This window comes from Oncorhynchus kisutch, linkage group LG3 (genome assembly GCF_002021735.2).
Source record: "Oncorhynchus kisutch isolate 150728-3 linkage group LG3, Okis_V2, whole genome shotgun sequence".
Taxonomy (NCBI): Eukaryota; Metazoa; Chordata; class Actinopteri; order Salmoniformes; family Salmonidae; genus Oncorhynchus; species Oncorhynchus kisutch.
In genome coordinates, this window is record NC_034176.2 from 34,542,602 (window position 1) to 34,604,889 (window position 62,288).

The 62,288-nt window shown below is 43.6% G+C and overlaps 2 protein-coding genes across 5 annotated transcripts; one reads left to right on the plus strand and one right to left on the minus strand.

Annotated features, from left to right (window-relative positions):
• Nucleotides 1-25,159: 25,159 nt before the first annotated feature.
• LOC109872239 (purpurin) lies at nucleotides 25,160-31,095 on the plus strand. The gene is made up of 6 exons (XM_020463410.2): nucleotides 25,160-25,469; nucleotides 25,803-25,921; nucleotides 26,152-26,288; nucleotides 29,831-29,943; nucleotides 30,229-30,441; nucleotides 30,578-31,095. Exons 2-6 carry the CDS (start codon nucleotides 25,805-25,807, stop codon nucleotides 30,586-30,588), a joined length of 591 nt encoding a protein of 196 aa, XP_020318999.1. The 5' UTR covers nucleotides 25,160-25,469; nucleotides 25,803-25,804; the 3' UTR covers nucleotides 30,589-31,095.
• Nucleotides 31,096-34,985: 3,890 nt separating this feature from the next.
• Nucleotides 34,986-59,407, minus strand: LOC109881623 (poly [ADP-ribose] polymerase tankyrase-1). 4 transcript variants are annotated; one of them, XM_020473741.2, is made up of 28 exons: nucleotides 58,912-59,406; nucleotides 57,639-57,863; nucleotides 57,171-57,266; nucleotides 56,955-56,991; nucleotides 56,789-56,864; nucleotides 54,123-54,143; nucleotides 51,985-52,079; nucleotides 51,687-51,753; nucleotides 51,389-51,575; nucleotides 50,991-51,112; nucleotides 50,580-50,671; nucleotides 50,283-50,361; nucleotides 49,896-50,067; nucleotides 49,574-49,653; nucleotides 49,290-49,435; nucleotides 48,693-48,858; nucleotides 47,243-47,462; nucleotides 46,816-46,925; nucleotides 46,220-46,408; nucleotides 44,159-44,399; nucleotides 43,914-43,996; nucleotides 43,634-43,754; nucleotides 43,292-43,389; nucleotides 39,638-39,712; nucleotides 39,284-39,389; nucleotides 38,905-39,100; nucleotides 38,512-38,668; nucleotides 34,986-36,875 (listed from the first exon to the last, which is right to left on the minus strand). In XM_020473741.2, the coding sequence occupies exons 1-28, from the start codon at nucleotides 59,363-59,365 to the stop codon at nucleotides 36,789-36,791; spliced, it is 3,798 nt and encodes a 1,265-aa protein (XP_020329330.1). In that variant the 5' UTR covers nucleotides 59,366-59,406; the 3' UTR covers nucleotides 34,986-36,788. The 4 variants fall into 4 exon arrangements, with proteins under 4 accessions (XP_020329330.1, XP_020329333.1, XP_031660812.1 ...); XM_020473744.2 differs by having other exon boundaries at nucleotides 36,354-36,875; nucleotides 38,905-39,091; nucleotides 58,912-59,405; XM_031804952.1 differs by lacking the exon at nucleotides 54,123-54,143 and having other exon boundaries at nucleotides 36,354-36,875; nucleotides 38,905-39,091; nucleotides 58,912-59,405.
• Between the last annotated feature and the right edge of the window lie 2,881 nt (nucleotides 59,408-62,288).

Sequence of the window (62,288 nt, forward strand, 5' to 3'; positions counted from 1 at the left end):
CCCCTCCCAGTCCACGAGGTACTGCAGGCCCCTCACCCGGCGTCTTGAGTCCAGAATGGCCCGGATCATATACGCCGGGGACCCCTCGATGTCCAGAGGGGGGGGGGGACCTCTGGCACCTCACTGTCCTGCAGGGGACCAGCTACCACCGGCCTGAGGAGAGACACGTGAAACGAGGGGTTAATACGATAATAGGAAGGGAGTTGTAATAACACACCTCGTTTATTCTCCTCGGGACTTTAAAGGGCCCTACACACTGCGGACCCAGCTTCCGGCAGGGCAAGCGGAGGGGCAGGTTTCGGGTCGAGAGCCAGACCCTATCCCCCGGTACAAACGGGGGATAGGGGGCCTCACTGCGGTGGGGGCCTCACTGCGGGGGCCTCACTGCGGTGGCGGTCAGCACTCCTCTTCTGCCGTCCACTCGCTTGTTGGAGAGATTCCTGGGCGGCCCTCCAGGTCTCCTTGGAGCGCTGTACCCCATTCATCCACCGCAGAAGCTTCGGTCTGGCTCGGATGCCATGGTGCCAGGACCGGCTGGTACCCCAACACACACTGAAAAGGGGACACGTTAGTAGAGGAGTGGCGTAGTGAGTTCTGGGCCATTTCAGCTCAGGGAATGTATCGTGCCCACTCCCCTGGCCGATCCTGGCAATACGACCGCAGAAACCTACCCACCTCCTGGTTCACTCTCTCCACCTGCCCATTACTCTTGGGGTGATAACCGGAGGTCAGGCTGACAGAGACCCCCAAACGTTCCATGAATGCCCTCCATACTCAGGACGTGAATTGGGGGCCCCGATCAGAAACGATGTCCTCCGGCACCCCGTAGTGCCGAAAGACGTGGGTGAATAATGCCTCTGCAGTCTGTAGGGCTGTAGGGATACCGGGCAACGGAAGGAGACGGCAGGACTTAGAGAACCGATCCACAATCACTAGAACCGTGGTGTTCCCCTGAGACTGCGGAAGATCGGTCAGGAAATCTACGGATAGATGTGACCATGGTCGTTGTGGAATGGGGAGGGGTTGTAACTTCCCTCTAGGAAGGTGCCTAGGAGCCTTACTCTGGGCGCACACCGAACAGGAGGAGACATAAACCTTAACGTCCTTAGCCAAGGTAGGCCAGCAATACCTCCCCCGAAGGCTCCCCACTGTCCTCGTCACCGCAGGGTGACCCGAGGAGGGTAGGACGTGAGCCCACTGAATCAGTTGGTCCCGAACACCAAGCGGCACGTACTTTCGCCCTGCCGGACATCGAGCGGGCGGAACCCGCGCCTCCTCAGGGGAGTCCACCTCCCATACCACTGGTGCTACCAGCCTTGAGGCGGGAAGGATGGGAGTAGGTTCGGTGGACCTATCCTCCGTGTCGTAAAGGCGGGACAGTGCGTCAGCCTTTACGTTCTGGGAGCCCGGTCTATAAGACAATGTAAACCGGAACCGGGTGAAGAATATGGCCCACCTTGCCTGACGTGGGTTAAGTCTAGCTGCCCGAATATACTCCAGATTCTGGTGGTCGGACCAGATGAGAAAGGGGTGCTTAGCCCCCTCAAGCCAGTGTCTCAACACCTTCAGAGCTCTGACCACCGCTAGCAACTCCCGGTCCCCCACATCATAGTTACGCTCCGCTGGGCTGAGCTTCCTTGAGAAGAAAGCGCAGGGGCGGAGCTTTGGTGGCGTACCCGAGCGCTGTGATAGCATGGCACCCACCCCAGCCTCGGACCACCTCCACTATGAATGCTAGAGAGGGGTCCGGATGCGCCAACACGGGCGTATCAGTGAACAGCGCCTTCAACTTATTGAAAGCTTCGTCCACCTCTGCTGACCACTGTAAACGCACCGGGCCCCCCTTCAGCAGTGAGGTAATGGGAGCCGCTATCTGGCCAAAACCCCGGATAAACCTCCGGTAGTAGTTGGCAAAACCCAAAAACCGCTGCACCTCCTTTACCGTGGTCGGAGTCGGCCAATTACGCACGGCCCTAATGCGGTCACCCTCCATCACCACCCCCGAGGTGGAAATGCGATAACCTAGGAAGGAGACGGCTCGTTTAGAGAACACGCATTTCTCAGCCTTGACGCATAGGTCATGCTCCAGCAGTCTACCAAGCACCTTGCGTACCAGAGACACATGCGCGGTGTGAGTGGCCGAGTAGATCAGAATGTCATCGATATAAATAACCACTCCCTGCCCGCACAGGTCCCTGAGAATCTCGTCTACAAAGGATTAGAAAATGTCTGGAGCATTCTTTAACCCATACGGCATGATGAGGTACTCATAGTGGCCCGATGTGGTACTAAATGCGGTTTTCCACTCATCTCCCTTCCGAATACGCACCAGACTATACGCGCTCCTGAGATCCAGTTTTGTGAAGAACTGCGCTCCGTGAAATGATTCCACCTCCATAGCGATGAGAGGTAGAGGGTAGCTGAACCCCACTGTGATGGCGTTTAGACCTCTATAATCAATACACGGACGCAAACCTCCCTCCTTTTTCTTCACAAAAAAGAAACTCGAGGAGACGGGTGAGATGGAGGGCCGAATGTACCCCTGTCCCAGCGACTCCGTGACATATGTCTCCATTGCCAACGTCTCCTCCTGGGACAGCGGGTACACGTGACTCTTGGGAAGCGCAGCGTCTACCTGGAGATCTATCGTACAATCCCTTCCCGGTCGATAAGGTGGTAATTTAGTCGCTTTCACTTTACTGAAAGTGATTGCCAAATCGGCATACTCGGGGGGAATGCACACCGTGGAACCCTGGTCTGGACTTTCCACCGACGTGGCACTGATGGAAACTACCAAACACCTTCCAGAACACTCCTCTGACCACCCCTGGAGAACCCCCTGTCTCCACAAAAATTTTGGATTGTGCCGGGCCAGCCAGGGAATCCCTAGCACCACTGGAAACGCAGGCGAATCAATAATATAAAGACTGATACGCTCCCTATGATTCCCCTGCGTCACCATGTCCAGTGGAACCGTGGTCTCCCTGACCATCCCTGACCCTAATGGCCGGCTATCTAGGGAGTGCACGGGAAAAGGAGAATCTATCGGCACCAGCGGAACCCCTAACTTAAGGGCGAGTCCGCGTTCCATCAAGTTCCCAGCTGCGCCTGAATCGACTAGCACCCTATGCTGGGAAGAGGGAAAAAAGTGAAGGAAAAAAGTTAAGACAAACATGTGGCCAACAGGGGGTTCTGGGTGAGTTTGATGCTGACTCACCTGGGGTGATCGAGGAGCATTCCGCCTGCCATCTCTACTCCCAGACGGAACCCCCCCAGCACCGATCGGCCGTGTGTCCTCTCCGACCACAGTTGGTGCAGGGAAGGCCTCCTCCTCCGGTACCCCTCGGCACGGCCCCTCCCAACTCCATCGGAATGGGAGCGGAGGGGCTGTGTGGTGTAACACACAGGACCCTCTCCGAATGCCCGCGGGCAGCCAGCAGATTGTCCAGTCGAATGCACATGTCAATCAGCTCATCCAGGGAAAGAGCGGTGTCCCGATACGCTAGCTCCCTGCGGACGTCCTCCCGGAGACTACACCTGTAGTGGTCAATAAGGGCCCTGTTGTTCCACCCAGATCCTGCTGCCAAGGTGCGGAACTCCAGCGCGTAATCCTGGGCGCTCCTCCTCTGAGATGAAATAGTCGTTCTCCCACTGCTCGGCCTTCTGGAGAGTGATCAAACACGGCACGGAAGCGGCGGGAAAACTCTGGGTAGTGCTCCCTCGCTGAGTCTGGGCCATTCCAGACTGCGTTCGCCCACTCCAGAGCACGACCCGTGAGGCAGGAGATGAGGACACTCACCCTCTCCAATCCCGAGGGAGTGGGTCTGACGGTGGCCAGGTATAGCTCCAGTTGGAGTAAAAACCCCTGGCAACCCGCCGCCGCTCCATCATAAGCCCTCGGGAGCGTCAGACGGAGGGTGCTGGAGTCGGGAGATGGGGAGTCCGGAGCCGGGGGTGCCGAAGGTGGAGAGAGGAGACCACTCCTCTCCCATCGGTCCATTTCTCTCCATCACTTGATCCATTGCCGATCCGATTCGATGAAGGACGGTGGTGTGGTGGAGAACCCGTTCCTCCATCGATGGGAGAGGGTTGGCTGCTGCTCCTGCTGACTCCATTTAATACGGGTGCGGGATTCTGTAACGCTCCGGGTGTCATGGGTGTGGAGTCAGATGCAGGAGAGTGCAATGCTGTGCTATTTAATGCACAAACGCAACACAGGGTGCTCACAACCAAACTGCCCCAAACACGGGGAACGAAAATAGTACAACCGAAATACACGACCAGGAACAAACACATTCCTCTACTACAGAACCGAAGTTCACAATAATTAATCCCGCACAAAGAATACATCTAATAAAGCCCAACTAATCATTCACGAACAGGTGCTAACAATAAACATACAAGGAGGGGGAGGAAAGACAATCAGTGGCAGCTAATAGGCCGGTGACGACGACCGCCGAGCGCCACCCGACCGGGAAGGGAAGCCACCCTCGGTCGGACTCGTGACAGCAGTCAAGATATTTTAGGTGGCCTTTAAGTTAGAGAAGTATATCAGGTAGTTGTCTTCATGATGCTCTTAGGCTTGGTCAGAAAGATGTCTTTCTTTTAACATTAGATTACATTGACGGAGGAGACCTGATCCCCCAGAGCACCTGGTGTCACAGGAAGGCCAAGAAGATCATCAAGGACCCCAGCACGCGAGCGCCGGCCTTTTCACTCCGCTACCATCTAGAAGGAGGAGACAGTACAGGTGCATCAAAGTTGAGACTGATAAACCGCTTCTATCGCCAGGCCATCAGACTGTTAAATAGTCACCACTATCCGGCCTCAGCTCAGTACCTTGCCCTGAACCTCAGACACTGTCACTAGCCGGCTACTACCCGGTACTCTACCCTGCACCTTATAGACCGCTGCCCTATGTATAGGACCTTCATAATGTATTTGTACCCCTTGACTTATTCCACATGTTGTTGTGTTACAGCCTGAATTCAAAATTGATTATTTTTTTTCTCCACCCATCAACACACAATTAATGATGAAGTGAAAACATGCTTTTTAACATTTTCGCAAATGTATTAAATATGAAATGGAGAAATATCTCACAAGTATTCACACACCCTGAGTCTTTCTGGGTAAGTCTAAGAGCTCTTCAAACCTGGATTGTGCAACGTTTGCCCATTTGTATTATTTTCAAAATTCTTCAAGCTCTGTCAAATTGGTTGTTGACAATTGCTAGACTACCATTTTCAGGTCTAGCCATGGTAACTTGGCCACTCAGGAACATTCCTTGACTTCTTGGTAAGCAACTCCAGTGTAGATCTGACCTTCTGTTTTAAGTTATTGTCCTGTTGAAAGGTGAATTAATCTCCCAGTGCCTGTTGGAAAGCAGACTGAACCAGGTTTTCCTCTAGGATTTTGCCTGTTCAGTCTGCTTTCCAACAGGCACTGGGAGATTAATTCACCTTTCAACAGGACATATCAATTTGTATTCAGGACAAAAAAATAATTTCTTTGCCACATTTTTTGCAGTATTAGGTTAGTGCCTTGTTGCAAACAGGATGAATGATTTGGAATATTTTGTCTGTACAGGGTTCATTCTTTTCACTGTCATTTTATATTGAATCTTTATTTAACTAGGCCAGTTAATTACAAACAAATTCTTATTTACAATGATGGCCTACCGGGGAATAGTGGGTTAACTGCCTTGTTCAGGGGTAGAACAACAGATTTTTACCTTGTCAGCTCAGGGATTTGATCCAACAACCTTTCGATTACTGGCCCGATGCTCTAACCACTAGGCTACCTACCACCCCAGGTTAGTATTGTGGTACTAATTAGTACTAATTAGGTTAGTATTGTGGAGTAACTACAATGTTGTTGATCCATCCTCAGTTTTCTCCTATCACAGCCAATTAAACTCTGTAACTGTTTTAAAGTCACCATTGGCCTCATGGTGAAATCCCTGAGCAGGTTCCTTCCCCTCCCCCAACTGAGTTGTGACTTGTGAAGCACATTTTTACTCCTTAGGCTTTGCAATAACAAAGGCGTTGAATACATACTGTCTCAAGACATTTCAGCTTTTCATTTTTTATTTAAAATATATATAAAACATAATTCCACTTTGACATTATGGCATATTGTACTTGTATTTATTAGGGATCCCCACTGTGTGTAGGCCAGTGACTTAAAGGGTGTGAATACTTTCTGAAGACACTGTAGGTATAGATGGCATGTGAATTACTGTTAAGGTGCTATTTGATCATTTGTGTAGCCTACCTGTTTGACAATAAACTTTAATTTGATTGTCAATCAGCAATGCTAGTCACTCGATGAATAAGTCCCAAGGGTTAAAATCCCCAGTCTGCCATTTCTTGTCCTCATGCCATGTCTAACTTCTCAGATCTCCCCCTCTCTATTTCCTACTTTCTAAATAAATGTCAAAAAGGAAGATGGAATGATTCATCTCCTTCTTAAGAGTTAAGACTGATTTAAGGAAGGACTGGTCCTAGAGTGCCATCCACTGTATATCTAAATATGATGGGAATAACACTAAACCTTGGTGTTCTTCAAAGCTATCACTAGAGGATGCTGTTACATCAAAAATCAGTTATTCACACAGGCAGGCGATCACCGTGCCTCATATGAAGAGAAATTATAGATAAAACATATCAGTGCTCATTGGCCATTGGACATAAACATTACACAATAAGTTGGAAATCGCAAATTCAACAATTTGTGGTTTGGAAGGAATCAGTGGCTAACCTGCTATTCAGTGGAGTGGGTGTGTGGTCCAAGTCTGGGTTTAAGGGTCTATTTTCCAAGCTTAAAAGAATAAACATTCAAACATAAACAAGGGACATAAAAGGTTCAATACATTGGCTATGCTGTTAATCCAGTAAAGGTACGATACATGGACAAGAGAGTAGCAGCAGAGTAAAAATGGGGGTGGGGACAATGCAAATAGTCTGGGTAGCCATTTGATTAGGTGTTCAGGAGTCTTATGGCTTGGGGGTAGAAGCTGTTAAGAAGCCCCTTGAACCTAGACTTGGCGTTCCGGTACTGCTTGCCGTGCGGTAGCAGACAGAACAGTCTATGACTAGGGTGGCTGGAGTCTTTGGCAATTTTATGTGCCTTCCTCTGACACAGCCTGGTATAGAGGTCCTGGATGGCAGGAAGCTTGGCCCCAGTGATGTACTGGGCAGTACGCAATACCCTCTGTAGTGTCTTGCGGTCGGAGGCCGAGCAGTTTCCATACCAGGCAGTGATGCAACCAGTCAAAATGCTCTCGATGGTGTAGCTGTATAACTTTTTGAGGATCTGAGGACCCATGACCAAATATTTTCAGTCTCCTGAGGGGGAAAAGGCATTGTCGTGCCCTCTTCACGACTGTCTTGGTGTGTTCGGATCATAACAGTTTGGAATTTGAAGCTCTTGACCTGCTCCACTACAGCCCTGTCGACGTGAATGGGGGCATGTTCAGCCCTCCTTTTCCTGTAGTCCACGATCTGCTCCTTTTGTCTTGCTTATGTTGAGGGAGAGGTGGTTGTCCTGGCACCACACTGCCAGGTCTCTGATCTCCTCCGTATAGGCTGTCTCATCTCTGTCTGTGATCAGGCCTACCACTGTTGTGTCGTCAGCAAACGTAATGATGGTGTTGGAGTCGTGCCTGGCCAATCAGTCGTGGGTGAACAGGTAGTACAGGAGGGGACTAAGCCAGCACCCCTGAGGGGCCCCAGTTTTGAGGATCAGCGTGGCAGATGTGTTGTTCTCTACTCTTACCACCTGTTCTTTAATTAAAAGTGCTTTCCTCACCATCTTAAATAAGCATGCCCCTTTCAAAAAATGTAGAACTAAGAACAGATATAGCCCTTGGTTCACTCCAGACTTGACTGCCTTTGACCAGCACAAAAACACCCTGTGGCGTACTGCACTAGCTTCGAATAGTCCCCACGATATGCAACTTTTCAGGGAAGTCAGGAACCAATATACACAGTCAGTTAGGAAAGCAAAGGCTAGCTTTTTCATACAGAAAGTTGCATCCTGCAGCACTAATTCCAAAAGGTTTTTAGATACTGTAAAGTCCATGGATAATAAGAGTACCTCCTCCCAGCTGCCCACTGCACTGTGACTAGGAAACCCTGTCACCACTGATAAATCCATGATAATCGAGAATTTCCACAATAATTTCTCTACGGCTGGCCATGCTTTCCACCTGGCTACCCCAACCCTGGTCAACAGCTCTGCACCCCCCACAGCAAGTGGCCTAAGCCCCCCTGCTTCTCCTTCACTCTAAATCCAGACAGCTAATGTCCTGAAAGAGCTGCAAAATCTTGATACCTACAAATCAGCTGGGCTAGACAATCTGGACCCTCTCTTCCTAAAATGTTACGCCGCCATAGTTGCTACCTCTATTACTAGTCTGTTCAAACTCTCTTTCGTATCGTCTGAGATTCCTAAAGATTGGAAAGCGGCCGCGGTCATCCCCCTCTTCAAAGGGGGAGACACTCTTGACCCAAACTGTTACAGACCTATAAACATACTGCCCTGCCTTTCTAAAGTCTCTCGAAAGCCAAGTGAACAAACAGATCACCGACCATTTCGACTATCTTGGGTCGACTAAAACGGACTTTCTTGCCGATCCTTGACTTCGGCGATGTCATTTACAAAATAGCCTCTAACACTCTACTCAGCAAATTGGATGCAATCTATCACAGTGCCATCCATTTTGTCACCAAAGCCCCATATACTACCCACCACTGCGACTTGTATGCTCTCGTTGGCTGGTCCTCGCTACATATTCGTAGCAAAACCCACTGGCTCCAGGTCATCTATAAGCCTTTGCTAGGTAAAGCTCCGCCTTATCTCAGCTCAGTGGTCACCATAGCAACACCCACCCATAGCACGCACTCCAGCAGGTATATTTCACTTGTCATCCCCAAAGCCAACACCTCATTTGGCCGCCTTTCCTTCCAGTTCTCTGCTGCCAATGACTGGAACGAATTGTAAAAATCACTGAAGTTGGAGGCTTATATCTCTCTCACTAACTTTAAGAGTCAGCTGTCAGAGCAGCTTACCGATCGCTGCAGCTGTACACAGCCCATCTGTAAATAGCCCATCCAACCAACTACCTAATCTCCTCCCCATATTTGTTTTTGCTTTTTGCTCTTTTGCATACCAGTTTTTCTACTTGCACATCCTCATCTGCACATAACACTCCAGTGTAAATTGCTAAATTGTAATTACTTTGCCACTATTGGCCTATTTGTTGCCTTACCTCCTTACTTACTTTGCACAAACTCTATATAGATTTTTCTATTGTGTTATTGACTGTATGTTTTTTTTAACCCTGTGTTGTTTTGTCGCACTGCTTTGCTTTATCTTGGCTAGGTCGCAGTTGTAAATGAGAACTTGCTGTCAAATGGCCTACCTGGTTAAATAAAGGTGAAATAAAAAATATTTTAAAATAGTTTAGTTATACAGGTCTTTGGCTTTTATGAATACATAAACAATTAACATGATTCATACATTTGATAGGTAGCTTTGAGCTATGTGGTGGTCTGGTGTATCACTGTTTTGTTGCTAAACCTGAGAGGGTGTGTGTATCGGACCGGACTGCCTTAGTTTCTATTTAATGTGCCAATTGAAAAGCTTCAGTAACCACCGTTATTATTCCTCATGTATTTGGATGTCGTTATCTAGGTATAATATCGTAAGCCAGAACCAATCCGCTACTTTATTAAGGCTGTCATGACAGGTTGATCTAGGTGTGGAGTCTGTAACTTTAGGGGTGTGTCACCCCTCAGATGGGCCTGCAGTGAAACATGGGAAAATGTACCATCACACCTCAAACACCCGTCCACACACTTTGATTACATGCATTAAAAATAACTGTAGCCCTGTCCTATCCTTACAACACAATTGTTTCTATAAGATAAGCAACGATTCAATCTGGATTGTCATCTCTTAAGGGTAATGTTGACTTTTTTCTTCAAGATAGCCATGTGTTCTGATTTAATTATTGTATCTTCAATTATACATATGACACTGTGATTCATTTGATACTTTTGTTGATTAATTTCTAAAGGGGATAAAATTGGGTTTCCTTTTTTTACAGAAGGATGTGGTTGAATCTTTTTCATGATCTTCATTGGATTCTCCCTCAGTTACCCCATAAGTGACCCTTTATTCACATTTAACGTTCAAAATCACAAGGACGCAACCGCTCATATCATCATATCAACACGTAAAGAAATTTGAAACAGCAGAAAACCTCCTCCGCTATGACAGATGCACAGATTACCCTTGTCAAGACCCTTGGATCTCCAGGGACAGGGACTATGACTCCTCCACTCCCACCTTTTACTTTGAGGACCCTCCATTGCCCCCTCGCCACATCCCCAAACCTGTCCCTCCTTCACTGCTCTGAACCACACCACCACCCCCACAAGAGAAACCAGACAGACACAACAACTCCCCTCTATCCCTCCTATCAAGGGCACTGTCCTACCTATCACTGGAATTGCATACCTTCCCTGTTTCCTTAGCGGAAATTGTGATACCTTATTTGACACTCTGCCTCCCTCCAGCCTGAGCCAACTTCCCCCAACCCTCAGACTCTATACGTGGGGATGGGGACACAGTCCAAAGTGGAGGCCTGCCCTGTGTGCCCACACAAGGAAATGGCATCCCTCCGGTCTATGTTTTCACAGCCTCTAAGGAGCAGCCCAGAGTTTTCATTCTGCCCTCTGCCTCCGGTGGCCAACCACACAGTTCAGCCTCCATCCCGCCATGTATGCCCATTTTTCTACTTCCTCCAGGACAGAACCCAGACTTGGGGGAGGAGGCAGCAGAGGGACTTCCTGGACCCATCTGTGTATTCCCATATAAGGTGGCCACTGGGATGGGCAACAGTGGGTTAAAGGGGAGGTAGATGACACTGATTCAAGTAATACAACTTCAGATGTCAACATGCCATCTCCTCCCCAATGACCTGACTCTGTTTTTCCTCCCATCCTCATTCACCCTGGTGTTTTCATTCACATCCCTGGAGAAAACATCTGAGATGTAAAAACGGCTTCTGAGGTTCCGACTGCACTGATTCAAGGTAGTTTTCCCCAGTTCATCCCACAGATAGTGAAGATGACGCCGGAAGGGATGGCTGCCGTTCTATTGGCTCTTAACCAATGGTGCTATTTTTTATATTTTTTTATTGCATTGTTCGTAACTTATTTTGTACATAATGTTGCTGCTACCGACTCTTATGACCAAAAAGAGCTTCTGAACATCAGAACAGCGAATACTCACCTCGAAATGGACAAATAATTTTTCTTTAATGAGTCCAACGGGAAGGATATACTCCAAACACCCGTACGTACAGGCCCTCATCCCCGTCATTCGCTGGAGAAAGAAACAGAGATTTTGTGGAAAGCGATCAGGGTGCCTTGTTAGGATCAGGTGACGAGTGGCTAATCTGCCTTTTGCCATCCGTACTGTTAGCTAACGTTCAATCACTGGAAAATAAATGGGATGAACTGTAAGCACGTTTATCCTACCAACAGGACATAAAAACTGTAAAAAAACTGTAATATCTTATGTTTCATGGCTTTCGTGGCTGAATGATGACATTAATACCGTACAGCTGGTGGGTTATACACTCTATCAGCAGGATAGAACAGCAGCCTCTGGTAAGACACGGAGTGGGGGCCTATGCATATTTGTAAACAACAGCTGGTGCACAATATCTAAGGAAGTATCAAAGTTTTGCTCGCCTGAAGTAGAGTATCTCAAGATAATCTGTAGACCACACTGTCTACCTAGAGAGTTTTCATCTGTACTTTTCGTAGCTGTCTACATACCACCACAGACCGATGCTGGCACTAAAACCGCACTCAATGAGCTGTATACAGCCATAAGCAAACAGGAAAACGCTCCTCCAGAGGTGGCGCTCCTAGTGGCCGGGGACTTAAATGCAGGGAAACTTAAATCAGTTTTCATAATTTCTATCTGCATGTTAAATGTGCAACCAAAAGGAAAAAAACTCTAGACCACCTATACTCCGCACACAGAGACGCATACAAAGCTCTCCCTCACCCTCCATTTGGCAAATCTGACCATAATTCTATCCTCCTGATTCCTGCCTACAAGCTCAAATTAAAGCAGGAAGCACCAGTGACTCAGTCAATAAAAAAAGTGGTCAGATGAAGCAGATGCTAATCTACAGGACTGTTTTGCTAGCACAGACTGGAATATGTTCCGGGATTATTCCGATGGCATTGAGGAGTACACCACATCAGTCACTGGCATAATCAATAAATGCATCAATGACATCATCTCCACAGTGACTGTACGTACATGCCCCAATCAGAAGCCATGGATTACAGGAAACATTTGTACTGAGCTAAAGGGTAGAGCTGCCGCTTTCAAGGAGCAGGACTCTAACCCGGAAGCCTATAATAAATTCCGCTATGCCGTCAGACAAACCATCAAACAGGCAAAGTGTCAATACAGGATTAAGAACGAATCATACTACACCGGCTCCAATGCTCGGCAGATTTGGCAGGGCTTGCAAACTATTACAGACTACAAAGGGAAGCACAGCCAAGAGCTGCCTAGTAACATGAGCCTACCAGACAAGCAAAATAACTTCTATGCTCGCTTCACAGCAAATAACACTGAAACATGCATGAGAGCATCAGCTGTTCTGGATGACTGTGTGATCCTGCACTCTGCAGCCGAGGTTAGTAAGACTTTCAAACAGGTCAACATTCACAAGGCCACAGGGCCAGATGGATTACCAGGACGTGTACTCCGAGCATGAACTGACCAACTGGCAAGTATCTTCACTGACATTTTCAACCTCTCCCTGTCCGAGTCTGTAACACCAACATGTTTCAAGCAGACCACCATAGTCCCTGTTCCCAAGAACACTAAATGCCTAAATGACTACCGACCTGTAGCACTCACTACTGTAGCCATGAAATGCTTTGAAAGGCTGGTCATGTCTCACACCAACACCATTATCCCATAAACCTTAGACCCACTCCAATTTGCATATCACCCCAACAGATCCACAAATGATGCAATCTCTATTGCACTCCACACATGGACAAAAGGAACACCTATGTGAGAATGCTATTCATTGACTACAGCTCAGCGTTCAACACCATAGTGTCCTCAAAGCTCATCACTAAGCTAAGGATTCTGGGATTAAACACCTCCCTCTGCAACTAGATCCTGGACTTCATGACGGGCCATCCTCAGGTGGAAAGGGTAGGTAACAACACAGCCGCCACCCTGATCCTCAACACAGGGGCCCCTCAGGGGTGCGTGCTCAGCCTCCTCCTGTACTCCCTGTTCACTCATGACTGCACGGCCAGGCATGACTCCAACACCATCATTAAGTTTGACCAACGACACAACAGTGGTAGGCCTGATCACCGACAATGAGGAGATAGCCTATAAGGAGGAGGTCAGAGACCTGACTGTGTGGTGGAAGGACAACAACCTCACCCTCAACATGATCAAGACAATGGAGATGATTGTGGACTACAGTAAACGGAGGACCGAGCACTACCCCATTCTCAACAATGGGGCTGTAGTGGAGCAGGTTGAGAGCTTCAAGTTCCTTGGCTTCCACATCACCAACAAACTAACATGGTCCAACCACACCAAGACAGTAGGGAAGAGGGCACGGCACAACCTATTTGACCTCAGGAGACTGAAAAGTTTTGGCATGTGTCCTCAAATCATCAAAAGGTTTTATAGCTGCACCATCGAGAGCATCCTGATGGGTTGCATCACTGCCTGGTATGGCAACTGCTCGGCCTCCAACCGCAAGACACTACAGAGGGTAGTGCGTACGGCCCAGTACATCACCGGGTCCAAGCTTCCTGCCATCCAGGACCTCTATACCAGGTGGTGTCAGAGGAAGGCCCTAAAAATGGTCAAAGACTCCAGCCACCCTAGTCATAGACTGTTCTCTCTGCTACCGCATGTCAAGCGGTACCGGATCACCAAGTCTAGGTCCAAGAGGCTTCTAAACAGCTTCTACCCCCAAGCCAAAAGCCCCCTGAACATTTAATCAAATGGCTACCCAGACTATTTGCATTGCCCCCCCCCCCCTCTTCTACGCTGCTGCTACTCTCTGTTATTATCTATGCATAGTCATTTTCATAACTCTACCTAGATGTACGTATTACCTCAATTGCCTCAACACCAGTGCCCCCGCACATTGACTCTGTACCGGTACCCCCTGTATATGGCCCTGCTATTGTTATTTACTGCTTCTCTTTAATTGTTAGTTTTTCTTATCTCTTACTTTTTTTTAGGTATGTTCTTAAAACTGCATTGTTGGTTAAGGGCTTGTAGGTAAGCATTTCCCTGTAAGGTCTATTGTATTTGGCGCATGTGAAACATTTGATAGCCACAGACCCTCACACAACTCGATCAGACACAACTTGATTGATTATAATGTCCGTTTTTTTTGCTTGTGTTTTGTATTGAACATAGCTGGAGGTTAAACTAAATGACTGTATCACAGGAGGTTGGTGGCATCTTAATTGGGGAGGATGGGCTTGTGGGACATTTTTTATGTTATTATGACTATTAAATAAACATCCACATTGTCAATTATTGGGTCTTATTATACTTTCTGCATATTTCTGTTTACTATTGGACGTAGAGCAATTATCTGCAATAGATTAGTCAAACTCATATGAAATTGTGTGTTTGTGAAATTGTGTGATTTTACAGTGTATCTGTACATACTTTGGGGGAAAATACCACAATTTTATTTATATCATAAAGATTATACATTTTGCCTTCTCTGCTTTAGGCGAAATGTGTATTGGTCTATTTGCTTTTGTGGTCACTCAAATAAATTGAGTCCCGCCCCCCTCAGGAATGAGGGTGCTCCTTTGGTTTGGTGGTTTGCTTTAATAACTAGAATCTTGACAGAATATTGCCCCCGTCATGAAGGAAGCTTTTCTAAAAGTATACAATTGTTTTTCGTTGTTTACACTGGAATTATGGAACCACAACAACATGTTTACCAGGCTTATACTGTAGCTTTGTCTTCAAATGACATTGGTTCATCTGTCTGTGTGTTATTTCTGCTTCTCTCTAATTTAACACTTTAAAGGATTTAATGTTGAGCTTTCCATTCTTAAAATATAGACAAGACTAAAGGGTATACCAGTATTGCCATGGAAATAAGTCAGCAAAGGAAATGAATTATCATAGTGACACTTGGTTGATCCCACGCACCACATCATGCATATAAGCATGCCCCATTCAAATAACGTCTATTGTTCATTCATACATCCTATCAGCATTGGATGTACTGCAGGAACATTATCTTTAAATTCGTATTCATTGGGACTGTTAAACCCTTCCCTTTTCATGCTGAAGACAAGGGGATACTCAACCTAATCAAGGTAATTCTTAGAATAACATACATGTCTTTGTCATTTAGTGTTGAAATAATGTTAAATTATAATGTATTCCATAAACCTTAGTTTCTCACCAATACTTGTGAAGTTTACTATGTAAAAAATAGAACAACGTTGACATTTATTTTACTCTTTCAGAAATGATGGAAATGAAAAAGGAGATTCTGAGGACCGCCCTTTGTGTTTTCTTTGTGGTGACAGTATCTTATTCAAAACCAGTAAGAATGCTCATGTTGTTTTTCCATAATATTTCTTCTTATAAATCTGTCACTATTACACTATAATGTGCACAATGACACAAAGTCAGTAAAAACATACTGTGTAAAAAAAGTGTGCTATGCTATGTTTCTACACTAAAATATGTATTTATATTTCTGAAAACAGGTCAGTCTGCATGGATTCCAGTTCAGAAACCTGATGGCTGACAGCCTGGAATCTTCTGAGTCTTCTGAGTCCAACGAGTCTTCTGAGAACATTGGTGTAGCACCACAGACAGCCAATGGTCAGCCAATGGTCACTGGCGCTGAGACTGCAATACCAGACACAGAGGAGGAGACCGATCCACAAGAAAGCGATGCTATAGCCTCTGAAACAGCCTCAGAGGTTGATGATGCTTTGATCGCTTCACAAACTGCACTTGGAACTGAAGCCTCATCGGCAGACTCACTAAATGGGACAGAAACTGAGACTACCTCACAACATCCAGCCATAATCACAGTGACTGATTCTCCCAGTCTGACTTCTGATGTCATAACCCATATAAGGTCTATGCTCACGACGGCTCTTCCATCAATCATTGACACAGCTACAATCCAAGAATTCCATGTGGGCACAACTCTTCCCCCGAGCCCATACCCTATACCCATTATGGAGCAGCCAACAACTCCACCCGTCTCCTCAGTACTAGGCCTAACTCCCCAGCAGCCATTTCCATTGGAAACCACTGATGACATATCTGCTGTGCCAGGTTGTTTTACTGTAGTATACATAACTAGCCCTCAGCCAGTTCCTGCTAGAGGCGATAACATTTAAAGCTGAGAGGAAACTAGAATATCTTTGATTAAAGCTGGAATCCGAAGTAGAGGGAAACAGCGCCACTGGCTACGGTTGTTATTGTTTTTGTTGCCGAGCTTAGGAGCGTCGTCGCGCAGGATGGTAAAAATGTTTGCATGTGTTGCCGTGTAATGATGTCCAAGGCGGAAAAAATTGTATTCTTTGTTAGCAGTAACTTCTTTGGTTGTTGTAATGTTGCAACGGACAAGTCTGTTTCACCATTAAGTATTCTAGCTTTAAAGGTCAAATGCAGCCATTTTTATCTCAATATCAAATCATTTCTGGGCAACAATTAAGTACTTTACTGTCATTGCTATGAATTAAAATGGTCAAAATTGAAAAGTCACTTGCACATCCTTGTTGCAGTTTAATAAGATGACAGCTCTGACGAAGGCCTTGAGGCCGATACGTAAACCCTAATAAAGAGCAGTGATACTAGCAAGAGCAGTGTGCGGGTTTCTTATTTTTTCTCCAATTAAAATGGTCAAAAAGAAACAAAAATAAATTCTTAGTAAAGAGCAATTTCTCAAGCAAAAATGTTACTAGGACTGTCTGGTAGTGGTCTGGGTGGGGAGGTGAAAACGGAACATTTGCTGTTATTGGCAAGAGAGGTTTGGAACTTTCTTTCTTATTGGTCTATTAACTAATTTACTAAAACTCCATCCCATCAAAACAGGCTAAGATTTCAGGCAGTCTTTTCAAACAGCTCTTAAGCTAAATAGGCATTATCATAATTTTCACAATTTTACACAATTTTATTTTGTCTTAGTGAGCTGCACATTACTGACACCTACATTAGTGCTTTGTGAGCTGGAGGGCCTGCAACTGGCTAGAACACTCATGAAAATGATTCACTAGTATCTTCTGCACGATATCAGTGATAAAGATTCAGATATACCGTACCTCATATTGCTCAGTCTTTCATAAGACAATCTTCAAGATATTTGGTGGTAGGTAGTGGTTAGAGCGTTGGACTAGTAACAGGAAGGTTGCAAGATCAAATCCCCGAGCTGACAAGGAAAAATCTGTTGTTCTGCCCCTGAACAAGGCAGTTAACCCACTGTTCCTAGTTCTTAACTGACTTGCCTAGTTAAATAAAGGTAAAATACACTTTTGTCTGATTTGTTTTGAAACGTGACACATATTGCTGCCATTAACATTGTCAAAAACCTGTTCGTGTACCTGCAAAAGAGGATCCACCATCTGTAAATAAATGCTCTTTAAACATTTAGAAAAAGGACAGAGATCAGAAAGAGTACTTCCTTTTCGTGTGCTGCTGGATGTGTTTGGGATTTTGATTATACTACAAAACCTACTACAGGCGATTTGCAGACTTTTGCCAGCTGTTGTGCAGTCTTCGTGACTCTCATTGTGTCCTCAATTATCATTGAATGATGATACATTCTTAGATTAGTAAGCAGCTTGATCTACACTTGCAATGTAAAGCTTGTGATGCATACAATTGAATGTCGGACCCAGAATGACACAGAGACCCTGGAGCAGATGGTGTTTAACTTCTGATATGAATGCAATGCAGTGAGTGAGCAAGTGGGTGTTGTTGTTTTTTCCAGTATTACAGCAGCACTTTTGTTGAGAGATACCACAGCTCATGTCAAATATGTTTTCCACCATGCAACACACATTGATCATTTACTGGTGACACACAAATACAGAATCGTTTTTCTCTCCAATAGCTCCACTACTTTTTAATGTTCCTATTTGGAACGTATAGAGAGCATAGACCAATCTGGGCCATTACTGTTCAGTCTACCATGCGAAAGGAACCAGAAGGTCAATGCTTCTACTGCGTTGTGTAGATAAAAACCTGCGAACAGGTTAGCCCCCTTTTGTCCTGAGATGATAACAGTCTGTAATCTGATGCATTGGGATTGTTCAACTCTTAAACCGCTCAAAGCCACTTGTTGGGTAAAATGCATACTCATTGGATGATGTGGATAGAACAGCATATTAACATTAATAGCCTGCTCAGAAATACCCTCTATTTTGTACATCTTCTTATCTATTGTCCACTTTTTGAATCCCCACAGGAAGCACCTATTAGGCACTGTTTTTCAAAACGTCCAACTGAAAGAAATAAGTTGTTGTTGTCTGCATTGGGAATTGTATTCATTACAATATATAAAATGTTGATTGAGATTTTAAAGCCTCTTATTCAAGTACCTGTGTGAGGATGTGTAATATTCATCATTTTTAATCTACCCTGCGAAGATTGAACATGCTTGGCAATCCATTTCGAAGTTCTATTTCAGGATTGGTGTCCCATCCACGGGGAGGTTGAGTTAACATAGGCGAATGTGATTAGCATGAGGTTGTAAGAAACAGAAAAAATCCCAGGACAGAGACATATCTGATAGGGCAGGAAGCTTAAATTCTTGTTAGTCTAACTGCACTGTCCAATTTACAGTAGCTATTAGAGTGAAAGAATACCATGCTATTGTTTGAGGAGAGTGCACAATTATGAACTTGAAAATGTATGAATAAACCAATTAGCCAAATTTGGGCAGTCTTGATACAACATTTTGAATAGATATGCAAGATTTCACTGAATCACTCTAAAACTTTGCACATACAGGGCTGCCATCTAGTGGCCAACGTCTAAATTGTGCCTGGGATAGAATAATTCATTATACCAGTTCATTTCAAAGATGACGGTACAAAAATACACAAAAAAAACGCTAGATATTTTCTTTCTATTATCTTTTACCAGATCTAATGTGTTATATTCTTCTACATTCCTTTCACATTTCCACAAACTTCAAAGTGTTTCCTTTCAAATGGTATCAAGAATATGCATATCCATGCTTCAGGGCCTAAGCTACTAGCAGTTAGATTTGGGTATGTCATTTTAGGCAAAAAAAAATAAAAAGTGGCGGATTCGCATAAACCTATGGTATGATACTGCTTGTGACTACACCCTAATAAGTCTTGATCTGTTCCTGTAATGACCAGCTCTGTCTAGTCAACAACAAACACCATTTCTGCATTTTCTTCACTTAAATACACAAAGTTGTAGTAAAACTATAATAAACAAATGCATGTTCCTAGGGATGAGGTCAATTATAATTTGTCAGGAAACTTGTAATAAAATGTCAACTTAGTTGTACTTAGTATTTTATTAGGATCCGCAATTAGCTGCTTTCAAGGCAGTGGCTATTCTTCCTGGGGTCCAAACAGGATACAAAACACAACAAATAGAATACATAAAATACATAATATACAGTACATGACACTACATAATACAATAAATCGCAAAATATAATGCAAAATATGTAAAAACGTCTGTTTGTTTCTTCACAGTCCCTGTCGTGCCATGTTCTTTTATATAAAAAAAAACATCTGGTTTTATTGCTAGCTTGAGTCACCTTGGGGTGGCAGAGAGTTCCATGTAGTCATGGCTCTATTTATTACTGTGTGTTTCCCAGCCCCTGTTCTTGTCCTGGGGACTGTGAAGAGACCTCTGGTTGCATGTCTTGTGTGCAGTCCTGGTTGCAGTCAAAAGTTTGGACACACCTACTCATTCAAGGGTTTTTCTTTATTTTTACTATTCTCTACATTGTAGAATATTAGTGAAGACATCAAAACTACGAAATAACACATATGGAATCATGTAGTAACCAAAAAAGTGTTAAACATATCAAAATATATTTTATATTTGAGATTCTTCAAAATAGCCCCCCTTTGCCTTGATGACAGCTTTGCACACTCTTGGCATTCTCTCAACCAGCTTCATGAGGTAGTCAACTGGATGCATTTCAATTAACAGGTGTGCCTTGTTAAAAGATCATATGTGGAATCAGTTGTGTTGTGACAAGGTTGGGGTGGTATGCAGAAGATAGCCCTATTTGGTAAAAGACCAAGTCCATATTATAGCAAGAACATCTCAAATAAGCAAATAGAAATGACACTCCATCATTACTGTAAGACATGAAGGTCAATCAATCTGGAAAATTTCAAAAACGTTGAAAGTTTCTTCAAGTGCAGTAGCAAAAACCATCAAGCGCTATGATGCAACTGGCTCTCATGAGAACCGCCACAGGAAAGGAAGACCCAGAGTTACCTCTGCTGTGGAGGATAAGTTCATTAGAGTTAACTGCACCTCAGATTGCAGCCCCAATAAATGCTCCACAGAGTTCAAGTAAAAGACACATCTCGACATCAACTCTTCAGAGGAGACTGTGTGAATCAGCCCTTCATTTTCAAATTGCTACAAAGAAACCACTACTAAAGGACAGCAATGAGATGAAGAGACTTGCTTGGGCCAAGAAACACGAGCAATGGACATTAGACCGGTGGAAATCTGTTGTTTGGTCTGATGAGTCCAAATTTGGGATTTTTGGTTCTAACCGCTGGTTCTGTGTCTTTGTGAGACGCGGAGTAGGTGAACGGATGATCTCTGCATGTGTGGTTCCCACCATGAAGTATGGAGGAGGAGGTGTGATGGTGTGGGTGTGCTTGCTGGTGACACTGTCAGTGATTTATTTAGAATTCAAGGCACATTTAACCAGCATTGCTTACACAGCATTCTGCAGCAATACGCCATTACATCTAGTTTGCGCTTTGTGGGACTATCAATTGTTTTTCAACAGGACAATCACCTAAGATAGAAAGAGGAGTGGGAGGCCCCGGTGCACAACTGAGCAAAACACCAGTCTCAACATCAACCGTGAAGAGGCGACTCTGGGATGCTGGCCTTCTAGGCAGAGTTCCTCTGTCCAGTGTCTGTGTTCTTTTGCCCATCTTAATCTTTTATTTTTATTGGCCAGTCTGAGATATGACAATTACCTTGTAACTCCCCCTAGGCCAGCATCCCGGAGACGCCTCTTCACTGTTGATGTTGAGACTGGGTACTATTTAATGAAGCTGCCAGTTGAGGACTTGTGAGGCATCTGTTTCTCAAACTAGACACTCTAATGTACTTGTCCTCTTGCTCAGTTGTTTACCAGATCCATTCTGGATAAGGGCCAGTTTGCACTGTTCTGTGAAGTGAGTAGTACACAGCGTTGCACGAGATCTTCAGTTTCTTGGTAATTTCTCGCATGGAATAGCCTTAATTTCTCAGAACAAGAACAGACTGATGAGTTTCAGAAGAAAGTTCTTTGTTTCTGGACATTTTGAGCCTGTAATCAAAGCTACAAATGCTGATGCCCCAGATGCTTTTCTTAGAAAAACAACGACATTTCTAAGTGGCCCCAAACTTTTGAACAGTAATGTATATTCTCTAGGTATAGCCTGAATAATAACCTACAGCAGTAAACTGCTGCATTGTTATTCCAACACTTAATTGTTTCTGTAAAGAAAGTTGACATCTACTTTTCTCTGCTCTCTCACTACAGCCAGTGAAGAGTCCATTTTGAAATGAGCAGGCACTGGAAGAAGTTACTGTGAAGCTCTTCACACAGCTCCTGAAATGTTCCACTCTCTTCTTCCTGTACATACTTGGTCAAAAACTCTCTGGCGGTTATTTTATTGACGTGTGCGCTCTAACCTATAAACCCTCACTTTGAAACCAGATAGATTATGTTGTAGTTATTTACATGGCATACACAATAATGGCTTGCTTTTTGGATTCAGAACTGTAACATCACAAATGCAGTATTGTAAATGAAGTTAAATGTTTTGTACCTTAGTTACACAGCCTCATGACAATGTCATAAATGCTACATGATAAATACATGGTAAACATTTCAATTGTTGTTCTTTCTTCATTTACATTGCACTTGCTTCACCTTTTTCCTGACACTTGTTTTGCTATCAAGTCATGATTATACTAAACTGCGTTTATTTTCAGAAAACTTAACATGTGTAAATATTTGCATGAACATAATAAGATTCAACAACTGAGACACAAACTGAACAAGTTCCACAGACATATGACTAACAGAAATGGAATAATGTGTGAACAATGGAATAAAGTGTGAACAAATGGGAGGAGGGGAAATCAAAATGAAAAGTAACAGTCAGTATCTGGTGTGGCCACCAGCTGCATTAAGTACTGCAGTGCATCTCCTCCTCATGGACTGCACCAGATTTGCCAGTTCTTGCTGTGAGAGGTCACCCCACTCTTCCACCAAGGCACCTGCAAATTCCCAGGCATTTCTGGGGGGAATGGCCCTAGCCCTCACCCTCCGATCCAGCAGGTCCCAGACGTGCTCAATGGGATTGAGGTCCAGGCTCTTTGCTGGCCATGGCAGAACACTAGCATTCCTGTCTTGCAGGAAATCACGCACAGAATGAGAAGTATGGCTGGTGGCATTGTCATGCTGGAGGGTCATGTCAGGATGAGCCTGCAGGAAGGGTACCACATGAGGGAGGAGGATGTCTTCCCTGTAACTCACAGCGTTGACGTTGCCTGCAGTGGCAACAAGCTCAGTCAGATGATGCTGTGACACACCGCCCCAGACCATGACGGACCCTCCACCTCCAAATCGATCCTACTCCAGAGTACAGGCCTTGGTGTAACACTCATTCCTTCGACGATAAACGCAAATCCAACCATCACTCCTGGTGAGACAAAACCGCAACTCGTCAGTGAAGAGTACTTTTGCCAGTCCTGTCTGGTCCAGCGACGGTGGGTTTATGCCCATAGATGATGTTGTTGCCGGTGATGTCTGGTGAGGACCTGCCTTACAACAGGCCTACAAGCCCTCAGTCCAGCCTCTCTCAGCCTATTGCGGACAGTCTGAGCACTGATGGAGGGATTGTGCGTTCCTGGTGTAACACAGGCAGTTGTTGTTGCCATCCTGTACCTGTCCCACAGGTGTGATGTTCGGATGTACCAATCCTGTGCAGGTGTTGTTACACATGTTCTGCCACTGCGAGGACGATCAGCTGTCTGTCCTATCTCCATGTAGTGTTCTCTTAGGCGACTCCTAGTGCTCTCTTAGGCGACATGCCTAAGGCACGTTCATGCAGATGAGCAGGGACCCTGGGCATCTTTCTTTTGGCGTTTTTCAGAGTCAGTAGAAAGGCCTCTTTAGTGTCCTAAGTTTTCATAACTGTTTAAGTGTTTAAACCCTTTACAATGCAGATCTGTGAAGTAATTTGGATTTTTACGAATTATCCTTGAAAGACAGGGTCCTGAAAAAGGGACGTTTCTTTTTTTGCTGAGTTTATTATAGAACAAGAAAAAGTTACACTTAAGAAATCTTCATTCGCCAACTCAAATATATGTTAGGGTACTTTCTAGACTTTTAGAAACTATGAAACTGATATTACAAAAATGATTCAATATTGATTATAAACCAAGTCTTACTGTCTTCCCTGTCATGGCCATGCACGTGAATACGGGGACTGTGGTCTGTCTGCTGTCATGACTGGAGTGGATCCAACAACTGACTTCAGGTGAAGCAAACATCTGACCTGACACTCACTGTATGAGTTATGTTGGCATGGCTGAAAGGCAAAGGTGCCAAGCCACAGTAATTCAAGCTCATCCCCAATCTAAATATAAGCAGCAACAATGACAGAAGTGGTTAATTATAGCATGAGACAAAAGCTTTATTTGTCAACTATGTATATCATCCTACCTGTTATCAGCTATAGTGCACTATTAAAAATGATTCATGGACGTGTTCCAATGTATTGCCTTCCTCACTGAGAAAATATTCAAACGACAGGGTCATGACACCCATTTAACCTCGTGTTGACAACCATCTTGAAATGCGCTTCAGCAGTCTCCTGCCCGAGAACGTTTTGTCTGGGATTACAGAAGCAAGCTGGTGCAACAGACCATGTGACTTAACCCAGGGGCAGGAACATAAAGTCCCACACAGACCTTGACATTTCATAACACGTGTATTCTTACAACGTGTATTCTTGGGCAAGTTATTATGGACTACTGATCATGCTCTCATTTCAATGATTGGCATGCAGATTTGCATAACATAACATGATAACATTTGGATAGCATGACATTGATTCAACTTTGAACAATAATATATTCCATGAGATATTATGCACCACAAATATATTGGCTGAAGGTGTATGGTCTTTACACAAAATTGTGTGATTATCTTTATCTTTATCATCTTTATCTCTATGGAATCACTATCTGTATGATTTCTGATGGATGTTGGGGGGGGGTCTTTCATGGAAGAATGTATGAATGTAATTTGTGGATATTATATTTTGCTCACTTAACAGGTAAAACAATGGTAGCCCACCCACAGTTGATACAGAGTGTGAGAATATTGTCTTTGAAACAACTTCACCAAGTGGACTGAGGACACACATCTGTAGCTTACAGGCACAGTATGGCTACTTTTACACAGGCAGCCCAATTCTGATATTTTTTCCACAAATGGTCTTTTGACCAATCACATCAGATCTTTTTACATCAGATCTTCTTCAGAGCTATTCTGATTGGTCAAAAGACCAATAAGTGACAATAAGACCAGAATTGGGCTCCCTGTGTAAATGGTAGGTTTGATTGGTACTTTTACGTCAGCTGCCCCAACTTGACATCCAGTCCCTCTTTATTTATCCTTCATATTATTCAAATTCAGTTAAAAGGAAGTGATACCAACTGGTGATAAATACATGTGTAATTTATTTCCATTTAATTTGCATGTCAATAAGGAACTATCTAACAATACACTTCTGTAGCCTAAAATACACTAGTATTGCCATTCCCATGTGTAAACAGTACTTTGGCTTGGCTGAGGTGAACTAATTCCCTAGACATGTGCTTTCTTTGAGTTTAGACTATTATACACCACTGATACAATTACATAAAGCCATTTCAGTGCTGCATGGGAAAATTCAACGGCTTACAGGATTTAGTTAACTGGATTAGTGCTAGATTTAGGACCAGAATGTGAAAATAATCAGTGAGCTCGTCTGTTCCTTGGGTATATAAGGATCCTAGACAGAAGACAAACACAGTCGAAGAGAAACACATACCTACAACTTCATTGAAACTTCACCACTTGCTTTGTTCCATTACAGGTAAGTTTTGGAACTTTTCATGGGAATGTTGTTCAAATCTTGTTGCTAATATAGATTTATCTGATTATTTGGCTTTGTTAAATATTATAACGTTATCATTTTTATAAAATGGTTTGTAAATAGTTTTATCTGGGACCAATTTGTAGAGAAATTTTGAGAGAAGATGAGATAAACTTTGAAACGTTCCACCATAGTCAGCTTGTCAGTTTACCAAGTTATGATTTGGAATTGTTAATAGCTATTGTGCTCTATCAAAATAGACATGCTAATGTCACTTTAATTTGTTCTTACATGCGTATACAATTCTACGAATGGAATTTCTGTCTCCTCTAGAAATGAATTTCCATATGCTCGCCCTGGTGGTCGTGCTCCTGGTGGGTCTGGAGCAGAGCTGGGCTGCCTCCTGTGTGGTGGACAGCTTCACAGTCAAGGAGGACTTTGACCCCAAGAGAGTGAGTACAGACTACAATACACAGGTTGTGTAGTACGTAGTCTATAGCAGACCTACCTGCAAGGTTGCATTACATCTATCTGTTTCATGTGTGCCAGTACTACCGTACGCAGTTAGACAAATATTGTGCCACTCTCCAGTATGTAGGAAATGATTATTGCTGAGGCTACAACAGTCCTACATGCAAGGCCCTTCAACTAACCTGTTGCTGTTTATGCGTTTGCACTCCAGTACGCAGGGAAGTGGTACGCTCTGCAGAAGAAGGACCCTGAGGGTCTGTTCCTCCAGGACAACATCTCAGCGGAGTACACCATCGGTGACGACGGCTCCATGGTTGCCTCCTCCAAGGGCCGTGTCACACTGTTCGGGTAAGAGAGCTGGAGATTATTTCTGATGAAATGGTAATACTCTTAGAAATGTGCCATTCCCTAGTCATTCAGTTTGTTGGAGTGAAAACATAAGGCTTACCTATACATGTTGCTCATAATTGTATTCTAGTACTGTATCTGTGATGAGTAACTACACTGAGCAAAAATATAAACGCAACATGTAAAGTGTTGGTCCCATGTTTCATGAGCTGAAATAAAAGGTCCCTGAAATTGTCCATGCACAAAAAAACGTATTTATTTAAAATGTTGTGCACACATTTGTTTACATTCCTATTAGTGAGCATTTCTCCTTTGCCAAGATAATCCATCTACCTGACAGGTGTGGCATATCATGAAGCTCATTAAACAGCATGATCATTACACAGGTGCACTTTGTGCTGGGGACAATAAAAATGTTCAGTTTTGTCACACAACCTAATGCCAAAGATGTCTCAAGTTTTGATGGAGTGTGGAATTGGAATGATGACTACAGGAAGGTCCACCAGAGCTGTTGCCAAGTAATTGAATGTTAATTTCGCTACCATAAGCCGCGTCCGACATCGTTTTAGAGAATTTGGCAGTGCGTCCAACTGGCCTCACAACCATAGATCACGTGTATGAAAAAGAATAGAAAATCAGAACCTTACAGATAATGCACAGATAATGTTGCAAGGATCCGTACAAAATTCCTGGAAGCTGAAAATGGCCCAGTACTTCCATGGCCTGTATTCTCACCAGACATGTCACCCATTGAACATGTTTGGGATGCTCTGGATTGACGTGTACGACAGCGTGCTCCAGTTCCTGCCAATATCCAGCAACTTTGCACAGCCATTGAAGAGGAGTGGAACAACATTCCGCGGGCCTCAATCAACAGCCTGATCAACTCTATGCGAGGGAGATGTGTCGTGCTACATGAGGCAAATGGTGGTCACACCAGATACTGACTGATTTCTGATCCACACTCTTACTTTAAGGTATCTGTGACCAACAGATGCATATGTGTATTCCCAGCCATGTGAAATCTGTAGATTAGGGCCTAATTTATTTATTTCAATTGACTGATTTCCTTATATGAACTGAAACTCAGTAAAATCTTTGAAATTGTTGCATGTTGTGTTTTCTATTTTTGTTCAGTGTATATACTGTACCAGTCAAAGATTAGGACGCACCTACTCAATTAATTTTTTAAAACTATTTTTTAAACTATTTTTTACAAAACTATGAAGTAACACATATGGAATCATGTAGTAACCATGATTCTTCAAAGTAGCCACCCTTTGCCTTGATGACAGCTTTGTACACTATCTTTGATGACAGCTTTGGCATTCTCTCAACCAGCTTCACCTGGAATGCTTTTCCAACAGTCTTGAAGGAGTTCCTGCATATTCTGAGCACTTGTTGGCTGTTTTCCTTCACTCTGCGGTCCAACTCATCCTAAACCACCTCAATGGGGTTGAGGTCGGGTGATTGTGGAGGCCAGGTCATCTGATTCTTCACTCTCCTTCTTGGTCAAATGGCCCTTACACAGCCTGGAGGTGTATTGGGTCATTGTCCTGTTGAAAAACAATTGATAGTCCCACTAATCGCAAACCAGATAGGATGGTGTATCGCTGCAGAATTCTGTGGTAGCCATGCTGTTTAAGTGTGCCTTGAATTCTAAATATATAACCGACGAGTCACCAGCAAAGCACCCCAACACCGTTACACCTCCTCCTCCATGCTTCATGATGGGAACCACACATGCAGAGATCATCCGTTAACCTACTCTGCATCTCACAAAGACACGTTGGTTGGAACCAAAAATCTCAAATTCAGACTCATCAGACCAAAGGAAAGATTTTCACCAGTCCAATGTCCCTTGCTCGTGTTTCTTGGCCCAAGCAAGTCTCTTCTTATTACTGGTGTCCTTTAGTAGTGGTTTCTTTGCAGCAATTCAATCATAAAGGCCTGATTCACGCAATCTCCTTTGAACATTTGATGTTGAGACGTGTCTGAGGTGCGGTTATTTGCCTATTTCTGAGGCTGGTAACTCTAATGAACTTATCCTCTTCCGCAGAGGTAACTCTAGGACTTCCTTTCCTGTGACGGTCCTCATCAAATCAAATTTTATTAGTCACATGTGTTGAATATAACAGGTGTAGACCTAACAGTGAAATGCTTACTTACGAGCCCCTAACCAACAATGCAATTTAAAAAAATATGGATAAGAATAAGAAATAAAAGTAACAAGTAATTAAATAGCAGCAGTAAGATAACAATAGCGAGACAATATTAAGGGGGTACCGACCGGTACAGAGTCGATGTGCGGGGGCACCGGTTAGTTGAGGTTATATGTACATGTAGGTAGAGTTATTAAATTGACTATGCATAGATGATAACAACAGAGAGTAGCAGCAGTGTAAAAAGGGGGGGGGCAATGCAAATAATCTGGGTAGCAATTTGATTAGGTGTTCAGGAGTCTTATGGCTTGGGGGTAGAAGCTGTTTAGAAGCCTCTTGGACCTAGACTTGGCGCTCTGGTACCGCTTGCCATGCGGTAGCAGAGAGAACAGTTTATGACTAGGGTGGCTGGAGTCTTTGGCAATTTTTAGGGACTTCCTCTGACACAGCCTGGTATAGAGGTCCTGGATGACTTGGCCCCAGTGATATACTGGGCCCTTCGCACTACCCTTTGTAGTATCTTGCAGTCGGAGGCAGAGCAGTTTCCATACCAGGCAGTGATGCCAGAATGCTCTCGATGGTGCATCTGTAGAACCTTTTGAGGATCTGAGGATCCATGGCAAATATTTTCAGTCTCCTGAGGAGGAATAGGTTTTGTAATGCACAACTGTTTTTGGTGTGCTTGGACCATGTTAGTTTGTTGATGATGTGGACACGAAGGAACTTGAAGCTCTCAACCTGCTCCACTGCAGCCCCATCGATGAGAATGGGGGTGTGCTCGGTCCTCAATCATCTCCTTTGTCTTGATCATGTTGAGGGAGAGGTTGTTGTCCTGGCACCACACGGACAGGTCTCTGACCTCCTCCCTATAGGAGAGCCAGTTTCCTCATAGTGCTTGATGGTTTTTGCAGCTGCATTTGAAGAAACTGTCAAAGCTCTTGAAATGTTACGGATTGACTGACCTTCATGTCTTAAAGTAATGATGGTCTGTTGTTTCTCTTTGCTTATTTGAGCTATTCTTGCCATAATATGGACTTGGTCTTTTACCAAATAGAGCTATCTTCTGAAGAAGGAAAGATATTCCACATATTATCTTTTAAAAAGGCACACCTGTTAATTGATGCTGGTTGAGAGGATGCCAAGAGTGTGCAAAGCTGTCATTGAAGAATCTCAAATATAAAATATATTTTGATTTGTTTAACACTTTTTTGGTTACTACATGATTCCATGTGTGTTATTTCATAGTTTTGATGTCTTCACTATTATTCTACAATGTAGAAAACGAATGAAGAAAAACCCTTGAATGAGTTGGCGTGTCCAAACTTTTGACTGGTACTGTATTTTACAATAGCTTTTTCCACCATTGACATCCATCTTCAGATTCTGGGTTGTGTGCGCTGACATGGCTGCCCAGTACACTGTGCCTGACTCTGCCAACCCTGGAAAGATGTTCATGAACTACCAGGGCCTGGCCAGCTATCTGTCCAGCGGAGGTACATTTTCTGAATAAATATATATATATATATATGCCATTTAGCCAGCGCTTTATCCAAAGCGACTTAGTTATGCGTGCATGCATTTTTATGTGTCGGTGGCCCTAGAAGCAAAAACCACAATCCTGGTGTGGCACGCGCCATGCTCTACCAACTGAGCACTACAAGACCACAATATACCCTTATAGACAATATGCCTATACACTTACAGGCACAGAGACACATCATTAACAACCAACAGTAAGCCACCCTCGAGACTCAAAATATACCCTCCTCTTTTCTCAGGTGACAACTATTGGGTGATTGACACAGACTATGAAAACTATGCCATCACCTATGCCTGCCGTACCCTAAAGGACGATGGAAGCTGTGAGGATGGTTACTCCCTTATCTTCTCTCGTAACCCCCGTGGCCTGCCCCCAACCATCCAGAGGAGCATTCGCGCCAAGCAAGAGGAGATCTGCATGGCTGGACAGTTTGAGCCTGTGCTGCAGTCTGGTAAGTGTCCAATTACATTTTTATTAATACAGCCCTTCTTACATCAAGTCATTACAAAGTGCTTTTTTTTGGATGGTCTATGTTCTAGAAGTTCATTCCCCACCTGACCCCCTTTTTCATACCCTCTCCTCAACAGGAGCTTGCTAAACGTCTACCACAAAGGAACTTGTGCTGCCAAAGGATCCCTACTGGCTTGGACAGAGACACCTATTGACGACTGAAGAGGGAAATTGCATGCAAATGATTTTTTTATGAAAGTAATTCTATGCCCCCTTAAATAAAAGGGCATGACGCCTGCACCAACCCAATCACTTAAATTGATTTAGAAAAATGTACTGAATGTGGTGTACTGTACATCACAGAATTACCTAAATCAATATCAACACCACAGTGTTGTTTCACTCATTCACTTTTCATCAGTTTGTGTTGGCGACAATAAAACATTTGAAGGTAACTTTGCGTTGTCAGTGACTTTGTGAATACATTGTCCATGGACATGAGCATTCTAATGTTCACTGTCTGATGAAAAGTGAATGATTCAAGGTGGTTAAAAAAAAATCACAAAGCTTTTACTTATTGAATGTGACATTTCTAAATATTTCTTATATAATTATTTTCCACCATAATTTGCAAATAAATTAATTAGAAATCCTACAATGTGATTTTCTGGATTTCTTTAGTTGAAGTGTACCTATGATGAAAATTACAGACCTCTCTCATCTTTATAAGTGGGAGAACTTGCAGAATTGGTGGCTGACTTTTTTGCCCCACTATTCATGCATATGAAGAAAGACAATTAAAGTCCTGATTTGGAGACAGATTCAGTACCACCTAAATTCTCCACATACAGAGAAACAAGGAAGAAGGCTACAGGAAAGGGGATAGAGGAAAAGAAACAGAAAACGTCAATGAGCAGCGCACTGGTCTCACTAGAGATGCAAGGCAACACGGGTTGGCAACCACACTACTCCTCTTCCCATCATACCAGTGCAGGTGAAGGTATCCAATTCGAACAAAGCCCTTTCCTATATCCAGGAAGCAGTGCAAGCTTCTGCACTAAAGCTTTAAAAAGAAAGTTGCATGTGAAGGAGGATAAAAAACTGAATCTTTCTGCGTACTAATGGGACAAGAAAAAACAGTCAACAGCTCCATTGTGACTGGCTTCGAAGTATGTAGTCTAGAAGGTAAATAATTAATTGAACTACCAGAGTTGTACACCCAAGGCGAAATCCTGGTCATGAAAGAGCATATCCCCACTCAAGAAGCAGTAAAGAAGTGGTTATCTGAAATAGGTTCAGTAATCTCAAATCTCACATCGACATTGAACTGCTAATTGGGATAATCGCACCAACATTTATGGAACTGTGGAAGGTGGTTAACAGGTGTTAGTGAAGTGATGTCAGTCAGAGTCTTACTGAGTACAGGATGACAGTGCATATGTTTTGGGGACTAATCCAGTTGTGATAGTTATGCTCTGAAGAAGACTGCACAGGATAACAAGAGCAGCTTCTCAGTTGAAGCAGTTGACACCATCAAAGACAACTTCCATGTAGATGACTGCTTGAAGTCTGTACCAACTGAAGGGCAAGCCATAGTACTGTGCAAACAATTCAAGACTGTCGCTTGATGAAATGGATCAGCAACAAACCACTCTGTGTTGGCCTTGATTCAAGAGGCAGAGAGAGTCAAGGAGGTGAAGAACCTCGACTCAGACAAAGAACACCTCCCTTTAGAATGAGCCCTGAGGGTTCAGTGGTGTGTAGAAGAGGAAACATTCAAGTTTCAAGTGGCCATGAATAATCAATCCTTTACCAGGAGAGGTATTCTGTGTACTGTCAGTTATGTGTATGATCTGATTGGATTTCTAGCTCTGTTCATATTCACCACAAAGCACATCCTGCAGGAGTTATGTAAGCTTAACTATGGATGGGATGATGAAATTCCAGAGGCCTACATCCAATCATGGCAAAGATGGCTGGTAGACCTACGGCAGACTGCCAAATAACTTTTGACAGATCAAGTCAGCTCAACTGTACCACTTCTGTGATGCAAGTGAATCAGGGTACTGCAACGTAAACTACCTGAGACTGACCAATTCTGAAGATCACGTGCATTTAGCTTTCATAATGGGAAAGGCAAGAGCAGCACCGTTGAAACAGATGACAATCCCAAGAATGGATCTTGCTGCAGCAGTACTAACAGTGCATGTTGAAAGAATGCTAACTACAGAGCTACAGCTTACACAGGAGCAGTGGAGGCTCCTCAGAGGAGGAAGGGGAGGACCATCCTATACATTGTAAAACATTTAAAAAGTTATCATTTTTTAGGTAAATCTATACTAAATATAATCACGTCACCAAATAATTGATTAAAACACACTATTCTGCAATGAAGGTCTGCAGTAGCCTCAACAGCACTCGGTAGGGTAGCATCATGGTGTAGCCGGAGGACAGCTATCTTCCGTCGTCCTCTGGGTACATTGACTTCAATACAAAACCTAGGAGGCTCATGGTTCTCACCCCCTTCCATAGACTTACACGTTAATTATGACAGATTCCAGAGGACGTCCTCCAAACTTTCAGAGCTCCTGCAGCATGAATCAACATCTTGTCCACCCAATCAAAGGATCAGAGATCATAAGCTTAAGCATAAGCTACAGCTAGCTAGTACTGCAGTGCATACAATCTGGTGTTTAGTTGACTCAAAGAGAGAGAAAGACAACAGTTGAACAGTTTTTAACAAATACATTCTTTCCAAAATGAAGAAGAGATAGAGATTGTCATTTTTTTCACATTCAGTTTCACTTACTTAGCTCGCAAATGCAGCTAGCTAGTTTAGCTTACTCAAACACCCTGCTCAAACAGAGGGATGCTATGTTAGCTAGCTGGCTATGACTATCCAACACAGCACTGGAACTCTTCCAGGTCAAGGTAAGCTTTTGGTTTTATTAATTTGTTGCCACGGGGCTCGCTGGTGTAAGTGCTAAACTTCTTACTGACTGGACCCTAACTTTACGTATAGCGTACAGTATGGCAAAAAAGTATTTAGTCAGCCACCAATTGTGCAAGTTCTCCCACTTAAAAAGATGAGAGAGGCCTGTAATGTTCATCATAGGTACACTTCAACTATGACAGACAAAATGAGAAACAAAATCCAGAAAATCACATTGTAGGATTTTTTATGAATTTATTAGCAAATTATGGTGGAAAATAAGTATTTGGTCACCTACAAACAAGCAAGATTTCTGGCTCTCACAGACCTGTAACTTCTTCTTTAAGAGGCTCCTCTGTCCTCCACTCGTTGCCTGTATTAATGGCACATCTCGTTTTTTTCAAAGGTAAAGCTATGTTGATGAGGCCTTCTCTCATCAGTTTTCACTTAAGATTTTATGACATGATTTATTCATGGAATGCTTGATTTTCCTTTGAAATTGGAAATGCTCAAGCTAAGTTAGCAAAACTAGTCATATCTGTCAATAAACAATCTTTGTCTCACAGGTGAATGTCCAGTATGAACACCTTCATTTTGCTGCTTGGTTCATTATATCTTTGTCTAGCAGCTCCAGTAAGTCAAAATACACAATAACCCTTTGAATGTCTTTATCATATTCATCTGTCTCAAAGTCTCCTTTAAAACTTGTTTCGTTAGAAAAACTTGTCAGGAAGGCCAGAGGTTTGAGCTATGAGGTAAGCTGTGTGTTATTGCACTAGCCAGACCATATAGTGGTTGGGGTTGAAAGATATACATTTCATTTTAATGGCATGATATTGTTTTACATTCTCATCACTGACCCCATCCCCTTACTGTTAACTGACCCCATCCCCTTACGTGATCTAGGTACCATACTGACAAAGATTAGTCAGCAGAGGAAACATCGGAAACAAACCTGGACTACCCGTGCTACAGAATACTCTTCCCCAGGTCACATATAGATTGACCCCTCATACCCTAACCCCTGTAACCAGTTTCCAAATAGCTTGAATCCCTATTCCACAAATGTCTTTGCCATGAATCCATACTAGGCAAACAGGTTCCCTTTATCGCCAACTATTGGAGTACAGCCTCCTATCATAATCCTAGAGACCAGCTAGTACCCAGACTCTAGTCCCTACTCCAGTGCCAGAGACTCAAGAAGACGTTAACCCTTCACCAGCCACGAGGACACTCGACAAAGAGCAAGAAACTCATTGGAGAAAACCCTTGTAGCTACTGTTTAGTAATGGAACTAGCTTTAAAACATTCTGACTTGCTTCTTATGAAATACATGACTTTTGTATTATCTATGGCGCTGCAATAACTAATCAGGTGTTGAACTGCTCAAGCTGTTGGGATTTGTTTAAGGTAACCATGCCTCAAGTATCTTTAAACTTTTGTGCTTTTAAGGGTCATCAGCTCTGTGTAATTACTTTTCTCTACAACTAAAACTTGTATAACAAATATTTATGAGTTTTGTATCAAATGTTTTTCTAAAGTAACTGAATACCATTTTACTAACAGTAGAGAATATTCAGCCAACATGTGAATAAAGTCTTGGCAAACTGCTCTTACGTGGATAATGTTTATTCAAAAAGTAGAGAGAATCAAGACCAGAACAGAATTTAGACTTAATTTACAATAAAACTCAAATTACATAGTTAAAACATCAAGTTATACACATCCATTTACACAACCTGTACATACATCCCACCCCCCCCCCCCCCATAACATTTGCAATTAATTTCAAATAACTTAAATAGTTTTCTACTTAAAAGTGCAAATCCTTACACATGGATTTGAATAAGACCATGGCAATCCGGGATGTGGAGTTCACATCTTTTCTTGTGCAATGAACAATAATAACAATAAAAATAATGTGTGAGTAGATAATTGTTCTCTTCCCATTAAACGTGTGTACTGGTAGAAGTATGTGGACACCCCTTCAAATGAGTGGATTTGGCTATTTCAGCCATACCCGTTGCTGACAGGTGTACAAAATCGAGCATACCGCCATGCAATCTCCATAGACAAACACTACCGAGTTCCAAAAATCCTCTGGAAGCAACGTCAGCACAAGAACTGTTCATCGGGAGCTTCATGACATGTATTTCCATGGCGGAGCAGCCGCACGCACACAAGCCTAAAATTACCATGTGCATTGCCAAGCGTCAGCTGGAGTGGTGAAAAGCTTGCCGCGATTGGACTCTGGAGCAGTAGAAATGCGTTCTCTGGATTGATGAATCAGGCTTCACCATTTGTCAGTCCGACGGACTAATCTGGGTTCGGCAGATGCCAGGAGAACACTACCTGCCCGAATGCAGTGCCAACTGTAAAGTTTGGTGGAGGGGGAAAAAAGGTCTGGGGCTGTTTTTCATGGTTCGGGCTAGGCCCCTTGGTTCCAGTGAAGGCAAACGTTAATGCTACAGCATACAATGACATTCTAGATGATTCTGTGCTTTTTGCTTTGTGGCAACAGTTTGGGGAAGGACCTTTCTTGTTTCAGCATGACAATACCCCCATCCACAAAGCAAGGTCCATAGAGAAATGGTTTGTCGAGATTGGTGTGGTAGAACTTGACTAGCTTGCACAGAGCCCTGACCTCAACCCCATCGAACAACGTTGGGATGAATTGGAACCCCGACTGCAAGCCAGGCCTAATTGCCCAACCTCACTAATGCTTTTGTGGCTGCATAGAAGCAAGTCCCCGCAGCAATGTTCCAACATCTAGTGGAAAGCCTTCCCAGAGGAGTGGAGGCTGTTAAAGCAGCAAAGGTGGGGACCAACTCCATATTAATGCCCATGATTTTGGAATGAGATGTTCGATGAGCAGGTGTCCACATACCTTTGGTCATGTATAGTATGTATGTATGCATGTAAGGATGGCTGGGGCAGGTCAGTATTACAGGGGTTACATACTCTGGTTGAAAACAACAGGGTTGAAGAGAGGGAATTCTCCAAGTCACAAGGCATGATAAGGTGAGAATGGTAGCGAATTGTTAATATTCTGACACTGTAGGGCAGACGAGAGGGTGAATCTCTACAACCCTCTCCAGGGGTAGCTAGTGGGGAACCCACACACGCTATTGGGCTATACATGCGTCTGTCTATGCATGCAGCCAATGCAAATCACCACAAGCAGATAATATATTACAGTATACTTCATATGTCGCCTGAGCAGTCTACTGTTAACTCTACTGGACAAGAAGAATTGAACTGGAACTCAGGCTGTGAAGAAAATTAAAAAAAGGTTTAGACATTACAATAAAACAAAAAAGCACAGAGACAAAACACTAAAAAGCCTCAGTCTTGTGTGTTGTGGGTCAGGAGGACTGTGTTCAGTAACTGCGTGAGATTGGTCTGGTGGTGCAGGACTAAGACTTCTGCTCCGCTCCTGCAGCAGACGCGGCCGTACTCTCCGGCTTAAGGATCTGATAGGTGATGAGATACTCTGGGTAGGCCTGCAAACACACATGGGACAGAAGCCAATGAGAAGAGCAAATACACTGAACTAAAATATTAAACGCAACATGCAACAATTTTACAGATTTACAGTTCATATTAAGAATTCAGTCAATTGAAATAAATGAATTCGGCCCTAATCTATGGATTTCACATGACTGGAGAATATAGATATGCCTGTTGGTCACAGATGCCTTTATAAAAAAAAAGGAAGGAAGTGGATCAGAAAACCAGTCAGTTTCTGGCATGACCACCATTTGCCTCGTGCAGCGCAAAATCTCCTTCACATCGAGTTGATCAGGCTGTTGATTGTGGCCTGTGGAATGTTGTCCCACTTCAATGGCTGTGCAAAGTTGCTGGATATTGGCAGGAACTGGAACACATTGTCTTACATACTGTCGTACACATCGATCAAGAGCATCCGAAACATGCTCATTGGGTGACATGTCTGGCGAGTATGCATGAACTGGGACATTTTCAGCTTCTAGGAATTGTGTACAGATCCATGCGACCGTGCATTATCATGCAGAAACATGAGGTGATGGTGGCAGATGAATGGCATGACAACGGGCCTCAGGATCTCGTCACGGTGTCTCTGTTCATTCAAATTGCCATCAATAAAATGCAATTGTGTTTGTTGTCCATAGCTTATGCCTTGACATACCCTAACCCCACCGCCACCACGGGGCACTCTGTTCACAACGTTGACATCAGCAAACCGCTAGCCCACAGAATGCCATACAAGCCGTTTGCATCTGCCCGGTACAGTTGAAACCAGGATTAATCTGTGAAGAGCACACTTCTCCACGGTGCCTGTGGCCATCAAAGGTGAGTATTTGCCCACCGAAGTAGGTTACAACACCGAACTGCAGTCAGATCAAGACCCTGATGAGGACGACGCACACGCAGATGAGTTCCCGAGACGGTTTCTGACAGTTTGTGCAAAATTTCTTCAGTTGCACAAACCCACAGTTTCATCAGCTCTCCAGGTGACTGGTCTCAGACGATCCCACGAAGCAGGATGTGGAGGTCCTGGGCTGGCGTGTTTACATGTGGTCTGCGGTTTTGAGGCCTATTAGAGGTACTGCCAAATTCTTTACCATAAGCTGCCTCCAACATTGATTTAGAGAAATGAACATACATACAGCTCTGGTGGCCATTCCTGCATTAAGCATGCCAATTGCACACTCCCTCAAATCTTTAGACATCTGTGGTATTGTGCTGTGTGACAAAACTGCACATTGTAGAGTGGCCTTGTATTATCCCAACACAAGGTGCACCTGTGTAATGATCATGCCATTTAATCAGATCGTGATATGCCACACCTGTGAAGTGGATGGATATCTTGGCAAAGGAGAAACACTCACTAACAGGGATGTAAACAAATGTGCACAAAATATGTGAAACACCTTTTTGTTCTTATGGAAAATTTCAGGGAGATCTTATTTCAGCTCATGAAACATAAAACCAACACTTTACGTGTTGCGTTTATATTTTTGTTCAGTGTAATGGAGTACAAATTATTTTCCATTGTGGATGCTTTTTAGTCCAGGTCGAGGCTTAATCTGTGTCCATAACGTCTGGAATTGCCTTTGGGTACAATTAAAGTTGCATTGAATGGAGTTGAAATCTCACCTGCTCTCCTCTGTAGATGACATACTCTGCGTAGGCCAGGCCGTTGACGCTGGGCCGGCCAATCACAGAGTGATGTCCAGGGGGGGCGTGGGCCATCTTCATGGCACTGAACTGGAGGAAGGACTTCCCCAGGGTTACACGGCAGAATAACATCTGCCTGAAGATCACAAAGAACAGGGAGAAGAGGCATCAAATTATGTTTCACTAATGATGTTTCACAATTAACAAATCTCTGATGAAGGCCGGAATTGATTGATTAATTGATTGAGGGGCACTAGTTTGGCAACAGTGGTATAGAATGCTCTCGAGTCATCAAGTGCTCTCTTTTCATGATTTAGAGTAGTAAAGCCTTAAATGCACCTAAATGTGTTCTTTCTATAGATCATGTCTCACCTGTGGCACAGGTAACAGGAGCGGTCTTTGTGAGTGGGGCATCCGGTGCCGCCCCCGATGCCATAAACATACTGGTTACTCTTAGAGGAGTTCTCAGCAAAGTAGATCCCTGCTCCAAACATCCCTCCGATGTACGCATGCCGCTCGTCAAAACCTTTGTGGATGATGGCATTTATGAACGGAGAACCTGGAGAACCAAAAAACATGAAACAAGAAAAATGTCAAATACGATTGAAATTGACATCGCTAAAAATAAATAAATGATAAACAGGGTTAACATTTATCCAGTGATGATCAGTTAAGACATTATTGGCATTCAGAAATAACAAGGAGCGTGGTAAAAAATTAATAAAACCGGTTATAATATATGTCTTGTTACCATGGAAGAGCATGCGCTCATTGTGGTGGTTGTGGTTCTCGTCCGATATCTCCTTCTGGCGGTGTGTGTATCGCTCCCGTAGCTTCTTGTTGACCACCTTCTGGATCTGCATGGACACACAGACAGGAATCAACTAGAGAAGCAAATAGTGAGGACTTCTAATATTCCTTCCTTTTCAGAAGATGGGATTATTAACACTGCCCGAGTTCCTGAAACCATAGTGGATTCTTACCAATAACTGTGATCAAGGGTAGTACCAAAGTAAAGATGTGTGTATTTCTCTCAAAGAGATCCATCATATGAGCAAATGTAGATAGTAGAGTGTGTAGTACTGTAATTGAATGTAAAGCTGACCTTGATGACGTTGTATCTGCTGAACACCCCTCCTGCATTCCCTCCATCCCTGTGTTCTCTGATGCTACTTTGCATCTTGAGCAGAGAGAAGAAAAAATAAAGTTAGTCTTAAAAAGCACAGGATTTCATTACATTTCTCCAAACTCTTTCACCCTTGAGTAGAGTTGCAAAGGGAGGGTATATGATCAGAAACTATTAGAATTTTGGTAACCATCAAGGAATATATATATATATTTTCTCCGACGACATCTAGTGGCGTTTCCGGGTACTTTAGATAAAACGCCTCTTATCTCTGGCCCCCTGTTTAACATGTTTTTAAATAAAGGAACAACTGAATAACAAAGCAGTAAAACATCCTAAATATAAAACATTCAACTTAATGAATACCATTGCTGTTAAATATGAGGGTTTCAGCATGAAATTGTAAAATAAATAAAACATTTTTATAAAACTGTCAATATGACCTTGTTGTAAATGTTTTGGGGCAAAACTGGTTGCAATTGGGGGAAAAAAGTCAATAGTTGGAAGGAAATAATGCAATTGTTGATTAGATGCTTTAATTTTTGGGGGGCTATTTTCTAAGCTACACATATTAAACATTAATACTTTGACAGTACCAGTCAAAGGTTTGGACACCTAATCATTCCAGGGTTGTAATTTATTTTCAACAAATGTTCTAACTTGTAGAATCATAGTGAAAACATCAAAACGATAAATAACACATATTGAATCATGTAATAACCCCTCTTCCCCAAAAAGTGTTATAAAAAAAAAATCTGAATATATTTTCTAATTGAGATACTTCAAAATACCCACCCTTTGCCTTGATGACAGCTTTGCACACTCTTGGCATTCTCTCAACCAGCTTCATGGGGTAGTCATCGGGAATGCATTTCACTTAACAGGTGTGCCTTGTTACAAATTTGTGGAATTTCTTGCCTTCTTAATGCATTTGAGCCAAGCCTCAGAAATTGCAGCCCATATAAATGCTTCAGAGTTCAAGTAAAAGACATCTCAACATCAACTGTTCAAATTTGAGATTTTCAGTTCCAACCGCCTTGTCTTTGTGAGACGCAGAGTAGGTGAATGGATGATCTACGCATATGTGTGGTTCCCACCGTGAAGCATGGAGGAGCAGGTGTGATGGTGCTTTGCTAGTGACACTCATTGATTTATTTAGAATTCAAGGCACACTTAACCAGCATGGCTTCAACAGCATTCTGCAGCAATACGCCATCCTATCTGGTTTGCGCTTAGTGGGACTATCATTTGTTTTTCAACAGCAGAATGACCCAACACACCTCCAGGCTGTGTAAGTGCTATTTGACCCAGAAGGAGAGTGATGGAGTGCTGCATCAGATGACCTGGCCTCCACAATCACCCGATCTCAACCCAATTGAGATGGTTTGGTATAAGTTGGAGCGCAGAGTGAAGGAAAAGCAGCCAACAAGCACTCAGCATATGTGGGAACCCCTTCAAGACTGTTGGAAAAGCAATTCAGGTGAAGCTGGTTGAGAGAATGCAAAGCTGTCAAAGAGCTGCTACTTTGAAGAATCTCAACTATAAAATATATTTTGATTTGTTAACACTTATTTAGTTACTACATGATTCCATATGTGTTATTTCATAGTTTTGATCTCTTTATTTTTATTTTGTAGAATAATAATGAAGAGAAAACTGGTACTTGACTGGTACTGTGTGTGTGTGTGTGTGTGTGTGTGTGTGTGTGTGTGTGTGCTAAATAACACAGTCAAAGGTTTGGAGACACCTACTCATTACAGGTTTTTCTTCTTCATTATTATTCTACAAAATGCCAGGAGTAGGCTACCTGCCCCAATGCATAACTGTAAAGTTTGGTGGCGGATGAATAAACGGTCTGGGGCTGTTTTTCATGATTCGGTCTAGGCCCCTTAGTTCCAGTGAAGGGAACGTATAACTTAATGCTATAGCATACAATGACATTCTAGATGACTTTGCAACTTTGTGGCAACAGTTTGGGGAAGGCCCTTTCCTGTTTAAGCATGATAATGCCCCTTACACAAAGCAAGGTCCATACAGAAATGGTTTGTCGATCAGTGTGGAAGAACTCAACTGTCCTGCACAGAGCCCTGATATCAACCCCATCGAACACCTTTGAGATTAATTGGAACACCGACTGCAAGCCAGGCCTAATCGCCCAACATCAGTACCCAACTTCACTAATGCTCTTATGGCTGAATGGAAGCAATGCAGCAATGTTTCAACATCTAGTCGAAAAAGCCTTCCCAGAAAAGTAGAGGCTGTTATAGCAGCAAAGGGGGGGTGAAAATCCATATTAATGCCAAGGATTTTGGAATGAGATGTTCAACGAGCAGGTGTCCCCATAATTTGTCAATCGCATTCCACACTGCCCTTTCCCACCTGGACAAAAAGAACACCTCTGTGAGTTCAACACCATAGTGCTCTCAAAGCTCATCACTAAGCTAAGGACCCTGGGACCTCACTCTGCAACTGGATCCTTGACTTTCTGATGGGTTGCCCCCAAAGGGTAGGCAACCCCACACCTGCCAGGCTGATCCTCAACACTGGGGCCCCTCAGGAGTGAGTGCTTATTCCCCTCCTGTACTCCACGTTCACCCACGACTGCAAGTCCAAGCACAACTCCAACACCATCATTAAGTTTGCTGACGACACAACAGTGGTAGGCCTGATCACCGACAACAATGTCACAGTGTATAGGGAGGAGGTCAGAGACCTGGCAGTGTGGTGCCAAGACAACAACCTCTCCCTCATTGTGAGCAAGACAATGGAGATGCTAGTGGACAACAGGATAAGGAGGGCCAATTAACAGCAAAGGGGCTGTAGTGGAGAGTTTTCAAGTTCCTTGGTGTCCACATCACCAACAAACTATCACAGTCGTGAAGAGGGTACAACACCACCTGTTCCCTCTCAGGAGACTGAAAAGATTTGGCATGGGTCCCCAGATCATCAAAAGGTTCTACAGCTGCACCATCGAGAACACCCTGACCGGTTGCATAAACGCCTGGTATGGCAACTGCTCGGCATCTGACCATAAGGCACTACAGAGGGTAGTGCGTACAGCTCAATACATCACTGGGCCAAAGCTTCCTGCCATCCAGGACCTATATACTAGGCGGTTTCAGAGGAAGGCCCTAAAAATGGTCAAAGTCTCCAGCACCCAAGTCATAGACTGTTCTCTCTGCTACCAAACTGCAAGTGGAACCGGAGCGCCAAGTCTAGGTCCAAAAGTCTCCTTAACAGCTTCTATCACCAAGCTATAAGACAGCTGAACAATTAATCAAATGGCCACCCAGACTTTTTACATTGACCCCCCCTTTTGTTTTTACACTGCTGTGTATCATCTATGCATAGCCACTTTACACCTACCTACATGTACAAATTACCTCGACTAACCTGTACCCCCACAAATTGACTCGGTAACGGTACCCCCTGTATATAGCACCGTTTATGTTATGTAATTTTAAAAAATACTTTAGAAAATATTTACTAAATAAACGTAACTATTTCTTGAACTGCATTGTTTGTTAAGGGCTAGTAAATAAGCATTTCATAGTAAATAAGCATTTCACAGTAAGAATTTTCAGCACGTGACAAATAACATTTGATTTGACACAGACATCTGTCTGTACCCACCTCCTCCTCCACTGATTGGCCCTCTTTGTCGTCAGGGGCTAGATCGATGAGGACCGTGCCCTGGTTGGCACAGTGGAATGTCAGGTACGGGTTGGCACCTGGAGAACAAACAAAGCACCTGTTACGCAATCATACTTGGTTATATATTGGGGTGGTTTTTCACCTATTCTTTAAGGGCAAGTATACCAGACACATATTGGGCCTAATCCTGAACTACAAATAACTTTCAATAGAGAATCTCCATTCCAGGAATAGGAAGAAAAGTCTGGGAAGTATTTGATGCAACAATAAATGGGAAACATCACATCAGTGCCTCAGAGATTTCTCTGGGAATGTCCTGACCTTGTTGTCCCCCCAGCAGCCTCTCCACTCCCTTGATGAGTTTGTGTCGGTGGCCGTAAGCGTTGATCCCAATCTCCTTCAGTTCCTCGTGACCCATGTCAGCCAGCACATCCAGAGAGATCTGGGAAAGAACAGGACATTTCGTACAGAGCAGGGATCCTGAACTGTGACATGACAACAGCTACTCCAAGAGGGGCAAAGATAGATAAAATATTAGACTAATTAGAAGCCCTATTAAATTTAAAATTATAACATGAAACCCAAATCAATGAACACTCACCTGTTCTCTCTCAAAGATTTCCCTTATATGCTCCAGACCCAAGCTCTTCAGGAACTGACCGATGTTCATGTCCAACATCGCCACTGGAATACAAACACCACAAGAGCAAATTCAGCATGTGAGTAAAATGACTGATTCATCTGTACTGAATAAGATTTCAACCATATTCTACCAAAACTAGTAGAATATCAGCTGCTTGCTAAAACCCAGCTCAGTTTCGATCCAGACTCTTCATCTATACTCACATTCCCCCTCCTTCCTGTCGGAGCCTGCGGCCCCGTCGGCCACTCCGGAGGTCCCTGTGGCCCCGAGCTCGTTGAGGGGCCCAGTCAGGTTGTCGATGCTGCTGGCTGCAGACAGGCAAGAGGGTGTGGAGGCTGGGGAGATGACCGAGCCTGCACTGACCACCGTGGCCTGGGGCTTGAAGCAGCTGGGCAGGGCATCCGGGGGCATGGCATCCATGAGCAGGGCACGGATGTCATCAGCCTGAAAGAGGGGGACATAATTAGAGAGAGAAGTCACGGGGGAGAAGGGACCTCGAATTGTTGGCATAATCCCTAAAATAGAATAGGAGAGAGAGATATATATATATATATATATTCAGAAAGTATTCAGACTCGTTGACTTTTTCCACATCTTGTTACGTTACATTATAAAAAGGATTTATAAATTATTATTATTTTTTAATCACACCCATAATACCACACCCATAATACCCCATAATGACAAAGCAAAAACAGGTTTAGAAATGTTTGCCAATTTATTACAAATATAAAACAGAAATAACTTATTTACATAAGTATTCAGAGCCTTTGCTATGATACTCGAAATTGAGCTCATGTGCATCCTGTTTCCATTGATCATCCTTGAGATGTTTCTACAACTTGATGATTCCACCTGTGATAAATTCAATTGATTGCCTTTCCAAATAATGTCCACACCTGTCTATATAAGGTCCCACAGTTGAAATTGCATGTCAGAGCAAAAACCAAGCCATGAGGTCGAAGGAATTGACCGTAGAGATCCGAGACAGGATTGTGTCGAGTCACAGATCTGGAGAAGAGTACCAAAATATTTCTGCAGCATTGAAGGTCCCCAAGAACACAGTGGCCTCCATAATTCTTAAATGAAAGAAGTTTGGAACCACCAAGGCTCTTCCTAGATCTGGCCATACTGAGCAATCGGGGGAGAAGGGACTTGGTCAGGGAGGTGACCAAGAACCCGATGGTCACTCTGACAAAGCTCCTCTGTGGATATCGGCGAATCTTCCAGAAGGACAACCATCTTGCAGCACTCCACCAAATCAGGCCTTTATGATAGAGTGGTCAGACGGAAGCCACTCCTCAGTAAAAGGCACATGGCAGCCCGCTTGGAGTTTGCCAAAAGGCAGCTAAAGACTCTCAGACCATGAGAAACAAGATTCTCTGGTCTGATGAAACCAAGATTGAACGCTTTGGTCCTCACGTCTAGAGGAAACCTGGCACCATCCCTACGGTGAAGCATGGTGATGGCAGCATCATGCTGTGGGGATGGTTTTCAGCAGCAGGGACTGGAAGATTAGTCAGGATCGAGGCAAAGATGAACAGAGCAAAGTACAGAGAGATCATTGATGAAAACCTGCTCCAGAGCACTCAGGACCTCAGACCTGGGCGAAGGTTCACATTCCAACAGGACAATGACCCTAAGCACACATGCAAGACAACGCAGGAGTGGCTTTGGGACAAGTTTCAATGTCCTTGAGTGGCCCAGCCAGAGCCTGGACTTAAACCTGGTCAAACATCTATGGAGAGACCTGAAAATAGCTGTGCAGCAACACTCCCCAACCAACCTGACCGTGAGAGGATCTGCAGAGGTGAATGGTAGAAACTCCCCAAATACAGGTGTACCAAGCTTGTAGCGTCATACCCAAGAAGACGAGGCTGTAATCACTGCCAAAGGTGCTTCAACAAAGTACTGAGTAAAGGGTCTTTCTAAAAAACAGTTTTTGCTTTGTCATTATGGGGTAATGTGTGTAGATTGATGAGAAAAACTTAATAAAAAAATAAAAAAGGCTGTAACCTAACAAAATGTGGAAAAAGTCAAGGGGTTTAAATTCCGAATACACTGTAGATGGGAAAAAAATGGTAAGCATATCATAATTCAAGAAAAATGCCTGCCATTTTAGGCTGGGTTTCTGTACAGCACTTTGAGATATCAGCTGATGTACGAAGGGCTATATAAATACATTTGATTTGATTTACAGCAAAAAACACTTGAGTTTGTGGCATTGCTAATTGCTTTAACAGTAGGGGAGCAAGACGTTTTACCGTAGCCAGGTCCAGTGCGGTCTGTCCCTCCTGGTTCTTCATGGTGGGGTCTGCTCCGTGGGCCAGCAGCAGAGCACACAGCTGGGTACGGCCCTTCTGAGCTGCTTCGTGGAGCGGGGTGAAGGCCCATTTATCTGTAGCGTTCACACATGTGTTGAACTTTATCAAAAGGGCAGCAATGTCCACGTGCTGTAAGAGAAAAAGAGGAGAGAAAGAGGAAAGACAGGAGAGGAGTAGATGAGAGACAGCGGAGAGGAGCAGAGAAGATAGAAGTAGCAGATGAGACACGAGAGGAGATCAGCAACACAATTTAATCATGACATGCCCAAAAACTGATGACAGCCAAGCTCTTACATATCTAAGCTTTCCACAAGGTCACTTTCACAGTGTCGGTGTTTTCTCCTGTCCTGTATGGTTTTGTAACAAAACGAAACAATGCATACAATACCTTCTAAGAAATCCTCCAAGCGGTTACATATTTTAGGCCAGAAGATCACAGGGTAGGTGTTTTGTATACATTGTCTATGCTAAAAAAAAAAAACGTACAGCATGTACAATGGGTTCCAAGGCCTGATGTAGACTTGGTGCGAACTCACCCCATAGGAGGCAGCGTTGTGCAGGGGGATGAGGCCTCCTTTGTCCTGCGCATTGACGTCAGCCCCGTGCTCCAGGAGATACTCTGCCACCTCCAGGTTGTTGTAGCCAGCTACAGGAGGGGAGAAACATGAAGGATGACAACATGAAAGATATTTCTGTAATGTGTCTAAGTAATAATATATCTCCAAATGATCTACATTCCCAGGGTTTCATGATCTGCCCGTCATAAATGTAAGGAGATAAGCGTCTGTGTGTGGGTTCCACATTTGCTATTAAATGAATTGATTCCACTGCTTTACTTGCTATTACGGGATTAGGCTGGGTAACTGTAAAGCACTGACAATTGCTAATGTAAAGTGTGCTTTATAAAAATAGAAAATGGATTTGATTCCATGAATAGATTCTGAGGGCTGGTACGTCCAGTACCTGCGAGGTGCAGGGGGGTGGAGTTACGTCCCTGTGTGTCTCTACAGTTGATGTTCTCTGGGCTGCAGAGTTTCTGGACGCGGGCCAGACAGCCCTTCTTAGCAGCGTCCAGCAGGGCAGCGTCTCCTCTCAGCAGGTCCTGGATGTCCGTGTCGCCATCCTTCACCATGTCCAGAGGCATGTTACCATCACGGTTCTTCTTGGTGGGGTCCGCTCCATGCTGGAGAAACATCATAAATATACACTGAACAAAAATATAAAAACGCAACAAGCAACAATAAAAAATTCATTGAGTTACAGTTCATAAGGAAATCAGTCAACTGAAATAAATTCATTAGGCCCTAATCTATGGTTTTCACATGACTGGGAATACAGATATGCATATGTTAGTAACAAATAGCTTAAAAAAGGTAGGGGTGTGGATGTCTGGTTTGACCACCATATTATTGTGGCCTGTGGAATGTTGGCTCACTCCTCTTCAATGACTGTGAAGTGGTTGGGAACTGGAACACGCCATTGTACACATTGATCCAGAGCATCCCAAACATGCTCAATGGGTGAAATGTCTGGTGAGATGCAGGCCATGGAAGAACTGGGACATTTTCAGCAATCAGGAATTGTGCACAGATCCTTGCAACATGGTGCATTGTTCATGCTGAATCATGAGGTGATGGCGGTGGATGCAAGGCACGACAATGGGCCTCAGGACCTTGTCATGGTATGTCTGTGCATTCAAATTTCCAATCAATAAAATCAATTGTGTTTGTTGTCCGTAGATTATGCCATACCATAACCCGACCACCACCATTGGGCACTCTGTTCACAACAATGAAATCAGCAAACCAGTCACCCACACGACACCACATCTATCATCTGCCAGGTACAGTTGAAACTGGGATTCATTTGTGAAGAGCACAATTCTCCAGCATGCCAGTGGCCATCGAAGGTGAGTATTTGCACACTGAAGTCGGTTACGATGCCCAACTGCAGTCAAAAACAAATTGACACCTGTGGCATTGTGTTGTGTGAAAACTGCACATTTTAGAGTAGTCTTTGATTGTCTCCAGCACAAGGTACACCTGTGTAATGATCATGCTGTTTAATCACCTTCTTGATATGCCACACCTGTCTGGTGGATGGACTGTCTTGGCAAAGGAGAAATGCTCCCTAACAGGGATGCAAACAAATGTGTACCAAACATTTGAGCGAAATACGTTTTCTGTACGCATGGAACATTTCTGGGATCTTTTTTTCAGGTCATGACACATGGGACCAACACTTTACATATTGTTAAGTATACATACAAAAATCTCATAGTTTAATAGTTTGTTCTATTGTAGAAAATCTCTTATAGCTATACATATTTCCCTGTTTTGACTATATAAATGCCTCCTTGTAGCCTCAGGCCATTTGGTCCTGATCATTTCAGAAGAGACACGGGAAGACTAACCTTGAGCAGCAGTTTGCAGATCTCGTATTTGCCCTTGGCGGCAGCCTCGTGGAGCGGGGTGAACTTCCAGAGGTCAGCTACGTTCACCGATGCCCCGTGTCTCACCAGCAGCTCAGCCACCTCATAGTGACCGTAGGAGCAGGCGTTGTGGAGGGGCACCAGACCACTGCAGGACATACAGAAGAGGCTAACTAGTTACACCACCAAAGGAACAGAGATCCTGATGTATTTCAAATCATTGAAGGTTTCAAGTACCGTGTGTATTTAATGCAAAATAAAATCCAATAATAAAGACTTATTCAAAACAGAATGAAAGCATTTTTATGGACTGATGCAAAAGCCACAGTCTTGTAAAAACAGACAGACCAAGATAATACATTAACATTTTAACCATTTAGCAGACGCTCTTATCCAGAGTGACTTACAGGAGCAATTAGGGTTAAATGCCTTGCTCAAGGAACGAGACAAGACCAGACATAATTTTCTTTGCTTGCCGGGCTCAGGGTTTCGAACCAGCAACCTTTCAGTTACTCGCCCAACACTTTAACCGCTAGGCTACATTGTCCTCCTAGGGTGGACTAGGAGGACGACACGTACCCTTTGTCTTTAGCATGTACGTCAGCTCCGTGATGTAGTAGGTACTCCACCACGGCCACACGGTTGTAACCTGCAGCAAAGTGCAGAGGGGTAGAGTGACGACCCTCCAGGTCCCGACAGTTCACGTTCTGAGGAGTGCAGAGTTGCTACAACACACAGACAGAAGATCAAGCGTGAGAGGATTGAGGGAGACATCTTGGATTCGTGGTGGTATGTAGAGCATCGTTGATGCATGTAACGGGATTGAACTCACGAACCGGAGACAATGTAGCTGATCAGCTTACCTGTACAGTGTCCAAATCTCCAGCCTTGGCGGCTTCCAGAAACCGGTAGTCGACATCAGAGTTACGAGTTGGAATATTTTCTGTATGAAAGAGACCAACATTGTTAAATAACATACCGAGAGACAAAACATTTTAAAAAAACACATAGTTTATAATAGTTTCTCTATTATACATCTTGCTAACTTCCCAACATTGATTGGCATAGCCTAGAATTTAAGGCCATGCATCTTACATCCACACAAGCAACATTGTCAATCACAATGGAGATAGAAGAATATGAAAAATAATCTTTGTATTTGACCAAGACGCTCTACTGCTGTACCATTGAGGATCTGCTGCACGGCCTCGTTGCCCATCTGTGAGGCAGTAAAGCCCTGCAGGGAGACGATGGCCGGGTCGGCCCCGTAGCTCAGCAGTAGCTTGCATGTCTGGATGTGGCCCGCCAGGGCTGCCCTGTGGAGGGCTGTCTGCCCCAGGGTGTCCACCGCATTTACCTGGAGGGAGGGAGGGAGAGAGACGGACAGAGGGAAGAGCCAGTCACTCAAACAGCAACATACTCATATGCTAAATATGATACATTTATTTCATGAAATATTTTGAGTCACGTTATCAGATAGAGGCTAGGAGCAAGTGAGAGAGAAAGGAGAGAAGAGAGCTAGATGAAAAGGTAAATTAAATGATATGGTAAGTGAGACCCTGCAGTGTTCACCTTGGCTCCATGTTTCTGCAGCACGTCCAGGATGTCGTTGTGTGCTCTCTCAGCCGCTACATGCAGAGTCGTCATGAAGCTACAGACAGGATGAGAGAGAGACAGAGACAACCATTCGTACAGGTGCTATATGAATGCATATGGCAGTGTTTCCAGACAGCGTGCAAAGGTCCCAAAAACACCAACACTCAATTGAAACCAATAGGTACCAAAGTATTTTTGGTGGGGGGAGGGGCGTCTTTTACAGTGGTAGGAGAAACGCTGATACATGGTCTCTGAGTTTTAATGGTGTCTTACTCTTTGTTCTTCTCGTTGACGTTGGCACCTTTACGCAGTAGCAGCTCGGTCACCTGCTTCCGTTTGGGGTGAGGGGAAGCAACGGCACAGTGCTGAAACAGAGGGACAACTCCTTCCATGAATCCATCACATGGTTTATGCAAAATCCATCAGGTTTTGTACTCGTTTTATAGTGGTCATCCTAGGTTATGCATGTCACACAAACGCGTTCTGATAGAGACATAATATTATGGCACCCCTGTCCCCTCCCTATATAGTGCTAAACTTTTGACCGCGGACCACTTTTCAAAAGTAGTGCACTAAAGGGAATAGTTTGCCATTTGTGACACATCCATAGCTGTATATTATGAGATAATGTTAGGTGTCAGCACTGTGACATTGAGCATTAGCCAGAAGGAGAATGGATCTCACCAGGGCTGTCTCATTGGTCTGTGGGTGTTTGAAGCTAATGATCTCCAGAGCCAGAGTCTTCTTCACCTTGGCCATGTCTGCCTCCCGAGCTGCCTGGAGCAGCGAATGACCTTTAAACTCATCTGGATGGTAGAAAGAGGATATTGACATTAATGTGAGAAGATATGAGTGCTCAGGCAGGCATTATCTTCAGTTTAGAAGGCGTGTGAGTGTGTGGTGTGGTGTGCTGTCTATAGTCTTTGTGAATAGGGAGCGATGTGTGTGTGTGTGTGTGTGTGTGTGTGTGTGTGTGTGTATATATATATATATATATATATAAGTATGTTTTTCTTATTTGTTAACATGTATAAGTGGTGTGTGTGTGTGTGTGTGTATGCATGTCTCCCAGCAGAACTCACAGGTGAGCCGCTCTTTGAGTTCAGGGGTGGGGGCCAAGTCCACGGCACTCTTGCTGTGGCAATTGAGCAGGTTGGGGTCGGCCCCGTGGCTCAGCAGCAGAGAACACACCTCCACACGGTTCTTCGATGCGGCCTCATGGAGAGGGGTGAACTGCCACAGGTCCATGGCATTCACACAGGCTCCATGCTGTAAACACACAGATGAGTTAAATCAGTCATTCTCCATCAATAAAAGCATTCGACATTCTAAAAGTCGTATTAAAGCGGGGTTTCAATAACAGGTCTATAGAACCCTTACCTTGAGAAGAAGCTCTGTGACCTCAAAGTGTCCATAGGAGCAGGCGTTGTGAAGAGGGACCAGGCCACTGTATGACATATATACAGCCTTTTAATTGAATGATCATCATTCATTTCAAGTTCTACAAATTAACATATTCGATCACCATAACAATATGGTTGACTTTCTCAGCTGTGAAAATGTCTGAGAATGGGTCTTAGACGAGGAAACAGGGTAATGGCTCCTAATATAATTCACTACTTTTAACCAGGGCCTATATGGCGTTTTTGCGATGCAGTCTATTTCAGAATTGTCTTACCCTTTGTCCTTGGCATGGACGTCTGCCCCGTGCTGCAGCAGTAGCTGGACGATGCGTACGCGGTTGTAACCAGCCGCCAGGTGCAGTGGGGTGGACTGGAAGAGAGGACATGTTATTAGACACACAGAGCTCAGAGTCAATGCACCTCAGAACACACTGCCTTTAGGGAGCCAGAGTGAGTGAATGGCTGATTATGCTTGGAAGCAAACTGTATACACTAGGTGGTCTGTGTGTTTTCATTGCAGTCAAGGTAAATGGTGCAAGCTCAGAAAGGCTATAGTCCACCCCAAAACAACAACTAGTGCTTTTTGAAGTCGGATCGGTTTGATTATTAAAAAATAAATCTATTTATACATTAAATGCATTAATGGAAATTCCAAAGGCAAAAAAATAGTGAACATTCAATTGCCATTTAATCTAACGTAGCAGGCATAAAAGTGTATCTATCGCCGTCCAAGATGGAAAGAACAGGCGCAATGGGTTATGGTCATTACCACATTCCTGAGCAGAATTAGGTTGAATATTTGCTTAATGAAAACTACAACTCCCTTCAGCCCAGCTTCCCACAGTTCTTGACTTGATTTCTCTCGTGAATTATTTGATTTCTCTCTAGAGAAACAGCAAGTTCGTCTCTCAAAAAACCTTAACTAAATGCAATTCAAGGAGTTTAACAGACGTTGGTCAATTAGTTGTTTAATAGCCCCCCACCCCACAACACACAAAAAAGTGGTTCATCGCTTAGCACTAACAACTGCGCTATCTATGCAAGTCACACACTGACCGAGCTTACCTCTGAAAATAAAGGAGAAAAGGGAAATCTGACTTCCAACATACATCAAATTAATGTGCAATGTAAACATTGAGCTAGTCAAAACAGAGTTTGTCCCTCAACTACACCCCTTACAAAACATAACATACAGGTTGCTAAAAGGCTGGCTAAGGAAGGCTTGAATCTACTGTGTATGCCCATTCCAAATCACATGATGCCTATGTGAACCAAGCATTACAACGTTAGTGTACACAAAGCTGTGTCATAGATAACAGTTATCCACCCATGAGTCTACCAACAGTTGACCTTGCAGACAGAGAGGAAGAAACAGCAGCATTCATGCACTGGTATTAAGAAAAAATAAGACCACTGCACAACTCAGACATAGTGAGGATGATCACTGAATCACCAGAACACGACAGATTAACCAAATCAAATCAGGGCCCGGTTTCCCAAAAGCATCTTAAGGCAATGAATGGTCTTCAGTTCTTTTGGGAAACCGGGCCCTGACTAATAATAGGATCATTCAGTGTTCGATGAAGGCAATCACAAGGAAAGAAATGCATTAATACAAAAAGCATGAGCAGCGACGACAGCACAGCACTTAAAGATGAGGAATTATTTGTTTCGTTTTTAACCAAGGAATGTGACCTAGTCAAGACTACAAGAAGTGAGAAGTGGACAGTGACCAAATCACAAAAAGTACAAGAACTGATTGACAAAATGCAGGTGGAGGCTTCCAGACATGCGCATATGATTATCAAAAAAAGGAAAGTCACAGGCCTACAATAAATAGAATGATTGAAGAGCAAGAAGTGATTGAAACTTGGCAGAGGTGAAAGGGTGTAAAGCAGTTAGATAGAGGGGTGCAGAAAGGAGGAGGGAGCACTCTGGAAAAGCAGGTAATGTGGAATTTGAGCTCCTTTCCAAATCCAACGAGCTGAGCGGCAGTGGCCTTAGAACCACCTTCCAACCTCCACCACATGCACTAACACACATATAGTAGGAACATCTGATTTCTTTCAAATACTTTCAGAATTTGATTGAGACTGCCTGGAGTGTCAAATGGGCGTAGTTTACACTTTTGGGACTAGTCCTACTCCATCATTACTATTGCACCAGACAAGCTCAATCACGCACAGATAAAGTATTTGAAAGAGAACAAATCGTATTTCAACCCAGGTCTGGCGCGCACACACACACACGCACAAGCATTAGGGTGGGAAATATGAAAGTGACCAGTAGACCCAGGTCCATGATGTGCAATTATGAGTGAGAGCCAGCGTATTGGTCAAATAAAACACGGATTAAAGAAAAAATGTACATCACAAAAGTGCAACAATCAGGTGGCTGTTATCGAGAAACTTACCAGCATTTTTTGGGATGTTGACTGATCGACAATGTTGCCAGATTCACACAAAAAAACAAAACAAAACAAAAAATTACAAAATTGTAGCATTTTTCTTTCACAGCAAGAGAGGATACTTCTAGCCTATCACCCTTTTAAAGTAATTGAAAAACACACCAGAATTATCACTTTATATAAATTCATAGTGACACCAGGTACAATGAGTACACAGCTTAAGGGAAATGTGACTTCTCTCATGGCTTCTTAGAGGTATTCTTAATAAGGCAGCCAGGCTCCCTGGTCATCCCCTAAGGACAAATGGCCCAGTCATAAACCCAAATATGTTCCACCAATAAATCAGAGATGGAGGAGGAAAAGCTGCTGTGATTAGATTTTTTTTTGAGGATTTCCTAAATGTCCGTTGAGAACAAGGTAATGTGCTTGGAAAACCTATATCAAAGAATATTGATTAGGATTTTAATGTATCCACTTCAGGGACCTGGTTAGCCAGAGTGAAATATGATGGCAGAAAAATACTGCTCATCCTAGTCAATAGCCTCAAGAGTACACATTACTCATGATTACGAAAAGGAGACCAAGATATGGTTTCTTGCCAACTAGGAGATTTTTGACGAGGACTTCCCTATTTATGAGAATGCACTGGGGGTGAAAAACGGAATATTTGAAAACTGGTGCCAAACAGGAAAAGGGGTAAACAAAAAATATAAAAATCAAAAACAACCCAGTCCTACTCCACAATTACCAATGCAAAGTAGAGCCTTCTGACTTGAAGTACACACTTTCCTCAGATTGAAGTTAATTGTCTAGTCATGACCACCGAGTAGAGAAAGGAAGGCTCTGGTGAAGCACAATGCTCTTTGATCTAAACACTCACGCATCAACAGCTAAAAACAATAACGCAAAGATTTTTTATAATCCTAAACAGGCACCCTATCTACAGTATGCCGACAAAGCCTGGCATGAGTCATGACAGCAAGCCAATGACAGTGACACAGTGTGCTAAAGGAGGCAGAATGCAATGATCTAAAATTAAATTCCCATAACATATAGACTACATGATAGAATAGGAATGGATGTGGTTAACCATGACCTAATATTAAACAGATTTTTAGGCCTACATAAAGAAAGAGCTGAAAGCTTAGAGCTATTATATTCAATTAGAGCTCAAGATAAGTTTTGTTAGGAATTAGGACAATTCAATGGATATAGGGACAACTAGGTTATAGAAAACATTGGGTGTGCAGAAGACAGAAGATCAGTGTTTCTAGGGTTAGAGGTAATTGAGGGGCCCAAAATAAAAGTGAAAATATTTTTTGCCAATAAGATAAGAGCCTTATAGTCTTAACCACAGTAAAACATTTTTTACTTAACTTCTACACACAAGGGGTGGTTGAACAGGGTGAGCCATGTTAATTTACAATGAAACAAACGGCTTACATTTAGACTCTAATCACAGGAGCTAAAAATATTTTAGACAGGTGGGCATCTTTTAGGTCAAATATCAGAGAAATCCATGTTGATAGATAACCGTTAAAGGGGATACTGAAGGATTTTGGCCATTTATCTTCTCCCCCAGAGTCAGATGAACACATGGATACCATTACCATTTTTATGTCTCTGTGCAGTGTGAAAGAAGTTACTAACTAGCGTTAGTGCAATTGATTACTAGTTTTAGCGCAATGGCTGGAAGTCTATGGTAATTGCTAGCATGCTAATAGATACCATAGACACAGATAGAACAATGAGATGGATATTTCACCAGATGTATAAATATGAAGCACCCGCTTGGTGTTTCCACTTAATACAAAATATAGTAGTGAGAGGAAGCCCAGTGGCCGGCAGAAGATGAAAGGAGATGGAGTTTGGCCGACATTTAGCAAATTGTCTCATCGATGAAACATTTGATCTCAATACAGTTTTCTGTTGCCAAAACTACAATCTGTTATGAACAGAGTGGACTAAGTTTTGTAGACTTTACCCTTTGCCAAAGCTTAAAAAATGACATTGTTTCAAATGAATGCAAAGGTGAATTGAGCTATTACTCAGTGCACTTCACTTACTAGGCGTTACCTAAAGGAAATATGCAGACGCTTGCTAGAACGGGCCAGTAGGATCTCGCTAGCTCTTGCTTGGATCTGCCCACCTCCTTGCTTGTTCTGCCCACTATGACTCATTTGGTCCTATTGGAAACGACAGGCTGTGGTCTATCTTGGTTTGGATATATAAAAATCTTTCCCACTGACTTCCAGACATAGCGCTAATGCTAGTTAGCATCTGCTCACAAAACTACATCTAACTTCCTTCATACTGGATGCAGAGACATAAAAATGGTATCCATTAGTGCATATGACTCTGGGGAAGCAGATAAATGGCTTCCTTGCCAAAATCCAAAGTATCCCTTTAAGTCAATACAGTAAATTGAGTCAAGCTTCCCCTGCTTAAATCCAATCCAATGACAAATCCTTTTCATATTATGCAGACTAGGATGAGATGGTGTTTTTAATCCCCACACAAGTGACTTTGTTTTGGTAATTAGGCTGTAATTACTCCATACTTTTGTTGCTGTTGGTCACGCAAATCTTATGAACAAGTCAAGCATCTGCTACAATAGTATACGACATTAACAGAATGGGTGGGGATGGAAGGTTGCGATGGTGATATTTTACCTTGCGGCCATCACTGGCATGGCAGTTGACATTTAACGGGGTCAGTAGTGCCATCAGTTTCTCCTCGTTGCCACTCCTGTAGCACACAGATAACAGAGGAGAGACATTACATATGTTGTATTAGAAAATGTGTAAAGATGTCAGGTAACATAAAAATAGCACTGACCTTGCTGCTTCCAGGAGTTCATCCTTCTTGTACTCACCTGAATACAAAATAACAGGTTAGAACAGTACAAAGTCAAGACAAGCCATGATTCACATAAAAGGTTACAGTCCAGGTCGTTAAAGTTGCAGTCAAGTTAAAACAGAAAGACAACCTGGAACATACCCAACATAATGGAGGAGATAACTGACTGAAAGGGGATAGTTGTATGAAACTCACCAGTGAGCACAGCCTTGGCAGAGGGGTCTGCCAGATCCAGGGCAGACTTGCCGTCCGTATTACGGATGTTGGGATCGGCGCCATGCTGCAGGAGCACTTTGTGAAGGAGACAGGAAACAGTTTCAATATTTTAATTCAATTATAGTCTTATACCTTTGAGTTTAGAGTACTTTAATTTAACTATAGTCATGCACCTAAGTACCCTTGTAGATGACATAAATTCAACATAAACATAGTCAACATAGTCAACATAAACCTTGTTCATTTTGGAAAAGTTAACAGTGTTGAAAGAAACAAAATAGTATATTTGGGTGGAGGAATAAAGCACTGGGAGCAGCAATATTGTGTGGCCCTCTCATTCATTTATCACAAAAAAAGGGCCCAGCACAGGTTTAGGATGTGCATGTCACCCTCATTATATTCAAAGACAAAACAAAACAGACCATCATCATGGTAATCCATCCTTACCGATGCACACATCAATCTTGCCTTTGATGGCTGCCTCGTGCAGAGGTGTGTAGTTCCAGTTGTCCCGTGCATTGGAGTCTGCACCTTGGCACAGCAGGAGACTGACCACCTCGGCATGGCCAAAGGAGCAGGCGTTGTGAAGGGGAATGAGACCACCGTCGTCTCTAGCATGCACATTAGCTCCAGTCTGTAAAAGGTGCTCAACCACATCCTTTCGTCCAAAACCTGACATGGCAACAGACAAAACCTGGTCAGTGAATACAAGTTAAGTTTCATTAGGTGTATGTAAAGGAGACACGTGGTATGCACGTCCAACTAAATGCTTACTTGCAGGTTCCTTCGACATTGGAACAACAATAAGAAATAAAGATAAGAATATCAACATAAAGTAAATGGCTCAGTCGAACAGAATAAACATTTTAGCATAAGTACAATACAGGAAGGCACAATTTATAAGGCAGCAGGTAGCCTAGGGGTTAAGAGGTTGGGCCAGTAACCAAAAGGTTGCTGTGTAGAATCACCAAGCTGACTGTGGAAATCTGTCTATGTGCACGTCAGCAAGGCACTTAACCGTGATTCCTCCTGTAAGTCATTTTGGGTAAAAGCATCAAAATGTATAGGAGGGGGTGACCTTTTGCCTAAATGGTAAAGTAATGTCACTTTTACAAAAGAAAACTAACAAAAATACAGAGAGCAAAATATCAACAACCTAAACTACTCATTTTTTTGCAGCTCCGCTAGAATGTCAAAACGGGGTGTGCACAATTTTGTCCAAGCCCTGCACTAAACAGTCCGGATTCCATAAATCAGCTGGTAACCAACCATTGCGTTGCTGAACAGGGGTGTGTTAGTACTGGTTAAGAACAAAACAAGTTAAAACACTGGGGGTCGCCAATGATTAAATGTATTAACACCCATGGAACAACACATCCGTGAATGTTTGATTACACTTAGTAAGTAGTTAACAGCTACGAGGGATGAGTTAGATTTGAGGCCTTCTGTCCCCATCGGTCGGTGTGCCAAACTGTTTTTAGCGTTATAGTTTGCTAGCCGTTTTCGATGGGCCTTGATCTTGGCAAACTAGCCAGATAGTTAACGTTAGCGAATAAAAATACGAACATGTATTGTTAACTAATAACTAGAGAGCCATTCCCGTCGTGACAACTACAGATTGTGATATTTTAGCACGCACAAGTAAGGCGATGTGCGAAAACACGTCAACGATCCAGCTCCCGCTGACAACAAAAATAAAGCTTGCTAGCGCTTAGCTAACCTGCAGCGAAATGTAGAGGGGTAGATTTTCGCCCGGCCATGTCCTTCGCATTAACATTAACCGAGTCTACAAGTCTCTTCACACGGGATACATCTCCATTCCGACAGGCCTCAAATAGATCCCTGAAAGCTCCACCGATCCCGCTACTGCCGTCGCCGGGGCTCGTGCCTCCTGAACCGGGGCTCGAGACAATACTACTCTCCCCGCCGGAGGTTGTTGTGGTCGGGCTTGTGCTGCTCCCAGTGCTGAGGGCCGGGGCTGGAAGATCCGGAGAGCCCGAAGGATTCTCCATGCCTGCGCTGCATCCACGCTCACCATCCGGGGGCACTGACGTCGCTGCCACAATATCAATTGGCAGAGAGTCCGGAGGACTTACAGAAAGAGAACTGTTTCGTGGCGGAGATTGCAGGTTACCCAGCTGTTGTTGCTGCGATGAGCGACGAGACACCGCCATTTTCGCAGCAGCTCACTGGAAACAAAAACAGCCTTTTTCTTATTTTTCTTCAGTGGGATTTATCGGCGGATGGCATCCAACGTTATGGTGCATTACCGCCACCTACTGTGCTGGAGTGTGGGCCAGCGACAGGGAGAAACTAAATCCTACCTGTCGGCCCCATTGCTCTTAATAAAACATAAACAATATTTGAGACTATATCTAATGACGTTCAACTCAATATACCCTTTAAACAAATGTTCTGTATACCCTTCTCTCTCATACTAGATCTCAACCTCTCTCTTCCCCCCTGATACTGCCCACACTGTAGCAATACATGCTCCACGGTTTCTGTTTCCTGGCAATAATCACACTTTCCTATCACATTTAAGGTCTTATTCAACTGGCTGTATACCACCCTTAATCTTGTAAAATTAGCCCCCTTTCTTGTCCCTTCCTGCCGTCCTCCCCTTCCTCTGTACATGAAATAAATGCCTGCCTATCAATCTCCTGCCATCTCTGCAACGTCACTGTCCATATGTCTTTTTTCCTCTGCCTTGGTCATTAAAACTACAACATCCCCATTACTAAGTGCTTGTTTAGCCAGTACATTAACTGCCACGTATCCTTCCACCCCCACATGGGCTGGAACTGAAGTAAATCTTATCTGTACTCATTTGTCTAATCCTGCAATGGGTTTGTAGCACCTCATACAGCAGGTATTGTATGCTACGTGAGCTAAACGACTGGAGACTCACTGTACATTAATCAGAGCAAATAACTACCCTGTCTGGTTTGACTTCCTCCACCCACTGCAAGGCCAACAGTATGGCCATCAGCTCTGCCGTATATACAACCAGATGATCTGTAATATGTTTCCTGACTGCCACACCACATTCCTGCACTACAAATTCTGACCAAGTGTTTCCTGTCCTTGGATCTTTTGAAACATCTGTGAAAATAGCCACAAAATTCTGATACACAGTATCCAGACGTCTCTTAAACAAATCAGATGGATCAACACCCTCTTTCTGTAATCTCTCCAACACTTCTAGATCAACTACTGGAGGTGGAATTAGCCATGGTGGACTACAATTGAACTAAACTCCCTTCCACACAACCCCATCTCCTTTGCCTGGGTATTACCCACCCACCCAAAGCTTCTATTCTGTCTTCGCTCGTGTTCCCAGCATGCCTGTAAAATCCCTTTTGCAGGCTGAGACACCCCGTGTCCCTGTAGGTTGACCCAATAATTCATTGCCAGCTGCTGTCTCCTAATCTGCAATGGCATATCCCCCATCTCCACCGGGAGTGCAGATACTGGGGAGGTCCGAAACGCCCCACTACATATTCTAAGTCCTTGCCCCAGTATGACATCTAGTCTTTCCAATGAAGTCCGGGCTGCCGAACCATATGCTGTACTGCCATCGTCTCCAAGTTTTTCCTATATTACCTCAAGCATACCTGATCTCCTACCTTCCTCCTGCTAAAGAACACTGTCTGAGTTTACGCGACAGAGAACCTGAATTCCCACATTAATTCCCACCGCTCTACCTACATCACTTGTTTCCTTTACCTTCCTGACTATGGCCATTTCTTCCCCTCTTCCATAATGGCCCATCTTCTGCAAATAACCTCCAAATATCCGTCCTTAACTGAAAGTAAACATAATTGATTATGATTGAGAACATAGGACTAATCACGCTCCCTGCGGTGTACCGTTATCCACCAGGTAGATGTCTGATAGAGACTTCCCCACCCTCACCTGGATAGACCTTCAAACAGGAAATCCTTTATCCAGGTGTACATTCTTCCTCCTACCCTCATATCAAGCTTGGTTAAAACTCCTCCTTCCACATATCATGTCTTTTCCACATCAAAATAGACAGCTACAAAAGTCTCCTAGTTCACCTGAGCCTTCCTGACCTCGGATTCTAAGCAAAGAACTGGGTCCATAGTTCCCCCCACTCTGATGTGATGATATTAGCTCTTCAGAAAGTAAGTTAAACCTCTTCGTAATCATACGTTCCATAATCTTACATACATGTGATGTTAAAGCTACTGGCAGATAGCCTGTTAGCCTTGTTAGGTCCTTCCCTGGCTTCCGGATTGGTACCACTACTGTCTCCTTCCAACTGCCTGGTAGTTTCCCCTTCTCCCATACTCTGTTGTACAACACCAATACCTTATCCAGTGCATCATCACCAAGATGGGAAAACATAACATAGCACATCTCATCTTTCCCAGGTGAAGTTAACCCAACCTTACCTTTTGGCCTTTTCACCTCTGCCATTGTAAATGGTGCATAACACATCATTTACATCCTCCTATCCAGCACGCTCCTCTCTCTCCCCCTCCTCTGACAAATTTGCCTAGCTATGCACATAGACAAGTGCCTTCTCATCTGTTACTGCCACATCCTTCCCACTCGTCAACACTGGATAATCCCACTCCCTTCTGACCCCACTCATCCTCTTAATCATTTTAATCACCCCCCACACTTCTCCCACAGGTGTCACACTTCAAACGAAGCCAACATGACCTCTTTGGCTGACAAATAGTTCTCTTCACCAGAGACTGCTTATACTGAATCAGATGTTGGAAGTTATGTCCTTTTCAGTACTCTAAATGCCCTGTTCCTACTCCTCCCCATTGCCCCACACTCCTCTGTCCACCACAGGACTGCTTTCCTCCTCCCTGAACTCTTAGGTATAGCTTCAGGAGCTTCCCCCACTAACGCGGTTCTCACCCAGTTATTCATACTATCCACATCCCCTCATATCCACCCGAGCCATCACCTTCTCATTCAGCTCCTGAAACTGATCTCACTTTGCCCTTACAAACACCCACATGCCTGCTCCATCCACTGACACCTCCGGCCTACTGTGCATACTATGGGGTAATGATCAATCCCTACTGTCAACTCCTCCCATAGAGATTCATG

Excerpts from the sequence above, each read along its gene's own strand:
- LOC109881623 (XM_020473741.2), bottom strand. The coding sequence starts at position 59,365 with ATGGCGGTGTCTCGTCGCTCATCGCAGCAACAACAGCTGGGTAACCTG. Across the intron at positions 56,865-56,954 it reads GAACTCCTGGAAGCAGCAAG|GAGTGGCAACGAGGAGAAAC; the intron begins GTCAGTGCTATT and ends TGTGTGCTACAG. Across the intron at positions 52,080-54,122 it reads CAACATCCCAAAAAATGCTG|TCCACCCCACTGCACCTGGC; the intron begins GTAAGTTTCTCG and ends CCTCTCTTCCAG.
- LOC109872239 (XM_020463410.2), top strand. The coding sequence starts at position 25,805 with ATGAATTTCCATATGCTCGCCCTGGTGGTCGTGCTCCTGGTGGGTCTG. Across the intron at positions 26,289-29,830 it reads GGCCGTGTCACACTGTTCGG|ATTCTGGGTTGTGTGCGCTG; the intron begins GTAAGAGAGCTG and ends ATCCATCTTCAG. Across the intron at positions 29,944-30,228 it reads CAGCTATCTGTCCAGCGGAG|GTGACAACTATTGGGTGATT; the intron begins GTACATTTTCTG and ends CTCTTTTCTCAG.